Source organism: Saccopteryx leptura, chromosome 1, assembly GCF_036850995.1.
Source record: "Saccopteryx leptura isolate mSacLep1 chromosome 1, mSacLep1_pri_phased_curated, whole genome shotgun sequence".
NCBI classification, from domain to species: domain Eukaryota; kingdom Metazoa; phylum Chordata; class Mammalia; order Chiroptera; family Emballonuridae; genus Saccopteryx; species Saccopteryx leptura.
The window spans coordinates 307771143-307832090 of NC_089503.1; the positions used below are offsets into that span (position 1 = coordinate 307771143).

General features: G+C 42.9%; 1 protein-coding gene and 1 non-coding gene across 4 annotated transcripts; both read left to right on the forward strand.

The window, feature by feature from the left end:
* The first annotated feature begins 13017 nt into the window (after nt 1-13017).
* LOC136389775 (small nucleolar RNA SNORA63) lies at nt 13018-13148 on the forward strand. The gene has a single exon (XR_010748349.1). It is a non-coding gene; the product is annotated as a small nucleolar RNA SNORA63 (small nucleolar RNA).
* Nucleotides 13149-21343: 8195 nt separating this feature from the next.
* HMGXB4 (HMG-box containing 4) lies at nt 21344-60312 on the forward strand. 3 transcript variants are annotated; one of them, XM_066358266.1, is made up of 11 exons: nt 21344-21542; nt 26396-26494; nt 27131-27279; nt 27503-27581; nt 28680-29635; nt 42230-42311; nt 43263-43327; nt 44840-44945; nt 46235-46401; nt 57774-57896; nt 58392-60312. In XM_066358266.1, exons 2-11 carry the CDS (start codon nt 26464-26466, stop codon nt 58434-58436), a joined length of 1803 nt encoding a protein of 600 aa, XP_066214363.1. In that variant the 5' UTR covers nt 21344-21542; nt 26396-26463; the 3' UTR covers nt 58437-60312. The 3 variants fall into 3 exon arrangements, with proteins under 3 accessions (XP_066214363.1, XP_066214364.1, XP_066214365.1); XM_066358267.1 differs by lacking the exon at nt 26396-26494 and adding an exon at nt 27689-27801 and having other exon boundaries at nt 21461-21542; XM_066358268.1 differs by lacking the exon at nt 26396-26494 and having other exon boundaries at nt 21476-21542.
* Nucleotides 60313-60948: the final 636 nt, after the last annotated feature.

Here is a 60948-nt window from a genome sequence, read left to right on the forward strand (position 1 = left end):
TCATTTATTTATTTATTATTTAGAAAATTAAATTTAACAGGATGACGTTGATCAACAAAAATACAGAGATTTCAGGTAAACCTGTTCACAACACTTGAATAGTCGATTATGTTGTATACCCATCACCCAAACTCAGATCATTTTTCATCACTTTTATGTGTCTGTGATCTTTTCCTTCCTTGGAGACACCATCTGCACAGTGGTAATAGGATTTTATGTCACCGCTGGGCTTTTCCTGATTCCTAGTGTTTCAGTGAAGCTTCTCCCAGTATTTCAGTTAAGTGGACATGATATAACCATCCTTTCCCTTCACACGGTTTTGGGGGAATCTGGGTTCTAAAAGGAAAGGTCTCAGAGTAAGGAGAGGACCACAATTCCAGGACGCAATCACACAGGGACACCTTTCCTTGATCCCTAACAGGAGTGAAGACCTGTGGGGACCGAAGTCCTTGGTCCAGGCGGGCAGTCCTCTCTGCTGGCTGAATGAGGTGGAGGGTATTCAGACGTTTCCTAACCTGTCCGCGTGTAAAGCTGTGGGACATCGGACCTGGTAAGCGTCCATCGACCCCTCAAGGGCGGTGCAGATGGATTTCCGTGTCCTCCTGCGCTTGTGCACCTCGGCCTGTGTGCGTGTTTGACCACGCGCACTAACACCGCGTGCTATGTGCTTGGTGTGGGTGTCCAAAGTAGGTACTGTCTGTGTTTCTCCCAGTTTGGTTTCGGTTGAGCGAGGAGGTCAGAGTGTGCCGGCCTGGATGCTGCTCCCTCAGGGCGCTGCCCAGAGGGTGCGGGGCCGTGCGGACAAGGGTGCAGGCGGACAGACGGAGTTTCCAGCGGAGACTCCCGACCGCGACCCGGTGGTCTGCGGGCCAGGCCTGTGGGGAGGGCGGCGCGGGTGCGGGGTCCTGCCTGGCCCGGCTGCATCGCGGAGGCCCGCAAGCGCGAGGCGCGCGGCACAGTGAGTCCCAGCGGGGCGAGGTCTCCGGTGCGCAGTCTTGGGACGCGCAGAGGCGGGAACCCCGGAGCGAAGCGCGGGAGCAGCGTCCGCGTCCCGGAACCTCGGGAGCCCCGAGTAGGTCTGCGTGTGCCGCGCACGGTCAGTTCCGAAGCTCCCCGCCGCGGCGAGCAGGGCCGGGGACCAGCAGGGCCGGGGGACTCGCCCCGCCGGAGGACAGGAGACGGGGTGAGGGAGCCCTCACCTGCCCGGGAGCGCAGGGCCGGGCTGCTCCGGAATTGCGCTCCCTTGGGACCTGTGATTTCTGGGTCTCCTGGCGGGACTGAAGACTTGCGTGTCCCCTTCCTCCCTGCGCACCCCAACACCTCTTCTCTGCTCCCCAGATTCAAACACTGTCAACATCCAGCGAGACCTTTGTCTCTGAGCGGAGTGTGTGCGGATTCCCGTTGGTTCTGCCATGTTGATGATCCCGTGCTCACGCTGGGGACCGCGGAGGTTCCAGCCAGGAACTTCAGGGGGACGCTCCGCTCACAGCCCCACCCGGGTCAGGTTGCATTACCGTTTTCTTCATAAAGCTTAAGTGCGGTGTTAACCAACTTTAGTCAGATAAACAAAACCATGCCTTGGTGCATATTTATCCCACTTTTGATGCTCATATTCTGCGTTTCTGTGGGCTCCTTTGAATTTTAGCGATTGAGAAACTGTAAGAAAATATGTAGACTTTGCAGGGGGCATGGGGCGTACGATGTGGGGGATTGAGGGTGTTGTATTGAGTGGGACATTTGAAACCATGTTAACACAATTAATTTAAAAATTTTAAAAAGAAAAAGCTACGAAAGAGATTATGTAAACAAATTAACAGGAATTTCTTTTACATTTTATTTAATGGCGGCCAATTATTTTAAGTGGAGTCAATGTCCATATTCATCAATGAGATAATCTCTGATCGCTTTGGAGTTACAATGGTTCAGGTGTGTTTCTCCTCTATCACCCTTTTAGCTCCTTCTGAGAGAGTGTTCACAGGGTGTCGTTTTGTTGAGCTTTCTGTGGTAGTTCCTGTGCCTGCAGTTTTGGCCTCAACAAGTCCGGTTACTCATGACCTCAATGACTTGCTTCTTCTCTCCTAGGTACACTGTGAGCAATCTCTACACTTGTCCAAGAGCCGCGGAAAATGTGGGAATTCCAGGCGAGCTTCCCCACTCTGCTTTGGGATGCCTTTTAGGTTTAGAAAAATCCATGCTTAAAAATGGGATAGTAGAAATAGATAAAAGACATTATGTAAATAGTTGTTAGCGTGTCGGATCAGCACCAAGTACTGTATCTTTGTCAAATTCATATACAGGTAGTATGACACTTTCGGGATTTTGAAGGTGAGCTGCCTTGGCAGTGACCTTGACAGCCATAGAAAAAGGAAAATACCGGCCTGACCTGTGGTGGTGCAGTGGATAAAGCGTCGACCTGGAATGCTGAGGTCACTGGTTCAAAACCCTGGTCTTGCCTGGTCAAGGCACATATGGGAGTTGACGCTTCCTGCTCCCCCCCTTCTCTCTCTCTCTTTCCCCCTCTCTTTCTCTCCCCTCTCTCTCTAATAAAAATGAATAAATAAAATCTAAAAAAGTAAATAAATAAATAAATTTTAAAAAAAAAAGGAAAAGGAAAATACCATCCATTATATGCTATAGAATATAAGAAAAGGAACTGTTTTTATTTGTGGGTTGTAATGATTTCCTAGGACTTGGGAATTTTTCTGTGATAAAATTGATACAATATGGATAGCTTTTGTAATGACATCAGTGCATCATTGTGGTACCTGGCTTATACTCACTTTTTTTTTAAGTGAGAGAGATAGACAGACAGACTAGGACAGACAGACAGGAAGGGAATGAGATGAGAAATATCAACTCATAGTTGCAGCACTTTAGTTGTTCATTGATTGCTTTCTCATACATGCCTTGACCAGTGGGCTCCAGCTGAGCCAATGACCCCTTACTCAAGCCAGTGACCTTGGGCTAAAGACAGTGACCCTGGCCTCAAGCCAGCAACTTCTGGGCTCAAGCCAGCGACCATAGGGCCATGTCTATGATCCCACACTCAAGCCTGCCACCCCACACTCAAGCCAGCGACCTTGCAATTTCAAACCTGGGACCTCATCTGCTTGGCCACCACCTGGTCAGGCTATACTCTCTTTTGTAAGCAGAGGTCTTCCTGCCGAAGGAGAACTTGGTGCTTATGATATATCCAGGTACCAAAATATGGGATCCAAATAGACACATTTCCATCTTTACTGTTTAATTTAGGAATAAAAGTGAAGTCATTGAACACTGACCTGCTCATCTCAGATATTTCTGTTTATTTGGTTTCCCAGAAAACAATACAAAAAATATTCTCTAGTCAAGATGTCCTCACTTCCCACTTCCCCATTTAATTCTCAGTGTCTTGCCTTTGTTGTAACCGCTTTGCTGCATCTGTTGGTAAAGATCAGCAGTGACGAAATTATAGTCAAAGCCAGTGAACATTTTCCAGTCCTTTCCCTCCTGTGATAATTCATCTGCCTTTGATATGTTACTTCCAAACTGATACTATTCTCCCTTTACTTGGCTTAAAAAAATTACCTGTGGGCATTTCTTTATGTATCTTTGAACAATAAGGAATATTTCAAAAAAGTAAGTGGGGATACCCCACAATACCATTCTTATATAAATAATATCTGGTGCTCAAAGTTTCTCAGTTTTCTTTCTTTTTTCTTCTAATTCAGTAAGTGAGGAGGGGAGGCAGAGCGACAGATGCCCGCATTGCATGAATCCTGACAGGGATCCACTGGGCAAGCGCAGTAGGAGGCGGTACTCTGCCCATCTGGGGTGTTTCTGACTTTCTCAGCAACCAAGCGCTTAGCACCTGAGGAGGCCATGGAGCCATCCTCAACACCCAGGGCCAACTCATTTCAATCTAGCCATGGCTTTGGAAAAGGAAGAGAGAGAGAAAGAGAGAAATGAGGGGGGAGGGGTGGAGAAGCAGATGGGTGCTTCTCCTGTGTGCCCTGGCTGGGAGTCAAAGCCGGAACACTGACACGCTGAGTCAGCGCTCTGCCACTGAGCCAACCGACCAGAGTCTCTTAGTTTTCTCTCCTTTCTCTCTCCTTCTCTTTCTCCTGTCTCTCTTATCAATCTGTCATTTTTGTTGCTTTGTGATTTCTTGACTGTAATGTCTAACAAATGTTTCTTGTTATACAGTATGGCATTTGTGAAAACTTGCAAAAGCTGAAGCTCATAGGTGTGTCTTGCCAAGACGTCTATGCAAACTGTAAGTTAATCTGATATTATCTATCATTAACTTTGTTCCAAGAACAGATACTGTGACCATCAACAATGGATAATAAATTAATTGTAGGTCAGTGTAAAGCATTTCTGTCATTTTTTTTTTTTTTTTTATGATCTATGGGTTTTTTTTATTTATTTATTCATTTTTTTTTAGAGAGGAGAGGGGGGGAGAGAGAGAGAGAGAGAGAGAGAGAGAAGAGACAGAGAGAGAGAAGGGGGAGGAGCTGGAAGCATCAACTCCCATATGTGCCTTGACCAGGCAAGCCCAGGGTTTCGAACCGGCAACCTCAGCATTTCCAGGTCGATGCTTTATCCATTGCGCCACCACAGGTCAGGCTCTGTCATGTTTATATGTACAGATAGCATGATACTCTAGAGCTCTTAAAGCCACAGTACAGGTTTCCCTTGTGTTCTTGGCATTCGTCACATATGTATATAAAAGACATTATTTGACTTTTATTGACCAGCCGAAATACTTACTGTATTTCCTCATGTATAAGACACACCTTTTTCCAAAAAACTTGGGGTCTAAAAACTGGGTGCATCTTATATAGAAGTTGTAGATTTTTTTAATTTGCATTTTCCGCTTTTTCACGCTTGTTTTTTGAGCCATTGTTGAAGACAGTGATTCATCATCAGATACAAATGAAGACAAGCTAATGGATGGGAGTTTTGACAGTGATGAGGAATTGTATAAATTTTATGATGAATAAAACTTGAGTTAAACAGCTTTATGTAATACTTTTTTTTTTTATTTCGGGCCCAAAATTAAGGTGTGTCTTATACATGGGAGCATCTTATACATGGGGAAATATGCAAGAGTATAATGAATGAATGTTTCCTCCTATTGTCCCAAAATTCAGCATATACCCCTAGACCAAGGACAATGGACACAGAATACCCTCATGTCATGGAGGATGAGCTAAGAGAGGACAGAGGCACCTTTGCTCCCAAGTCATCACCCCTCCATGACCCCCTTCACTCCATCAGCAGAACAACCAGAGGAATTTCAGGGGGTTCATCAGGGAAGAAAGGCTGCAACTTTCCTGCTATTCACCTCCTCTCCCCCCTTCCCGCTATCCCCACCCCTACCCCAGCCAACTGCAAGAAAACCACTTACAAAGATGGGACTCTGTCTCAGTTTTAATTTCCCCAGGAGACCTTGAGACAAGGTTTTAAGGACAAGTGGTTTATTTGAGAGATGACCCCAGGGAACACCAGGAATGAGAGAGTGAGCTAGAACAGGGAAGGCAGTGAAGAAGGTCTGGTTCTGGGGAAGGTAACCCCTGTGAGCAATGGGAGATTAGCCCCACCAGGGAATGCTGGGGGCCAGTGAAGAGCAGTTGTCCCCGCCACGCCCTGGGAACAAGGGAACCTGATGTTTCTACCAGCGTTCATCAGTCATGCATCAAGGGCCACTGATGGATAGTGAGTGTCTGCTCCTGGCTACCACTGTTGGTGAGGGGCCCATAGAAAGCTCTGGGGCAGACATCAAGGCTGCCTCAGAAGTCAGTCAGTGAGATTGAAGGCCAGAGGTTGGGCAGGCCACCCCAGCACCTGCTTCAGGCTGCCCGGGAGAAAGGGAACTGAGTGTGCGTCTGACGCAGACACTCTACCTTCCGACTAAATTTAACTGAACAGGGGAGAAAAGAATTGGAGGAAGACTGGGAGGAGCAAGCAGCTGTGAGCTCCACTGCCTGCCAGGGGGACAAGGGCGGTCAGAGGGCCCCCACTGGCGCTGTGACCATGTCAGAGAGTAGGACAAAGGGGACGTCCCCACAGGAGAGGGAACCCTGCAGAACCCCAAAATTGATGGGGGGAGCTCAGGAACAAGACTGCAAAAGAATGGTCAGAGCAATGACAGGAAAATTGGAAAGGCTGTCCAAGAAGAGACCAGGGGGGCTGTACCTCAGTCCTTAACTTTTACCGACTGCAGTGCCCTGGACACCAAGAGGCAGCAGAGGAGGGTCAGGCAGGGAGGGAGCAGAGTCCTTCCTGGTGCTTGGGAAAGGAATGAGGTTGGCTGCCCCTCCCCCCACCCGTATTCAGGCAGGTTATCCACGTACCTCCCCCTAAGGATGTTAGCAGAACCAAGGAAGTTCTGGCCACATTAAGGCATGGGCTGGAGGGGGCCCCAAATTAGAGAAATAAGAAGACATGGATAAAGGTGGCTGAGTAGAAGGGACAGAGGACAAGGAAAGGAGCTACAGCAGTATCTGGCCAGAAAGAGTCTTAAGAGATGAGAATTCTAGACCTTTGAAGTTGAGGAAAAGAGACCAAAGAGGAGCAAGAGGAAAAGACCAACGCTCATCGCGCATTCATCACTAAGTATCCATGATCTGCAAACCCGGGAGTCAAGGTCAAATAGGGCAGAACCCATAGCCCATTGCCCAAAGGAGGGGACGGCCATGGCCCATGAAAATTTACTCTCTGTACAGCACATGAGTATCAGTGTCCTGGGCTCCCAACGCTGAGTTACGAAAATATTTGCACTAGCTAGAATGAGTACAGATTTTTGAGGAGGTCTGAAGGCTATTCAGACAACCCTGTTATGAAAATATAATACAAAATCTGGTAAATATATATTTATTTATTTTTAAAATATATTATTTAAAAATGTGTTTTCACTGAAGATGAGAGACCCTGAAATTTAAACTATTTTGTCTTTTATAGCAATTCTCCTCTGACCTCGCTTAAGTGGTCAGACTTTTAAACTGGGCCAGCAGCACCCCCTAGTGGACACATGGAGGAAAGCCTCAAAGAGCCCAGAACCTCTTGGACACACCCACCTGCACGACCTCAGACCAAGCAGGTCCATTTCAGCTTCCAGGAAATTCCTCATCAGCCTGTAGCCTCACCCTCCCAACCTCAGAGTTGTATAATCAAAACATGATCAGAGGCTAAGAGATCAGCATCCAGCTGTGTAGTTATTTGTAGTTTAATGTGAGACAAGGAACTAACCTCCTGAGTTACAATCTCCCTTTCTGTAAAGGAGATGAATCTGAATAAGCGTCTACTTCAGACGGTGGTGCTAATTATCTAATTATCTCGTAAGATGGCTCACGTGGACGTGCTTCACACAAAGGGCATTTTGATGTGTAAGTTATTTTTCAAGGAATACTGACTGACGTCGACATGTTTTTCTACATCAGAATAAACTCTTCCGAAGAAATCACCTTGACTATGCACTCAAATCCCTAGTTACACTGTGCAGTGGAGAAGGTGTGTGTGTGTGTGTGTGTGTGTGTGTGTGTGCGCGCGCGCGCGCTTCGTTCTGAGGTCTGCAGACCCCGAGAGTGAGGAGGGGGCTCATTCACCTCCAGTGTGTGTGTGTGTGTGTGTGTGTGTGTGTGTGTGTAGGGGAGAAGGGGTGTGTGTGTGTGTGTGTGTGTGTGTGTGTGTGTGTGTGTGTGTGCTTCGTTCTGAGCTCTGCAGACCCCGAGAGTGAGGAGGGGGCTCATTCACCTCCAGTGTGTGTGTGTGTGTGTGTGTGTGCGCTTCGTTCTGAGCTCTGCAGACCCCGAGAGTGAGGAGGGGGCTCATTCACCTCCAGTGCACCCCCAGCATGGCTCTGTCTCATGGGCCATCACGGGATTTTGTTTTATGTATTTAAAAAGTCAGGGTGTACCCCAGGCTTACCTGGTCAAGGCACATATGGGAGTTGATGCTTCCTGCTCCTCCTCTGTTCTCCCTATCTCTTTCCTCTCTCTCTCTCTCTCTCTCTCTCTCTCTCCTCTCTCTAATAATAAAAATGAATAAATAAAATTTAAAAAAATAAAAAAATAAAAAATAAAAATAAAAAAAAAAGTCAGGGTGAATGACTGGAGAGGGTTCTTACACACATGCGGGATGAAAAAATGCTCAGTGAGCATTTTTTTTTCCTACCAACTATATTTTAACATAATTTCAGATTTAGAAAAAGTTTCCGAGAACAGCACAAAGACTTCTCTGGTACCTCACCCAAATTCCCCACACGTGCACATGGACCTCCTATTCTTGCCCTCTCTCTACGCCGCCCCTCCCCAGAGGTGAGTGAGCATGTGGCGTCTCCTGAACTGTGGGGGGTAAGTTGCAGATGTGGTGCTCTTTGCCCCCTAATCTTCAGTGCACATTTCCTAAAAACAAGGGCATTTTCTTACATACTGTTGGGCAAGTAAGCTGTAAAATTCGTATTTTTTGAGCCTGATCACTATTGCAAATTACCTTCCTGCTTGGGGAGGGCCATTTTCTTGCTAATTAATGTTTGCTGGAGGAGGGGTTTTCCCGCCAAAAGTTTTGAAAAGGGAAGAAGAGAAGCCATTTTTGCAGAGTGAGGGCAGAGAGAAGGCAAAGTGCTGAAGCGAAAGAAGCCAAGATGGTAGGGAAAGAGAGCCAGTTTTGCAGAGTAAGAAGCCATGTTGGCAGGTGAGAACTAGAGGTGAGGGATTTTGTGTTAATCCTAATCCGGAGAGACCCAAAACATTGAAGACACGAACAAGGTCCGTTGATTACACACCAAAGCTTTATTGTCTAGCGTGGCCATGCGGCAACTCCTACAGAAATCTGAGGGAGAGCACGCCGGCCCTTTGTTCTACCTAGTTTTTATAGTTTTGTAAGTGGGAAGTACAGAAGCAAAAATTGTAATTAGGAGCCCTTTACCACTATTAGTTATAGTCGTATGTCCTTTAACATGATAGGACCATGTTCAATTTGCAAGCCATACGTCCTTTTGGAGAAAACAAAATTTACAAATCAACACAATGGTAGAAAGATATCTCTTTACATATTAAAAGGCCTTCCTATATTTTCTAGTGTTCATTGACCATCTCTCTGTCCAGAGTCAGACGTATTAACCACGTGCATTTACATAAGAGAGGTAGTTTCCATGGGGACAAATGCCCGCAAATGGCTCATAGTTATAAGAAAAGGTTTATTTTGGCTTTTCTCTTCCTGCACCTGGCTAGCCATTCACCCCTTTCCCCACAGGTGTGGTGGAATGTCAGGGAATCCATGTTTTCCTTCCCTTTGCATTTACAATACAATGCCAAGAGCCATCCTGGTTATGCCAATCACACAGTACAGAGACTATTCTCACAATTTCTCTGCACACCTTAACCCAAATTAATAAAAATGTTCTCAAGCCTCTTAAAATATTAATATTAATTCTGTAGTGTTTGGTACCTTACAACACCTGCGGGTGAAGTGGCTCAGTGGCTCCTCACTTCGGGACTGGTGGGGCCTTTGATTCTAGGAAAAACCGGAAAAGATTCTCCTGCTTGTGGAACCAGAGAATGTGTCAGTGGCTTTGGGACCCCTGTGTTTGCTCGTCAGCCGCTGCAAGTCTTGAATAAAGGAATGGCCCACCATTTTTTAGCTCCACTGTTTCTTTACCATCTGCCTGAATCTAATGGGAACCTGCATGTGCATGGCCACGACAGCCGCAACCCCTGGCCTTACAAATAACCACAGTCTAATTATCAAAACCAGGCAATTATCCTACTAAATGCAATACTATTGTCTACTGCATGGACCTTAGATTTCACTAATTGTACCAATAATGTCATCTATACAAAAGAAAATCCAGGATCATGCGTTGAATTAGGTTGTTATGGGGTTTCGTTGTTGTTGTTGTTTTGGTCTCTTGAGCTGCCAGCAGTTCTCCACTCTGTGTGTAGGAACTCTCTGTCACTCATTCAGGACATGAGACACACACAACCGCCCTCTCCCCTGCACAGTGTAACTAGGGATTTGAGTGCATAGTCAAGGTGATTTCTTCGGAAGAGTTGATTGATTCAGACGCAGAAAAACATGTTGATGTCAGTCAGTATTCCTTGAAAAATAACTTAACACATCAAAATGCCCTTTGTGTGAAGCATGTCCACATGAGCCATCTTACGAGATAATTAGATAATTAGCACCACCATCTTAAGTAGACTCTTATTAAGATACAGTACATCTCCTTTACAGAAAGGGAGATAGAAGATAGGAGCTCAGGAGGGTAGTTTCTTGCCTCACATCAAACTACAAATAACTACACAGCTGGATGCTGCTCTCTGAGCCTCTGTTCATGATTTGATTATACAACTCTGAGGTTGGGAGGGTGGGGCTACAGGCTGATGAGGAATTTCCTGGAAGCTGAAAAGGACCTGCCTGGCTTGAGGGTGTGCAGGTGGGTGTGTCCAAGAGGTTCCGGGCTCTTTGAGGTGTGTGTGTGTGTGTGTGTGTGTGTGTGTGTGTGTGTGTGTGGCGGGTGTGGGGGGGGGTGTACACTCACAATATCCATGCACATATCATGATGCTTTTAAAGACTTTTAAAGAGCAGTTTTGTGTTTACACGAAGAGGGAGGTACTGAGACTTCCCATATACCCACTGGCATAGACATTTTTTTTTAAGTGTACAGGCCAGACATATTGTGGAATGTCCTTTGTTTTGGGTTTTTCAGATGTTTGCTCATAATTAGATTCAGGTTATGTATCTTTGGTAAGAATACCAAAAATTTATAGTGCCATCACTTTTCTGTGTGACCTTAAATCTAACACTTACTCTTTCTGAATGTCACTCTCCTCCTCTGAAAAGTCGCTAGGAAAGACCTACCAAAAGGAGACTAGAATGTGTAGCTCAAATGACCAAGCAAATGAATTGTTATCTGTCAACATGTTCTTTAGTTTGCCGGTGACATGGACAATTGCCAGGTACGTCCACCATGTTGATTTCTCTTACACTGGACTTTACCAGGGGATTGTGGCTTTGAGAATATTTTGAAAGAGTAGAATCAAGAGGTTACTGCCTCGGCCAGACAGCTCAGGTGGTTAGTGTTGTCCTGATACGCAAAGGTTGTGGGTCCAATCCCTGGTCAGGATACATACAGGAACAGACCGGTGTTTCTGTCTCTTTCTCTGTCCCTTCCTCTCTCTCTAAAATCAATTTTTTTTTTTTTTTTTTTTTACAGAGACTGAGTGAGTCAGAGAGAGGGATAGACAGGGACGGAGAGAGATGAGAAGCATCAATCATCAGTTTTTCATTGCACGTTGCAACACCTTAGTTGTTCATTGATTGCTTTCTCATATGTGCCTTGACCACGGGCCTTCAGCAGACCGAGTAACCCCTTGCTGGAGACAGCGACCTTGGGTTCAAGCTGGTGAGTTTTTGCTCAAACCAGATGAGCCCGCGCTCCAGCTGGACACCTCGGGGTCTCAAACCTGGGTCCTCTGCATCCCAGTCCAATGCTCTATCTACTGCGCCACCGCCTGGTCAGGCTAAAATCAATTTTTTAAAAATTTAAGAGGTTCTGGCCTGACCTGTGGTGGTGCAGTGGGATAGAGTGTCGACCTGGAACACTGAGGTCGCCGGTTCGAAACCTTGGGCTTGCCTGGTCAAGGCACATATGGGAGTTGATGCTTCCTGCTCCTCCCCCTTCTCTCTCTCTCTCTCTCTCTCTCTCTCTCTCTCTCCTCTCTCTCTAAAAATCAATAAATAAAATATTTTTTAAAAATTCAAGAGGTTCTCAATGTTATTTCAGGGTGAAAAGGGTAGCACTATTACCCTCATTTAGGATCAACCTTAATTTGTTGCCTCATAGATAGGAGGTTTGGAGAGGAGAGGGGAGACGGGAGTCCCCAAATCAGACACAAAACAGAACTCAGGAAGCCATGGGTGCAAAAAATACAGAAGTTTCTTCAAATACTTTGAAAAGCAACTTGACACTATCTGGTAAAATTAAAGATACGTCCTAAGATAAGTTTCCACTCCTAGAAGTCTTCACAAGGAAATTCTCACACAGTTACAAAGGCAACTTGAACAAGATTATTGTGCTACTGCTTATAATAATTTTTTAAATGGATACAATTTAAATGCCCATACGATAAAAAAATGAATAAGTAAATTTGGTCACTGCCACAATAGAATGCTATACGGCTGTGAAAAGAAATTACCTGGATGTACATGTGTCAACATAGATAACAAAGACATGAGTGTGTGTGTGTGTGTGTGTGTGTGTGTGTGTGTGTGTGTGTGTGTGTGTGTGTTTCACAACTTGTTTTGATGCTGGTGTTTTGTGTCTTTATTTTTTCCTGATCAACTAGAGAGCTATCAGTTTTACTGATCTTCTCCAAGTATGATCTTTTTTAAAATGTTTTAAAGACTTTATTTATTCATTTTAGAGACAGAGACAGAGAGAAAGGGAAGGTGGGAAGAGCAGGAAGCATCAACTCCCATATGTGCCTTAACCAGGCAAGCTCAGGACCTCGAACTGGCAATCTCAGAGTTCTAAGTTGATGCTTTATCCACTGCACCACATGTCAGGGCAAGAATTATCTTTTGTTTTTATTTTATTTCAATTTTTTTTCTGAAGTTGGAAATGGGGAGGCAGTCAGACAGACTCCCGCATGCACCCAACAGGGATCCACCCGGCATGCCCACCAGGGGGGCGATGCTCTGCCCATCTTGGGGTGTCACTCTGCCGCAATCAGAGCCATTCTAGTGCCTGAGGCAGAGGCCACAGAGCCATCCTCAGCGCTTGGGGAAACTTTGCTCCAATGGAGCCTCGGCTGCAGGAGGGGAAGAGAGAGACAGAGAGGAAGGAGAGGGGGAGGGGTGGAGAAGCAGATGGGCGTTTCTCCTGTGTGCCCTGGCCGGGAATAGAACCCAGGACTCCTGCACACCAGGCTGACGCTCTACCACTGAGCCAACAGGCCAGGGCCAAGAATTATCTTTTTAAAACAAACCTTTATTTGAAATAATGTTAGACTTAAAAAGGTAATAGAGGATAGCAGGATTCAGACTACAATATAGCTGTTAAGTGCTGTGTTGTCGTTCCCCCTGCTCAAAATAAAGTTGTTTCTTAACTATACCTGTCTGCTATACTCTTTAGCAGCCAGGTACGCTTGGTCTCATACATGTGAAAAAAAAAAAAAAGGTAATAGAGGAAGTTCTCATATACCCCTCACAGTCTGTGTCCTTCAGTGTTTATTATGTCACATTACTGTTGTTTATTTGTCAAATTTAAAAAACCAACATTAGTAAATTCCTATTAACTAAATTCTAGACTTTGGATTTCACCCTGCAGATACCAAACGACTAATGAGGGATTACAAGGACAACTCTACACATATCTGTAGGTTTATGACTCTTGGTTTGGTTTGGTATTGTATTTGATAAATTAAAAATTATATATATATTTAAAGTGTTCAGGTCCTGGTCAGTGGCTCAGTAGAGTATCGGCCTGGAGTATGGATATCCCAGGTTTAATTCCTGGTCAGGGCACACAGGAGAAGTGACCACCTGCTTCTGTCTCCCTTCCTTTCTTCCTTCTCTTCCTCTTACCATCCCGCAGCCAGTTTATTACTGTTAAGTTTGAGAGGTTTTTTGTTTTGTTTTGTTTTGGGTGGGCTTTTTTAGATCCCACATATGACACCATGTGATGTTTGCTTTCTGTATTTATTTTCACTTAGCATAATGTCTTCCAGGTGCATTTCCTTCTTTTATATGGTTGACTGGATTCCACTGTAGCTTTTTTTATCTATTCATCTGTAAACGGACACTTAGGTTGCATCTCTGTCTTGACTGTTGTGAATATTGCGGCAATGAACATGTGGAGGCAGCTATCTCTTCAAGATACTGATTTTGTTTTTTCAGATACATACCCAGAAGTGGAATTGCTGGATCACTTGGGAGTGTTCTTCTTAATTTTTTGAGGAACCTACATACCGTTCTCCACAGTGCCCACACCTATTTACATTCCCACCAACAATGCACAGGGTTCCCTTTTCTCCACACCCTCACCAACACTTGTTACCTTCTGATTCTTTGATGACAGCTGTTCCGAGGTGAGAGCTCATTGTGGGTTTGATTTGCATTTCCCCAATGATTAGTGATGTGGGGCACCTTTCCTCGAGCCCACTGGCCGTCTGCACATCCTTTCCGGAAAAATGTCTATCGAGGCCCTTACCTATTTTTGAATCAGGTTACGTATTTGGTTTTTTACTACTGGGCTGTACAAGTTCTGATGTATTTTGGATATTAACTCCTTAGCAGACATGGTTTGCAATTATTTTCTCCAATTCAATCAGTTGCCTTTTCATTTTGACCATGTCCTTTGCTGTGCTGAAGTTTTGAGTTTGATGTAGTCCCACTTGTTTGTTTTTGCTTCAGTTGCCTGAGCTTTTGGTGTCGTATACCCCCCCCAAAAAAGAAAAAACTTCCTAAGGTTTGTGTCAAGGAGCTTTCCCCTATGTTTTCTTACAGGGGTCCCCAAACTTTTTACACAGGGGCCAGTTCACTGTCCCTCAGACTGTTGGAGGGCCGCCACATACAGTGCTCCTCTCGCTGACCACCAATGAAAGAGGTGCCCCTTCTGGAAGTGCGGCAGGGGGCCAGATAAATGGCCTCAGGGGGCCGCATGTGGCCTGCGGGCCGTAGTTTGGGGATGCCTGTTAGGACTTTTATGGTTTCGGGTCTCACAGTTAAGTCTTTAATCAATCTTGAGTTGATTTTTGTTTATGGTATAAGAGAAGGGAAAGGCAGTTCCCTTCTCTTTGAGTTCCAAGATCCCTTCTTTGCAACTTTCAATATCCTCTTACATTTCTTTAATATATAATTTCAAGAGGTTTTTTTTAAAAAAAAAACAAAACAGTTTTTTGCCTGACCAGGTGGTGGCGCAGTGGATAGAGCATCGGACTGGGATGCGGAAGGACCCAGGTTCGAGACCCCGAGGTCACCAGCTTGAGCACGGGCTCATCTGGCTTGAGCAAAGAGCTCACCAGCTTGGACCCAAGGTCGCTGGCTCCAGCAGGGGGTTACTCGGTCTGCTGAAGGCCCACGGTCAAGGCACATGTGAGAAAGCAATCAATGAACAACTAAGAAGTCGCACCGCGCAACGAGAAACTGATGATTGATGCTTCTCATCTCTCTCCGTTCCTGTCTGTCTGTCCCTGTCTATCTCTGCCTCTGTAAAAAAAAAAACAAAAAAAAAACCAGTTTTTAGTTGTACTTAGCAGGAGGAATAGGGAAAATACATCCATATCTTCCCAGAACTAGATGACTTCTTGAGTTTCTCTTATACCTTTTATGTCTCTGCTTAGCAGGCTTACTCTTTCCTCTGCCTCCCTGACCATATGGAATATGATTACTGTTTTTAAACTCCCCGTGTACTAATTCTATTGTCTCTGTCTGTTCTGGGTCTGTTTATATTGCTTGTCCTCCTCATTATGGGTTAAATTTCCTTGCTTCTCTGGATGCTTGATCATTTTTATTGAATGCCAGACGTTGTGAGTGTTGCTGTGTTGGGCACTGGATATTTTGTGTTCCCATAGATAGTCTTGCACTTTGTGCTGTGATACAATTAAGCTACTTGGAAACAGTTCGATTCTTTCAAGGTTTATGTTTAAGATTTGTTAGGTGGGATCTGAGCAGCCTTTATTCTCGGGCTCATGTTCCCCTGCTACTGAGAGCTGTAGTAAATATCCCATGATGAGGAGATTTTCCCATTCTGGCTGAGAATCCAAACTATTCCCAGCGCTGCATGAGCTACAGAGATTATTCGCCCTAATCCTTGGAGCAGTTCTCTTCCGGGCTTTAGCCAGCTTCTTTGCACACATGCGCTGCTAGTCCTCAGCTGAACACTCAACGGGGACTTGCTGTAGAGCTCTCTCTGCCTGGGTATTTCAGTCACCTTGACTTCCTGGATTCCCAGCTCCATCTTCTCAATTCAGAAAGACTACCCGCTCCACTTGGGTTAACCTTCCCTACCCACATTGTAGTCTGGAATCTTCAAGCAGCAAGCTGAGACTCACTCATATTCTCCCATATCTCAGAGATCACTGTCCTGTGCTGCTTGGGGTCCAGTGTCTACAAATCCTTGTTTCAAATATTTCGTCTACATTTGCTTAATTATGTCAGGCAGCAGGACAACTCTAGTCCCTATTATTCCAACTTGGCTAGAAACAAAGACTCTCAAACATGTACTATTGAGTGAAAAAACACAAGTTGTTACAGAGGATACATACGGTCCTATACCACGTCCCCAGCTTTGAGTAACGGTGCTCTAACACAGTGCAGTACAACAATGCACTTTATATTGTGCAGAGATAGTAATAGCTAGCACATGTTAGCACCTCCCAGCATTAGGCACTGCTGGATAAGTGCTTTTCTTACCTTATTTCCATTTTGAGAAGAGAGGTGCTGGGGCCCAAAGATGTCTAGTAACCTGCTCAAGGTCACACAGCTAGAAAGTAACAAAGTTAGAGTTTAATCTAGGAAGTCTATCTAGCTCCTGAGTTAATACCCTTAACCATTAGGCTACACTTCCTGTCATGAAGATATGTGATCAAAACAGGGACAGAAAAACACACCAATTTCATTTCCTCTGAGAAGAGAGAAAGGAGAATAAACTATGGGTGCTAGGGATAGAGGTGAGGCTTTAACTGTGACCATGTTATCTTTCCTTAAAAAAATTTTTTAATTAAATTTAAAAACGAAAGCCATTATAAGTAGAATAATGTTAATATTTGTTCAGCTGGGAGGTGGGTGCATAGACATTTGTATTTTAAAATACATTACAATGTTTAAAATCTTTTCCTGTGGGGGAAAATAGGAAAGAAGAAATAGAGAGTCACCACCACAGGCTTTAAATGTGCAGTGGGGGAGAGGCAGGCCGGCCAGAAGACAGCATGGCCACTAAAGACTAACTCTCCATGGGGCCCCAGGCTCCCCCACCACTCCCAGGAACTGACCGCCCAGGCCAGGAGGTGCTCCTGCTTGTTATTTGGAGGATGTGGCACAGCCCTGAGTCTCCGTGCCTCCTTTCACCCTATTTGTCCCCCCCAGGAATGCCCTCCCATCCTGTCCCACTACACCCCAGGCTACAGGCAAGAGCCAGCACGAAGCCTCCCTCTTTCCTGAACACTGGGGACCAGGGAGCTCCTCTGGGTCCCAAACAGCAGAGGAGCAATGAGCCACATTACTCAAAAGGAAAGGGGCGATTCTTGGCTCACGTGATGAAGCCTGGAAAGGTCAGGGGAGGGCCTGATCCAGGCACTGAGCATCTTCTGGCCCCTCTCGGTGTCTTCCCCATATTCTCAAACGTGCTCCTCCCCATAGCTGGAGGCATGGCTGTGGGCAGCCCCAGCTTCATATCAGCACCCCTCGGATGAGAGACAGGATGGACCTCTTGCCTCCATCTGAAGTTTTAAAACAGCCCCAGGAAAGCTCAGGCAGAGGTACTAAGATGATCATGGCTAGAGATATGTTCCCCATCCTGAAGTCTGGGTCACGGTGTCTGCACAGGAGCTGTGACGCAGACTAAGCAAAGCAAACCTGTACACCGTTTATAACTCTCCCGAGCAGTTTTCATCTTGGTCTCCTGAGGCCCAAGGAAAATGATCTGTCCCAGTCTTCACTCAACAACATCTAATCAAAAAGAGTCATTGAATACCTGCCCTGTGCCGAGAGGGACAGAGACAACTGAGATTCTGCCCTTGAGGATTATGGAAAGGAGGTAGTGAAAGAATTGTTGCAGTGCCACGTGGGAAGTCTGTAACTGAAGCATGTTATCCAGTGTGTGGGACCCCCAGAGGATGACTCGGACAGGGGGCATTCAGGCTACATCGTGAAGAATTAATGGGAGCTTCCTGGATGCAGAGTTAGCAAAAGTGATGGAATGCAGGGGACCACTACTGACAGGGAAATGGGTGCACAGCGGCATGGGTGTGTGATGGGGCACTGCAAGCTTAGGGGATGCGGCGGTCACTGTATCGAGGGATGCAGAGTTAGCAAAAGTGATGGAATGCGGGGACCACTACTGACCAGGAAATGGGTGCACAGCGGCATGGGTGTGTGATGGGGCACCGCAAGCTTAGGGGATGCAGCGGTCACTGTCTCGAGGGATGTGGAGAATCAAGGCTGGAGAGGAGTGTGAGGCAGATTAAGAGAGTTCTTGACTTCCCACTGTAAAAGGTTTGTTCTTTACGGTATAGGCAACAAACATGGAACTGTTCATTAGCTGGGACATAACCTCCTCTTAGCTGTGCTTTATTCAGATAGCTGTGGGGGGATGGACTTGGAAGTGGAGGACAAGGACCAGTTAGAAATATATTGTAATAACCCAATGAGAGATGAGGTCATCTGTTGTAGAACACCTTTCTTTTCCATTTGTATCATGGTTTTTATGGATTTGTTTTACATTTCTCACAAAACACACACACATAAAATAGTAAGCTCCTCAAAAGCAGGAACAGAGTGTCACTGCCTCACTATAAAAGATTCATTTGTCTTTACAGAATGGAGTCCTCCATTCTTTTGTGGAACTATTCCTGCCCATTCCAAATTTATGGTTCTGCCAGGAACAGACTATTAAAATCACATGACCCCAAGCCAGCCAATCTGAGTTCTTGCCTGGGATTTTTTTCTCCCCATGAGGCTGGTGTGGGGTAGCTTTTTTTCCTCCCTGGCCAGGAGACTCTAAGGATGTAAGTCTGGGCTTACAGCATTCCTGGCTACTGCTGTGCACTGGGCAGTGTCACTTGGGTCAGGTCGACCAGAGGACAACCTCAGCCCAGGGAGCACCAGGCTTTACATATCTCGGATGCCATCCTCAACTCCCCATGGGACAAGGCATCTTAGACACAAAACCCATCGTGGCCATGTCCCTCTCCATCTCAGGCTACCGTAAGTATCCTCCTTTCTCTCTCTCCAAGTTTCAGAAACAAAAGAACCAGAATCCCATATTCAACAGAGAATAGTTTTATTTTTTCCTTTTTATTTAATTTAATAAAGAATATTTTTCCAGTGAGGCACAAAAGAAGGAGGCCTTGCATCCATTCCAGGAGCTGTGACCTCCTAGCTCCCACCACCCATCCCCTGCTATCTGAGCTAGCCTCCAGGGTGCTTTTTAGCAGAGAAGCCTCCCCTGACCACTAGTTTAGAGAACAACACTTCCCTCCTCCACTCCCTCCTGGAATTTTTCTCTACCTTTGATCATCACCTAACATGGTATCTATTTATTTTCTGTCCCCCAATCCAACTAGAATATTAGCTCCAGTGGGTCAAAGACTCTCAATTTTGTTCAATGCCATACTCTCAACACCTAGAGCAGTGCCTAATGTATTTTGTGTTTTCAATAAAATATTTGTTAAATGAAAGGATGAATGCACGTGCAGTGATACAGGACCAAGAGCAAGTTAACAGAAAGAGCATAGTAAAGAATGATCTGCCTTCAGGTCTACAGGGGGTGAAGATGAGCAATAACTTGGCAGGCCCATCCTTAGGTGGGATCCAAGGAAAAACGGGACAAATGGAACTTGGGAGGCTTTAAGGTTCAAGCTAGTGATGCAGTTGGGTGGACAGCTATTGCTTTTGCCTTCCTAGCACACATTCACCCCTCTGACAGTTATCCCTGATTTTCCTTGAGTCTACCCTACTTTGAGGACTGAACATGTGACCTGATCTGGCCAATCACATATCCTACACCTTTGCTCATAGCTTTCTGTTTGGACATATAATCAAGTTCAGCCAGAAGCGTAATACCATGACATCTGCCAAAACACATGGGAAAAAGACACTTTTCTCCCAGGGACACTGCTAGGAGTAAAGCCTAAAGCTGTCAGAGTCACCACCTAGAACCTCAGAATAAAGCCAACCCAGAAGAAAGCACCCTACAGAGATGTCAAGAGACCTGAGTCCCTCCCTGGGATCCAGCCATGGCTGAAGGTACTAGACATTTCAATAGCATCAGCCAGTACAACTCCTTTTCTGGAGGACTACTTTGAATTGGGTTTCTGTCACTTATAACTGAAAACATCCTGACCGATACTTAAGAACAAGAGGGAAGTACATTCTTAAAGCCCTCACAGGGAAGCCTAACATCAGGCAAAGTGTCCCAGAAGTACAACTCTGTACCTTTTGGTGAAACTCATTGCCTTTTTAGTGAGGAGGGTGGGGGGTTGAGAGAACGGAGGCAGTGATACTAGTTTAATTAATGACTTGAATTAACATTTTGGGAATAAATTCAACAACTTTGTCTCAAGTGTTTTAACATCTCAGAGTCTCACAGAGGTTAAACAGAATGCGATATTCTACTCAGTGCAGAGGGAGAGAGAGCAAGACCTGGTGAAGAGAGCACTGAACCAAGAGTCAAATAATCTGGTTTCTTTCTAATCCTTATCTGATCACTAATTGGCAGTGTGGTCTGAGACCAATCATCTTGCTTCTGTTGGTATCAATTTCTAAGTATGCAACACGAGCAGTATGATTACATCACCTTCAGGCACCTGTCCAATTCTGGAATGGCAAGCTCACTAGGACAAGGGTCCCTTATCTTTGATGGAATCTAAACCCTGGAAAAATACCCATGTGCATAAACACATAGTTTTGCAGAGTTTCATGGAGTTCACAACTCTAGAAGCCAATCTATATCTCTAATCTCTCTGTTCTACAGTAACTAGGATATCCTGCTTGAATTCCTCTGGTGACAGGGAGCTCACTACCTCACAGAGTAGCCAAATACAACTGAACTGCTCTAGAAAAATAAGTTCATCTTAATATTGAACCAATATCTGCACACTGTAGATTTTACCCACTGGTCCAAATTCTCCAGAGGAAATCAGGAAAAACTATCTCTCTCCTGTGTATGCCATCTCTTCATTTCTCTGAAGATTGTTTCTAATTTTTAAATGCAAATTACGAGGAGAAATGCAGGTGATTTTCCATGCAAATTAGTTTACAGTGCACCGTTATAAAGATATGTTCTTCCAACCCACCCCAAATATACCAAACACCCAAACCCAAAATAGATGCTAAATTACAAATAGGCACCACTGCTATTCATGTACATGGATCTAGATTTTGCAAAGAGGAGACTTACTGTATAAAAATACAGTAAGGAAACAGTATAGTCTTTTGGAATCTTGAAGGAAACAGTATAGTCTTTTGGAAAGAGCATTGTATTAAAAATCAGGAGTAGTATCCTGCCTCCCACTCCAACTACCTGTGTATCGTTAGTCAAGTCACTTAACTTCTTGGAGCCTGTTTCTCGTCGGTAAACTGTGACAAAACCTACATCAGTAGGATGCACTGAAGATTAACGTAAATCCTCTATCAATACTAGTCCCTGAGTCTAGCAAAATCCGCGGTTCATTCGATGCGCTCGGCGCTCTTTCACCAGCGGGATTCCCCTTTGCGATCTGGAGTCTGCGCTCTGGGCTCGACTGAGGCTTCCTGGCTGCTCGCGCTTTCTCTCCTTCTCCAAGATGGCGGCGATCGGCGGCGCGGAGGCGGGAACCGGGCGAGCTGAGTGAAGGTAGCGGCGAGTGGAGCCCCCACGAGGCCTGGCTGGGCCCCCACCCCGAGACGGTAGCGGCCCCGCCCGGCCGCCACCTGCCGTCTAGGGCCCGCGACACCGCCCTGGGGGCGCCCCAGGCCCATCGCGGCCTAGCCCAGGGGCTGAGCCGGGGGCTGGAGTAGCGGCCGCAGTCCGCCCCCGGGAAGGGGCTGGAGCGGACCTAAGGAGGAGGGCGGACGGGAGCTGTTCAAACGGGGAAGGCGGGAAAGCTGCGGGGCCGGGAGGGGGCGTGCGGCCGCCCCGGGGGCCTGCGGGCCGGGGCCGCCCCTCCCCCTGCCTGGGTCGTCTCCGCCCTCGGGGGCTCCAGGAGGCCGCCGGGGCCGGGGAAACCGGGTCGGGGCTGCGTTGCTGATGGGGACCCGGGATGTGGGGTCCCCGGGACTGTCAAGGCAGAAGGGCCCCGGAACTGAGGCGACAGGAGGGCTGGGTCCTCGGCTGGCAGGAGAGGATCCCTGGAGCTTTCTTCTTTTCCTCTTCACAGAGCTTTGTTGAACTAGCTGTTGCTGCAGAACTGCCGGGGGAATCCCATTGGTTTGCGTGGGGAGACCACACAAGCGGTGGTCCCGGGGACTCTGTAGAAATAGCCAGGTGTAGTGTGCACCCTGCGTGTGACCCAGTTTGAATGTGTTTTCGTAGTGGGATCTTCCCCTTTGGGACCCATTTCCCCATAGAGCTCTTCCTTGTAGATGAACTTGATTTGATATCACGCAAAAGAGGAGAAGCATCTAACTCCCTTCTTTCTGATGTTAAGTTAAGCTGGTGGCTGGTTATGTTTCCTCGTAGCAGAATAAATGAAAAACGGAATCCAGAGTCAAGCCTGTTGATTGAAGGAGGCTTGTCAAAATGTGTGTTGCTGGTGTTTTGGAAATGTGTGTTGTCAGTGGGTCTGTGCAGTGGTCGTGGTTCCGCTTAATTGACCTGCGATGAGAGGAATCAGTCCCCACCCCGGGCCGCGGGCATCCCTAGTTTGCAGAGCTGGTAGGGGCTGTGAGTGCTGCATAGGTAGGTGCTCGGAGAAGGGAGTGGCGAGCTTTCGGAGTCGCTCCGTCCTGAGATTGGAGGAAATCTCGACGAAAAATGAGAAAACATCACCTGCTCACATCCCAGAAGTAACAGCAGCAAAAATTCAGGAACTAGATTGTGCATCGTCCTTTTCCGGCACTGACTGGCAATTTTAAGTTTCTGAAAGGAATTCTGGAAGAAGAAAACACAGAGTCTACTCTCATCCTGCACTGGACCTGATGTCAGGATTCCACTTACTGCCTGGTTTCCGGGGGCTTACTTTGTTCCCTCTTCAACACTCATTTACATTCTCGGATGAAGACACGTGGTAGAGATTGCTGGGGTGGCTCAGATTGCCTCGAAAAAATCACCTTCTGAAACTTTTTTTTCCCAGTATTTATAATTTGGACTTTGAAAAGAACAAAGTATTATTGAGGATTTCGGGTTTTCCCTAATTACTTTGGTAATCCGGAAAGCTCTGCCTGAACACGATGCAAATACCTACAAGAAGAGCAGCTCATATCCTGAAGAAAAGCCTGAAAACAGCCATTTAACAATTTGCACATTTCTTAACTCCCCAATTTTTTTTGATGGTGTGTTTCTTATCTCTATGGGCATATTAAATAATGAACTTTTCTTTATGTTGTCATTTCTTAGTACACCAAGAGGAACAGAATTGTAAAAGTATGCCTGCCTCTTGAAGTTGACAACATTTAATTCTATAAACTCCAAAATGGCAGAATTCAGGAGAATGGGTTTTAACACCCATTTCATGTTTGCCAACACTTAATGTTATTGTGCCCTCTAATTTCTAATATGAAAATCAAACCTACTATTTTTCATTTTCATTAATCCTCACAATCTGCTACCTAACCCTGAACTCTGATTTTATCGTGGATTAATATTTAAGACCTGGAAGAAATACTGGAAGTCATCTGATCATATATATATATATTATATATTTTTCCCTAACTCTGCCTTTCTTCCACACTATTGCTTAAGACTTCTTTATCTGGTTTCATCTTCTCTGAGTCAGCAACCAAAACTAACCCCTAGGCTGCAATAACATCCTGATTTTAAAGTACCTAGAATTTCGGGGTCCATCAGTTCCCTGGCTGTGTGACATAGGCCATTGAGTTTTTTTAAACTTGTGGTTCCAATTTTTTAGTGAATTGGAGTTGCCTTCAGGCCTCGTTTATTTATTTTTACAGGTAATCCTGTGATTTATAAAATGCTCTTCAGTGTTTTTTATGAATATATAAATAGTAGCAATGTTTTTTATGAAAATATAAATCCTAATACATAATGCTGACATGAACACGTTTTTCTTTTCTGGCATGTGCCTTTAAGGATCAGCTTCTAATTTTCTGTTCTCTTTCACAACTTCTTAAATTCAATGGTGGTTCTCAAAACAGTCAGTTATGAGACCATGAGTGCTTTTTCATGGTCCAGTAAGTGGCCACTGTTTTCTTCCTCATACTGTCTTCATAGGTACTTGTCCCTATTTTGACAGTTGTGCAACTCTGTTTTAATGTTAGTTTTGATGTTACTGAAGGGAAGACCTGGGTATAAGTCTCAGGACCTGCCTCTTTCATATAGAAGTGCATTTTGTTGTTGTTAACACACAGTGGCCATATTGATGATGTAGAATATGTAAGATCCCCCCCTCCCATTTCTCAAACATTCTTTGCCAGAATTCATTTGGCAGGGGAAACACTTAACTTGAGGTCTCAGGTTGCAGTACCTCTTGGCATTAGCTTATGAAAACTGGGATCTATGTATTTTTCTAATAAAACCAATATTTTAGTGCCAATGAGATGATATGCTGTTTTCAAATGAATGGGTATAATTTCCTATGACATTCCCTCCCCCTCCTCTCACCCCTTTTGGAGTTAATACCACTAGGGTGGAAAGGGAAAGACAGTAACTTCTTTTTGAGAAAATTTAATGCTTAATGCTAAACATGAAAAACTGGCTACGTTATGTATCCTGCCTCCTTATATTTGTACATGAGACCTGACTTTACATCCCCTTCATTTCCTATGGAAAGGCCTTTGAGCAAGCAGTTTTTCTGTTTCTCTTTAAAATAACTCAGTTCCTTTTGCTTTTTCTTCACTCTAGCTTCTTGACCAAGTCCAGTCTTCATTTTGCTTCTTAGAGAAGTAAAGAAATGCTTTTTAATGTTTCTTTATCTTGCAACTCACTCTAGGTAACACTTCTCTTTATTGTTCTTTCAAATTAGGCATATTTATGCATTGTATTTTATCTGATGTGTGATTAAGTCTTTTGTTTATTTTAAATGTAACTCTTGTGAAAGTTTTTCTTGTTAACTCAATCCATCTTTTACAAAAGTTACATAATTTAGTATTTAAGTGAAGGGCTTGGCAGTGTCTCATTGAAGTGTCCTTCAGCATTTCTAAATCCCATTATAGTAATGAGAGCAAAAAGTTTTAAATGACCAATCAGATCAACTTTTAAGCATTTCACTAACTGCATGAAAACATTATCAATATATCTAGTATATAATTTTTAAATTTGCTGCAAAGACTTTTCCTGTGGGATTGTGACATTGCCTGTCCTTAAATATTGAAGAACTTTATCTTAGAGTATGTATAGTTCATGGCTTGTCATCTCAAAGTCAAAATGGACATGTAAACTCAAATGCCAAAAAAAAAAAATTAAAAAATTCAAGGCAATATAGAACATGTATATTACAATAACTCAAATTAATGAACATCTTAATAATCATAAATATTTTATCACCAGTGGACAAATGACAGTTCTTTCTTATTTTCACCCAGCCTTTAAAAGGCTTCATAGTGTTGAAAGCTACCATAGGGCCAACCAATGTAAGAAGTATACCTACTTTTACACTTATGTGATTTGAGCAATTTGATATAGCTCAACAAAACACCCAAAAAAATAGGCTTCCAAGCCCTGGCTGGTTGGCTCAGTGGTAGAGCGTTTGCCTGGTGTGTGGATGTCTTGGGTTTGATTCCCAGTCAGGGCACACAGGAGAAGCGACCATCTGCTTCTCCACCCTTCCCCCTCTTCTCTCTTATCTCTCTCTTCCCCTCCTGCAGCCAAGGCTCAACTGGAGCAAGTTGGCCCGGGAGCTGAGGATGGCTTCATGGCCTCACCTCAGGCATTGAAATGGCTCTAGTTGCAATGGAGCAATGCCCCAGATGGGCAGAGCATCATCTCCTAGTGGGCTTGCCGGGTGGATCCCAGTTGGGTGCATGTGGGAGTCTGTCTGCTTCCTCACCTCTCACTTCAGAAAAATACAAAAAAAAAAAATAAGCTTCTAAGATTTTTAATATTCCTATAATGTTACCATTATTTCTGCGGTAGATTTTAGCCTGTTACCAATCCAAATGGTATGATTTTGTGGTCTCAAATGTGTGGTGTAACCTGTCTTCTTCTGCATTCTGCTTTATCTGCATTTTGTAACCATGATTGAACCTATCCCTCTGACTTAATGTCGGTTTTTACTCTGTCTCAGTGTTGTCGGTCCTGTTGGCATTTCAGAAATTCTCATTAATTTTAAAATCATTTTTATGTGGGAGGTATTTTATATACTTCCCCAAATAGCAACTTTAATTCATGAATCAAATCGAATTAAGCCAAGTGTACTTCCTGCAGTTTCAACCCCAGTATGTTTACAAACAGAATGAGAAGGTGACAAGACACCCCTTTATTTCTTGCTGCCCTTCCCATCTGCCCTTGGATCACTCCGCGTTTCCAGCTGGAAGGTTGCGTCTCCACAGTGATTTCGCATTACAGGGAGATTCTCCTTCTTTGTTTCTCAGACCTGGTCCTGTAGACGGGAAGAAGCCTGGACACAGTGACACATTCTCAAAGGCCCTGCAGGACCACCATGGCTTATGATGACGCCGTGAAGAAAGAAGGTATGACCCCTTAATCTGAGAAGCGTTTCAAAGGGTGTCCTCTTCAATGCTTGCAGCCCATGGACATAGAGACCAGGATTGGCCATCACAGCCTGGACTCCCAAGTGATGATCCAGAGCACTGTTAATCCTCCACGTCATCCCCAGACTGGGCCCATGGAAACGAAAGCCAAGACAGGGTTCCAACAAAAGAGTCTGAAATATAGTAATCTCTTGGGGTGAGCCCCTGCAGCACTCGTGGTCCTTGCCAGCTCCAGTGTGCAGGAGTCTGGGGATAGGAACCACATACTGGACTCCCACAAAGCAGCACAGCACGTGAACCCTTATTTTCAGCATTACCTCTGCAAGTCTGTCCACCTGCCAAATCACAACTAAGAAACCATGTCCGAGGATGCACATTGGGCCTTTGCATAGCATAGAAGCATTGCTTCTTCAGGTTTGAGTCTTGTATTCGCAGCCAGGTCATCAAGAAATATCCTTGTCCCCATGGATCTAGCCTTGTATTAAGTGGACTTACTGAAACATTATTTTAATTTGGAAATGGAAGGACTGTTGCATTACATATGTGGTGATTTGGTTGATACTTACTGGACTTTCCCATTTCCTTTCCTTTCCCAAATGAACCTGTGCTTCTCAGATTGCTTTGATGGTGATCACAGCTTTGAGGACATAGGACTAGCAGCTGGCCGAAGCCAACGAGAAAAGAAACGTTCTTACAAAGATTTTTTAAGGGAAGAGGAAGAAATTGCTGCTCAGGTCAGGAATTCTTCCAAGAAGAAGTTAAAGGTAAGGGAAAGTTTTATACTATCATATCATATTTCCTAGTATTTGAAAGAAGAAGTTTCTTTTAAAAACTTTAAAAAAGTAAAAATAAAGTCATTCATGTGTGTTTTTATTATTTCCTGTTTTGCTTTGTTTTCTGAAGTAAGAAATCATCAAAAAACGAGATTAGTTCCAAGCTCTTTTGCCTCATCTTTTTTGTTGCTCAATTCTTCCTCTTTAATTCCAGGACAGTGAACTATACTTCTTGGGGACGGACACGCACAAGAGGAAGAGGAAGCACTCCTCTGATGATTACTATTATGGAGGTAAGGGTGGGAAAGGGCAACAGGTGGGATAAGCACATCACTGGTTCTTGGAGTCGGGGTAGGGGAGAGGGATCCAGATGTTGCTGACTCAGTGGCCTATTTAACAGGAGAGTGGTTCTTGTTCTGAGTGCCGATAAACCAGTGTGAAGGAGGAGAGGTGGAGGGCTGGTATTTTGGAGGATTCAGCATAGAAGAACAGTCTGCATTTGTGATATACCAGGTACCAGGTTCCTTCTCTCCCCAATCATTCACTTATCTTGTGCCCATTATTATCTAGCATCCCTTTTGCCATATATACTCCCGGGCCCTCTGGCCTGCACTATGGGTCAATTCTCAATCCAGTGCCCATCCACTCACAGACCAGCTTTTCTTAGCTATACCAGCACATAGTGGACAAGACTAACTCTTTACTAGAATGGGTTTTTCCTGAACACAGAAACAAGCAGTACTCTGCAGTGTAATCTAAATTGTAACCATAGTTGACCCTTGAACAACGTCTGGGTTTGGGGCACCGACCCCTGCACAGTCACATCCGAATATTACTTCGACTTCCCAAATACTTAACTACTAATAGCCTATTATTGACCAGAAGCCTAACCAATAACATAAACAGTCAACATTTTATTTTGTTTATATATTATATACTTTATTCTTACAATAAAGTAAGCTAGAAAAAATGATAATGTTATTAAGAAAATTATAAGCAAGAGAAAATACATTTATAGTATTTGTTGAAAAAAATTTGCCTATAAGTGGACCCATACAGCTCACACCCATGTTGTTCAAGGCTCAGCTGTGACTCATAATCCCACAGCTGTAGTTCATTCTTCTGGGGATGCTCTCTTTGTTTGCTTGTGAAGACTCAGTGAAGAAAAACAGCTTTAGTGGCAAGAACTGTCTCCAAGGTCAGAGGCAGAATCTACCAAACCGAGAAGTCCATGGGCATCATGTCTGAGTGTTAGGAATCTGTTGAAGGGCCCCCCTTAAATCATTCCTGTTAGCTTCTTTCTTGTGGTAGTTCTGGGTGTTTGGGGTGAGAGAGAAACTTGTTGGAAGTTGCTTTGTCACATGGACGCTACTTCTCTTGATTATTTCTAGATATTTCGTCTTTGGAATCGTCACAGAAGAAAAAGAAAAAGTCCAGCCCACAAGCTGCTGATACAGCTATGGACCTGTTGAAAGCTATCACTTCCCCGCTGGCAGCAGGCTCCAAGCCTTCCAAGAAGACAGGGGAAAAGTCCTCTGTCTCTTCAAGTCATTCAGAGAGTAAAAAGGAACACCACAGGAAGAAAGGAAGTGGAAGCAGCGGGGAACTGTCCCTGGAGGATGGTGGTTCCCACAAATCCAAAAAAATGAAACCGCTCTATGTGAACACCGAGACCCTGACTCTTCGTGAGCCTGACGGTTTGAAGATGAAACTCATTCTCTCACCAAAGGAGAAGGGAAGCAGCTCCGTTGATGAGGAGTCTTTTCAGTACCCCTCTCAGCAAGCGACTGCGAAAAAATCCTCTAAGAAGTCAGCTCGGGATGAGCAAGGTGCTTTACTCCTAGGACATGAGTTACAGAGCTTTCTGAAAACAGCCCGGAAGAAGCACAAGTCGTCCTCGGACCCACATTCATCTCCTGGCCCTGAAGGCTGTGGGGCTGATGCCTCCCAGTTCCTGGAATCCCACAGTGCTAACCTGGATCTTTCAGGGGTTGAACCTATCCTCGTAGAATCAGACTCATCCTCTGGAGGGGAGCTAGAGGCTGGCGAGTTAGTGATAGATGATTCTTACCGAGAAATCAAGAAGAAGAAGAAGTCAAAGAAAAGCAAAAAGAAGAAGGATAAGGAAAAGCATAAAGAGAAACGCCACTCCAAGTCCAAGAGAAGTTCAGGACTTTCTGCTGCAGCGGTGGGCGAGATCGCAGTGACACCTGGCCCTCCTCCCAGCGCCCCCTACCCTGCAGCAGCCGCCCCTCCCCTGCCGCTTCCTGGCCTCCACACAGATGGGCATAGTGAGAAAAAAAAGAAAAAAGAGGAGAAGGATAAAGAGAGAGAAAGAGGAGAAAAGGTAAAATTTTTAAAAAGTGGTGGGATTAGGAGATGAAGCAGGGTTTTCCTTAACAGTCAGTGGACGTGGAATGGAGCAGCAAAGGTGAACTGTGGGGAATGTAGCAAGGTGAATCTCGGAGTGGCCAAAGAGTCAAGTATTACCAGTGACCAAGTCTGTCTGGTACAAAATAGCAGTCTTAATTATTCATAAGTTTTCTTAATAGAGTTGTCCCATTGTGCCAGGCACAGGTTTGGGAATGCAGTGGCTTGTTCTGACAGTACTTGAATTCACAGGAGGGCCCTCCTGTGTCCTGTACAGCAGCACTGCCTGCCGGGGGCAGTGGAGAGATAAGAGGTATTTTATGAGTTCATTTTGAGAAATACATTTTCAAAATTAGAATAATGTCCAAGTTACAGAATAAGCTAATGCCTTGCCACTAACTGGTGTTGACTGCTCTCTGGAGTTTTGAGTGTCCAGTGAGTGCTCTTTCAGCATTTGAGTGCTCGCTGTTTGTGCAGCCCAGGTGCACAGATGAGTAGAACCTAGTTCTTGACTCTGGAAGCTCACACTGAGGAGATGGGAAGGAGAGCCCAGCCACCTAATTTGATTTCTTCACACCTCAAGAAATTTTCTAGCAGTTCTCCTCAGGGACTATGTCATTATAAAGATTTCTTTTTAAAAATAGTTTTTCACCTAAAGTAATATGTTATTTTTGTAGAAACAATAGAAATTCAAAATAATAGCTAAAGTAATATGTTATTTTTGTAGAAATAATAGAAATTCAAAATAATAGCAAGGAAAAGGTCAGTTATAGTTTTACTACTTAAGGACAGCCATTCTTATTTGTTTACAGTTGTGCAAAATGAAATGTCTGATGAAATCTAAAGGAAAAGTTACTGAGAAAGAGAAAAATCCCCTTGCTTAAGTTAGCGGCTGTGTTCCTGCACAGTAAATGAAATATGTGAGTGCATCAGAGGGAACAGCCCAGAGGAGGATCTTGTACAACCTTCATCTTAGGGCACTGGTAAAGGAAGAGGGGGCAGTTATGTTGGAGGAAAACCAGAGAGGGGCCAGTGTCATGGAAGTGAGGGGACAGACAGACTCAAGAATTGATAGTCTTGCCTGACCAGGCAGTGGTGTAGTGCATAGAGCATTGGCCTGGTGCACAAAGGACCCAGGTTCAAAACCCTGATGTCTCCGGCTTAGGTGCAGGCTCAACAGCTTGAGCATGGAATCATAGACATGACCGCATGGTGCTGGCTTGAGTCCAGAGACCGCAAGGTCACTGGCTCAAGTAAGGGGTCACTCTGTCTGCTGTAGCCCCTCCACCCCGGTCAAGGCACTATGAGAAAGCAATTAATGAACAACTAAGGTGTCAACAAAGAATTGATGCTTCTCATCTCTCTCCCTTCTTGTCTGTCTTTCCCTCTCTATCTCTCTGTCTCTCTCTTGCTTAAAAAAATAATAGATGGTCTCATGTGAGAGAGAAGTTGTTCAAGTGTAGTGGGGAAGAAGGGAAGCCAGATTGGCAGAGTTCAAGGAAGAGTGAGAAATGGAGGCAGCAGGGGTGGAACTCTTACTGGAGAGTTTTGACTGATGCAGACAAGGAGATTGGACTGGCTACCTAGTGAAAGGTAACATTTTCAGTGTTGAGTTTTGTTTGTGGAATAGGCTTTTTGTTTTGTTTGTTCTTGAATTCTGCTTTCCAAGGAGGAGCAGAGAAGTCACATGATAGCATCTTGATGATTTCCCTTGAAGGTCATCCCATTGGAGTTGGGAAGATTTGTGTGTATTGGAGGAGTAGGACACGATAACATTTCAAAGATGACTTAATTTTGGTTTTACTATATCAACAAAAACCTATCCACTACCACTCTAATATCTCTGATGTTGCCCTTCGGTTATCTATATGTTTCCAGAATATTCACACTTCCTCTAAGTAGAGTAAGGCTGGCCAGGTGGCCTAGTGCCTGCCACACAGAGGCATTGTTGCCCATCTACTAATAAGCTAAATTCTGAGCTATAACTAGACTTGTGATGGTATTACATACATTCTCTCTCTGGGAAGGCTGCATTGCAGTAAATGGTAAAAGCTAGTAACTACCATCTATTGAGTGAACTGCTATGTGCCAGGCTCTCCTAGGCATTTTATATGCATAGCAGTCTTGACTGATAGGTGTTATTAGCCCCATTTAATAGAGAAGGAAGGTGAAAAGAAAAGAGATGGAGCCAGAATTTTAACCCCAAACCCGTGCTCCCCAGTACCATAATACATCCTTTTTTTTGGACAGAGAGAGGATAGATAGGGACAGACAGACAGGAAGGGAGAGAGACGAGAAGCATTAATTTTTTGTTGTGGCACTTTAGTTGTTCACTGATTGCTTTCTCATATGTGCCTTGACTGGGGGACAACAGCACACCAAGTAACCCCTTGCTCAAGCTGGCGACCTCGGGGTCTCGAACCTGGTTCCTCCGTGTCCCAGTCCGACGCTCTATCCACTGCGCTAATGCCTGGTCAGGCCATAATACATCTTTGACAAAGCTAAAAGTAGGTTCTAAGTCAGAGGAAACAACATATTGTGCTCCTATCTGAGATTAGTGCTATTGGAACATATGTATACATGTTTTTAAATTAAGGAGGCAGAGTATAATGAAATATAATGTCAAATTTTGCAGACTTAGATTCCTGTTCTAATCTGCTACTTACTAGCTTTGTTCTCTTGAGATTGCTTCCTTACTTCAAATGAGGTTAATTAGAGCAGGGGTCCCAAAACTACGGCCCGCAGGCCGCATGTGGCCCCTGAGGCCATTTATCCGCCCCGCTGCACATTGGAAAGGGCACCTCTTTCATTGGTGGTCAGTGAGTGGAGCATAGTTCTCATTGAAATACTGGTCAGTTTGTTGATTTAAATTTACTTGTTCTTTATTTTAAATATTGTATTCCCGTTTTGTTTTTTTAATTTAAAATAAGATATGTGCAGTGTGCATAGGGATTTGTTCATAGTTTTTTTTATAGTCCGGCCCTCCAACGGTCTGAGGAACAGTGAACTAGCCCCCTGTGTAAAAAGTTTGGGGACCCCTGACTTAGACTAAATTAGGTGATACATGTAATACACTTGGCACAAGGCACGGCTCAGTAAATAGCTGTTGTTACTGTTGCTTTCATCCTAAATTCTTCAAAGGCACAAATTTAAAAATTCTTATTTTTAATCAGAGAGAGAGAGAGTAGTATCAACTCATTGTTCCACTTAATTGTACACTCATTAGTTGCTTCTCATATATGCCCTGACCAGCTCAACCCCACAACCTCCGCATGCTAGGACAATGCTCTATCTACCAAGACACCTGGCAAGGGCGTAGAAAACATCTTTAAAAAAAATTTTTTTTCAACCACTCATTTCACATTAGACTAACACTTTTATGGTTTTGTTTTTGTTTTGCTTTCCTTTTTCATTTTTCTTTCTTTCTTCTTTTCTTTTCTCTCTTTTCTTTTATAGACAGAAACATTGATCTGTTTCTGTATATGCCCTGACCAGGGACCGAACCAGCAACCCTTGAGTGTCAGAACGGTGCTCCAACCACCTGAGCCATCTGGCCAGTGCTGTTTTGCTTTGCTTTTTAATGTAACACCTACCTTTTAGGAAGCAAACTCTGCGCCTATCTCACCTATTTGGAAAAGAGCTAAGAACCGAAGAAAACAGGATTTCCAAGGAGCAAAAACCGATGTTGTAAAGCAAGTTTCTTATGGCTCCTGGGAGCTCTTCATGGGCTCTGGGGGATGATGGAACGTTGGCTAGAGAAGAATCCTGTGACCTCTCTGAGCCTGTTTGTAGAATAGTTATCTGTACTGCTCACAAAAATTAGGGGATATTTCAAAATGAATATGAAGCAATAAAAAGAAGCATTTCACTTTTTAAAACAAGAACATCAGAAAAGCAAATGACTAGTCAAAGCTGTTCAATTATGTAAAAGATGCAAAATTAACTTTTATTTCATTGGTGAAAATGCACTATACAAAAGGCTGAAAGTACTAGAGTATCAGCATGTTCCCTGATCCCCTAATTTTTTTTTTTTAGACGGGGACAGACAGTCAGATAGGGACAGACAGGGAGAGAGATGAGAAGCACCAATTCTTTGTTGCGGCACCTCAGTTGTTCATTGATTGCTTTCTCATATGTGCCTTGACTGGGGGACTACAGCAGAGTGAGTGACCCCTTGCTCAAGCTAGCAACCTTGCGCTCAAGCTAGCAACCATGGGGTCACATCTCTGATCCCACGCTCAAGCCAGAGACCCTGCGCTCAAACCGCATGAGCCCACACTGAAATCGGCAACCTGGGCGTTTCAAACCTGGGTTCTCCACGTCCCAGTCCGATGTTCTATCCATGCACCACCACCTGGTCAGGCTCTGATCCCCTAATTTTTGTGAGCAGTGTAGTTAGTACTTAGCTTCTGTACCTACAAGAGTGCTGTGAGAATCAGTTAATGCAAATAAGGACACACTGGCCTTTTAACGGTCACAACTCTGTCTTTCTCGCCGAATCAGTACATATTGATGATGGTGCGGCCATCGTGCCAGGCACTTGCCAGGTGCTGTGGACAAAGATGAATGAGACAGTGTCTGCTTTGGGTGCAGTGAGAGGGGTTGGGAAGTGTGCAGTGTGCTGAGGGAGCGTGAGGAGAGCCTGGAAGTGTCGGAGGTTTCCTGCGGGGATTGTCATCGGAACTGCATCTTAAGGCCAAGTAGGGATTAAGGAAGCAGGTAGGCTGAGTAAGAATTGGTTAACTACAGTAGTAATAGCTATACATACAGAGGCTTTACTCTGCAGAGTGTTCTCAACACTACACTAAGTTTTTTTCTATGGTATATTGGGAATTTTCACAAGAACCCAGTGAGGTATAGATAGTATCTCCATTTCACAAAAAGGTCAGAGAAGTGAAATTACCTGCCCTTGCCAGGACGTACACCTGTTTAGTGGCAAAACAGGAATTTGAACCCAGGTTTTTCTGATTAAAGGATTCATTCTCTTTCCACTATACAGAAAAGGTACTATTTAAATTATATTCAGTGGTGTATTATGGAAGAGAGCAGAACTATAGAGTTTATTTTTAAAAGATTTTCATTCAGAATAATTAAAATAAAAGCTTTGGTGTGAAAACTTTACTTTAGCACCCTTTCCTTTAGCCAGATCTGATTTAGGTATCTCGGTCCAGTTTGTTGACAAGAGCATTAGATGCTATAATCATTATGAGTACAGGCTCCGAAGCCAGACTGTCTGAGTTCAGATGCTGGCCCTGCCACTCCCTAGATACATGACTGTGGGTCTCAACTTCTTTATCTTTAAAATGGCTGTAATGATGGCACTACCTAATAAGGTTGTTGCAAGGTTTAAATTAATTTCTGTGGGTTTAGTTTTTATAATAGTACCTTCTGTACAGTATTAATATTAATGAAGAGATCGGATCCTGTCATCAGCAAAAAAAAGCCAAGTTTTATTTTTAAGATTCCTAAGTTATGTTTGTCTAACCAACAGATATTTTAATCTTTAAAACACATTCTTAAACTAGACTCATGGATGGGCTTGAAGAGAGATTCCCATCAGATTCTCAGAGTTCTGAGATCCCAAAGAGTCAATTAAGCAGGACTGCTTTATAAAGAACATTTAGAAGTTGCTCCTTGAAAGATCTTGATACTATAACAAATGTCATCAAACAGTTAAAAGGATGTCCTGGCTTTAAAATTATAACATTGCAAGTCATTTGCTACAATTAATAAAAACTTATCCAAGCTTTCAAAATATTAACATTTTATTAAGTTAAAGGGGAGTCCATGTTATTCCATATATAACCCCTGTGACTCATCTGCATGAGAAAGGAGTGGAAATACTGGCCTTGCATTTAGAATCATGAAGAGATGTTTTGTATGTGTAGAGATCATCCATTGTTTGTGTATTTGTAATTCCTAATTTAGAAAAATGTGTCCTGAAAAAATTTTAACCCTTACGTTTGAATTTCAAACATCAGGTACACAGACTGGAGCTGCATCTTGCACAAAGTTAGATTTTAAGATCAGCATATATGGTGAAAACTGTGGGTCAGTGTTTCCCTTGAAAATGCCCCACGGAGGCTTTACAATAAGGCAGCAGATTCTGAGTCCCAGCAGAATGTCTGCCCCATGCAGCTAGATTTTTCTGTATTCAGCACCAGATAAAGTCATTGGCATGTGTGCAGGAGCAGTAATTTTATCTTTTAAATAATGTTCGCTACAAACAGAATCAAACTTGGTTAGTAGGGAGACGCACACCCTGAGAAAAACTACAGGAAATCTCTGGGTAAAGCAGGTTTTGCAGAATCTCAGTCACACTCACTAAGGAATAGGTTCTTAAAGCAGAATCACCCAGAGTAATCAATCTATAGAATCTGTAGTGCATGTGCACGTGTTCCCCCCCAAACACACACATACACCAGTTAAATATAGAATCTAAGTAAACTCGGGGGGGGGGGGTAGTGCCATGCCATCGTGTCTTGTTAGAACACTTAACAGCATTGGGGGTTGTGAAGCTATTGCTAAGGTAATAAGGAGACGCAGTGTCCAGAGCTCTAATGTCTCTAAACAGGACTGGTTTTACCAGCAGAGCAGTAAACATAGGACCTTTACTATTTAAATGAAATATTTAAAGTAAAGGCTTTGTTGCCGGTTTTCTTTGTCTGGTTTAGGTCAAATGATTTCACTTTGTCCTCCTTCACCAACATTTCTATGTGCAAAAAGGCTTGTATTAGCTTTTTGGATGTCACAAGTTCTATTTTGAAAAAGACAGGGGGCCCTGGCCAGTTGGCTCAGTGATGGAGCATCAGCCTGGAATGTGGATGTCCTGGGTTCAGTTCCCGGTCAGGGCACACAGAAGAATCGACCACCTGCTTTCTCACCCCTCCCCTTTCTGTCTCTCTCTCTCTCTCTCTCTTTCTCTTTCTCTCTTCCTCTCTTTCTCTCCTATAGCAATGGCTCAGTTGGCTTAAGCAAGTTGGCCTTGGGCACTGAAGATAGCTCCCTGGCCTCCACCTCAGGCGGTAAAAAAATGGCTCCAGTTGCAACGGAGCTATGGCCCCAGATGGGACGAGCATCGCCCCCTAGTGGGCTTGCTGGCTGGATCCTGGTTGAGGCACATGCAGGAATCTGTCTCTCTGCCTCCCCTCCTCTCACTACAATAAAAGAAAAAGACAGGGAATAGAAGAGAACTCATTGTACTTTTCTATTGTAGCAAAACAAGTTATTACAAACTTAGCAGTTTAAAACAGCATTTGTTTATTATCTCATAATTCTGTAGATCAGAAGTCCAGATAACCTGACCAGGCGGTGGTGCAGTGGATAGAGCATCGGACTGGGATGCAGAAGGACCCAGGTTCGAGACCCCGAGGTCGCCTGCTTGAGTGCGGGCTCATCTGGTTTGAGCAAAGCTCACCAGCTTGGACCCAAGGTTTTTGGCTCCAGCAAGGGGTTACTCGGTCTGCTGAAGGCCCGCGGTCAAGGCACATATGAGAAAGCAATCAATGAACAGCTAAGGTGTCGCAACGAAAAACTGATGATTGATGCTTCTCATCTCTCTCCATTCCTGTCTCTCTGTCCCTATCTATCCCTCTCTCTGACTGTCTCTCTGTCCCTGTAAAAAAAGAAAAAAATGTCCAGATAGGGTGCCCTGGGCTCTCTGCTCAGGCTCTCCCAAGACTGAGCTGGGGGTCCTCATCCATGCTCTCACCTAAGGCTAGCGGTTCTCTTCCAAGTTGGTGGCAGTTTATTCAGGTTGGTGGCAACATTCAGTTTCTTGCAAGTGTACAACTCAAGGTAGCTTGTTTTCTTCAAGTTCAAGGCCAGAAGGGCTCATCTAATAAGGTCAGGCCCATGTAGGATAATCTCCTTTATGATTAACTCAGATTCAACTCACTAGGGACCTTAATTCCACCTGCAGAATCCCTTGTGCCATATAATGTAAAATAATCCTGGATGTCAATATCCCATCATATTCACAAGCCCTGCCCACGCTCAAGGGGAGGGCATTAGACGGTGTGTAAAACAGGAGGCGGAAATCTTGGGAGCCATCCTGGATTCCTCCCTACCATATAAATACTATTGAGTACCTACTGATGTGCCAAACACTGATTAATTCCCATCTTTAAGTAAAAATGGTATTATCCATTTTTGACCTATAGGGAAACTAAATCTCAGGGAAATGAAGTAATTTGTGTAACTAGTAGAGAGTATGATCAAGATGCTAACCTAGGTCTGCTCACTCTATTTTGCCACTTCTCCCTCTTTTCCAGTTTATTTTGCTTTTCTCCAAGCCCTCTGTGGCCACCATACCTTTGCTTTTGCTCTTTGTAGTCTGTTCTCTAAAGCCCTAAAGTGCAACCTGACCATGCCACCTCCTGCTTCAAATACTTGAATCGAATACTTGAATCACTTCTGGGTAGAGTTCATTCTGTGATACAGAGGTTACAAGGCATCAGTCTATGGGCTCTGCTTGCAGCTAACATCTCTCACCCCTCTGTTTAAGGAGTGTTAGCACATGCTGTTCCTCCGCTGAGAACACTCCAGACCACTCTTGGTCTACCCAGCTTTCAGGTCTGGATTAAATGTCATTTCCTCCTCCAGAGGCTTTTTTTGAGGTGCTCCTATTACATGTTCCTGTAGCAGCCAGTGCTTTCCCTAGAATATCATCGCATTTTATTATCATGACATATTTATCTGTCTCTGTGTTGATTCTTGGCTATAGTCCCGATGTCTGGCAGATAGTGGATACTCTAATAAATATTTATCAATAAATGGATGGCAGCATACTTGATAGGTTACTTTTTTGTGTTACTGTTGAAATCTTTTCTTTTTAGTCTCAGCTTTTCCTTCTTTGCCATTGAAATACTTTTAATATCACTTATCAGTAGAGCTCTCCACTTCTCATATGTTTTATTCAGGATCAAATAATTAAGGGAAAGCTGGGAAAAGACAGTGAGCCTTTAAACTCTAAATTTCTTGTATTTTCCACTATTTTGTACTGCTTAACTGCCTTAGAGAAGACCTGGGTTTTGAGCTCATCCCCTTAACTACTCACTATACCCAGTACTGGTACTCAATAAATTCTAGTTTTTCTAAATAATTGAATAAAGTCCTTTATAAAAGTTTTAAGAGGAACATGCCTGACCTGTGGTGGCGCAGTGGATAAAGCATCAGCCTGAAATGCTAAGGTCGTCAGCTCAAAACCCCAGGCTTGCCTGGTCAGGGCACATACAGGAAGCAACGGCTAAGAGTTAATGCCTCCTGCTCCCCCATCCCCTTTCTCTCTTTTTCTCTCCTTTTCTCTCCTCTTTCTAAAATTAATAAATAAAAATTAAAAAAAAAAAAAGTTAAAAGAGGAACACTTTCTTCAGTATGTGGATTTATGTCTAATTTATTGGCCAGGAATTGTGAGTAATTTTAATTTTGTACAGTTTTCATTTTATGTTATAGCTGTAGGTAGCCTTGTAGAATAGGGAACATGAAACCTGTTACAGTATCATAACGTGTTTGAGAAGACATTGTTGAAACTCCTTGCAGGTTTAATAATATGACCAAATGAGCAATGAACTCTCTCAAGGATATACTCCTTTTATTCTCAGTATTTAGTAGTGAGATTGAGTCTACGGTTGAGAAAGATTTGGCTGTGTGTAGAGTTCCACAGCTTATTTTTTCATTACATGCTCCAATAACTGTCTGGTCTAAGGATAAGCTGTTTAAAAACGTTAGTTTAAATTTTTTGAAGTTGAATTTATAACAAACGTTACAATTTTTATATCCAAAGAAGTGCTGTCTCATTCAAAGCACTTACTTTGGAAGTTATCAGGAATGTTTCCATTTCTCAAAACAGTTTCAGAATTCTTTTATTTTTTAAATTACAGTTGACATACAATATTATGTTAGTTTAAGGTGTATAATATAGTAATTAGACATTTATATAACTTACCACGTGATGCCCCCAGAGAAGTCTAGTACCCATCTGACACCATGCATAGTTGTTACAGTATTACTGACTATATTCCACTGTACTTTACATTCGTGACTGTTTCCCTAACTAGCAATTTGTACTTCTTAATCCTTCCCTTTTTCACCTGTCCTCCAACCCCCTCCCGTTTATCACCCATCAAAAGTCAGAATCCCTTTGGAAATAAAGTCCAGAGTCATCACACAAACTTTTTTATTGTCCTCAGTCTCTACCAATCCCTGGCTTTTAAGGGTGGTTATTTTATGAAACAACATTAAGAACTAAGGTGAACAAAGTATACACTCAGGCTTAGTTTAAAACAAAATGCAACTTATGTCAAGAGACAGGACTGTGTTGTTCCTTGGTTTGTTTTTGGTAATGAAATCTGACACCTAAGGCAAGCATGTTTCCAGTAACTTTTAAAGCACCAAATATTCATAATAACTGCAGAACCAGAAAGCACTGTCCTGGAGGAGATGGGATGATCATCATATCTTGATGCTTATAGATGAAGTTTTCAAGGAAAGTCATCCTGAGCACATCTCAGTTTATTAGATAAAGATGATAAAGGAAGAATCTTTACTTTTTAACTAGCAGCTTCTTTTTGGAAGCAACATTCTTTCTTTGGCCCATAATACATGGCCCAAGCTTACCTAGGTGTTAAATTAATTCTGGTGTTAAAACTTAGTTGTAGGTTCCAAGCAAGTGACTGTTTTCTAAGTTTCCTTTCTCCCATTCTCAAATGAAAGGCATGGACAGATGCTATCTAATAAATCTTTTCAGGTAGGAAAATTTAACTTTTTCCCTCGGTCTATGGAGAGTTGTAAAAGTGAAATGTAGTAATGCATAATACAATATTTTGTTTTAAATATTCCCTCATTGAACTGGCTATTTCTTAAAAATCATGCTTTGCTCTTGGAATTGTCATAATACAGTGAAGAACAAACATGCTTCAAGTAGTAGAAAGCAGTTTGTTGAAGTGAAAGAGGTTCATCTTACATTGACTACCAAGAATAACTGAAGAATTGTCTTCAGTTATTTATTTATTTATTTATTTATTTATTTTACAGAGACAGAGTGAGAGTCAGAGAGAGGGACAGACAGGAATGCAGAGAGATGAGAAGCATCAATCAACAGTTTTTTGTTGTGGCACTTTAGTTGTTCACTGATTGCTTTCTCATATGTGCCTTGACCGTGGGGCTACAGCAGACCAAGTAACCCCTTGCTCAAGCCAGCAACCTTGGGTCCAAGCTGGTGAGCCTTGCTCAAACCAGATGAGCCCGCGCTCAAGCTGGCGACCTCGGGGTCTCGAACCTGGGTCCTCCGCATCCCAGTCCAACGCTCTATTCACTGTGCCACCGCCTGGTCAGGCATCTTCAGTTATTTATTTACCTCACCTTGGACCATACGAATGTGAACAATAAAATAATGATAAACTACAATTGACAGTAAAGGCAGGATCAGGATCAATTATAAGATTAGAAATCAAACGTAGACTGACTGTGGTGCTGCAGTGGATAGAGCGTCAACGTCGGACATTGGGGTCCCAGGTTAGAAATCCCATGGTTGCTGGCCTGAGCATGGGATCATCCAGCTTGAGCACAGGCTCGGTGGCTTGAAGTCTAAAGGTTGCTGGCTGAGCTCAAGGCCTCCAGTTTGAGCAAGGGGTCACTGATTCAACTGGAGTCCCTCTGGTTCAAGCATGATGAGAAGCAATCAATGAAGAACTACACAACTACGAGTTGATATATCTGATCTCTATCCCTTCCTCCCTCCCTCTCTTTCTCTCTCTCTCTCTCTCTCTCTCTCTCTCTCTCTCCTCTCTTAAAAGTAAGGAAGGAAGGAAAGAGAAAGAAAGAGAAGGAAGGAAGGGAAAAGGAGAAAGAAAATCAAATGTAGTGAAACAGGCCCTGTCCAGTTAGCTCAGTCAGAGCATTGTCCCAAAACACCAAGGTTGCAGGTTTGATCCCTGGTCAGGGCACATACAGGAAGCAACCAATGAATGCACAACTAAGTGGAACAACAAATGAATGCTTCTCTCTCTCTCTATCACTCACCCTCTTGCTCCTTTTCTCTCTCCCTCTTTTTCTCCCTCTCCAATCTTCTCCCTTCCTCTCTATCTCTCTAAAATCAATCAATAAAAAAATATTTTTAAAAACATAGAGGAACAGAAAGAACATAGATTTGGCTCTTGGCTTTCAAAGTTTAAAGGAAGATTATGTGGTGGTTATTTCAAAGATAAGAAAGGTGACGTTACAGGAAAAGGTAAAGAATTTTCTTAGCATTAGTTCTGAAAGAATAGATAACACGGATGGCATATAGGAAGAATGAGGGCTTTACAAGTAAAGTTGCACACAGTTGCAACAGACTGAAACATCTAAAAATAAGTTAGCATGTGTGCTTTACCTTCTAACAGTAAAGTTGATAGTCATCAACATGGATTAAATTAATTGCCCTGTTTGGGAAAGCTGGTCAGTAGTTTAGAACACTCTCCTTGATGAAAAAGTGTAGTATCTTTCCTACCTGTATTTTGTGAGAATAGATTCAGGTTTGCTCACCTTGTGTCGTAATCAAGTCCTCCCCTGTTCTGTTCTCATGTGGTACCAGCCAAAAAAGAAGAACATGTCAGCCTACCAGGTGTTCTGCAAAGAGTATCGTGTGACCATTGTGGCTGACCATCCAGGCATAGGTAAGAACATTCCTGATCTTTGTTTTTTTTACTTCTTATTCATGTTTCTGAAGCAGTACAGTTAATTCAGTCAGGAGGCTGCTGTTTCCCATAGAGTTAAAGAAACCCAAATCTCATATTTTTCCTCAGTTCTGCAAGTCACTTTAAATTTTATCTTCTCTTGCCTCAACCATAAAAACAATAAGTTTTTATTTATAGCTCTCAGATTGCTAAAATAGAAAACAGAGTAAAATTAAATGTTATAAAACCCAATACGTAAAGATGTAGTTATTTATTTCCAGAATTTTACAGTTGACCTTTTTCTTAAACTGCTCTTGGCTGTGCAGCTGTGAGATGACTTACATCTATGAGAAGTTAGTGAGGGGAGAGAAACACAACACCACAGACCTCGGACAAGGCAGCTAACCTCTGTACATCTCATTTGCCTAAGATACAAAATCGCTTTTCCAGCCTCTCATCAGAGTTGTGAGCACACGTGAGGTACTGTGGAAGGTCAGGAAGTTCTGTAGAAAGCCCGACCTTGCCAGACCGCGGGAGGCAGCGTACGCTGGAGGCCTGCTGCTCAGCTGCCCCAGGGAGAGCCTTTAGTACTGAGCTCTCAGAAATTCAGTAAAATGCCAACATCTCATCAAATTTTATATCATCTTTTCCTTAACCTAGGTTGATAAGCTCTGTATTATGGGAATCAAATTAAAAGACATGGAAAGATGCTTAAGGAATAAATCTCTAGGGTAGATTTTGATTTGAGCATGTCTCCTGACAACCAAAATGGCCCGTTCCCTATGGAAAAGAACCAGGAAACTGGTGGGGTTTGGTGTGGTTTTCTGAAAGACTCTTGTGCTATTTAAAGCTGGTTTCCAAAGCTTTTTTCTAGTGTTTGCTCTCATCAGTCTTTGTTTTTGTTGACAGTTAAACCTTTATGTTATTGAGTGTTTTACTCTTTTATCTCAGATTTTGGAGAACTTAGTAAAAAACTGGCTGAGGTATGGAAGCAATTGCCAGAGAAGGACAAACTGGTAAGTGCACTTTCTTACAAACACCATTTTTTATTGTTTGATGCCTTCCAAAATGTGCGATTCTCCTATAGACTACCCAGCCAAAGAATACTGAAATCGTGGAAAATGACAAATCAGTGAAAATGGTTTAGTAGAGGGCATTAACACCAGTTGGTGACCATTTACTCTAGGTAAGGATTTAGCTACAGGGAAGCTGTCTTTTCTAATTCTTTTTTCTTTGCAGCAGCCGTATTTGAGCCAAAAGATGACCTAATTAAAGTAATTAAAGTGTGAAAAGAAAAATTCCCTTTACTACAAATAGTCAGCCATGGTCTAAGAAGTGAGGAAAGTCACTTAATAGTCACTGCAAGTAATAGAAACATGAGACTTTGTTTACTAGGCAACCAAGTTCCAAACCATCATCCTCATCAACCACTACCGAATAATGCAACCCCACTGTGAAGAAGCTAATAAGACAATGATAAATAGTAATGTCTGTCTAAATCAGGGGTCCCCAAACTTTTTACACTGGGGGCCAGTTCACTGTCCCTCAGACCGTTGGAGGGCCAGACTATAAAAAAAATTATGAACAAATCCCTATGCACACTGCACATACTTTATTTTAAAGTAAAAAAAAAAAAACAAAAAAAAAAAACAGGAACAAATACAATATTTAAAATAAAGAACAAGTAAATTTAAATCAACAAACTGACCAGTATTTTAATGGGAACTATGCTCCTCTCACTGACCACCAATGAAAGAGGTGCCCCTTCCGGAAGTGCGGCGGGGGCCAGATAAATGGCCTCAGGGGGCCACATGTGGCCCACGGGCCGTAGTTTGGGGATCCCTGGTCTAAATCATAGTCACTTTCCAATTGGATAATGCGAAGGTGTTCTAGGAATTAGAATTACCATCTTGCTTTAAGGTATAGCTCACTGGGAGGAGAAAAAGGTGTACCTCATTGACCTTGGCCAGTTGGCTCAATAGAGCCAGAAGTTGCGAGTTTGATCCCTGGTGAGGGTATGAGAAGCCATCAATGAGTTGATGCTTTCTCTCTCATTCTCTCTTCCTTTCTCTCTCTGTCTCCCAAATCAATGAAAAAAGTAAGGTATATCTCATCTAGGCAAAACAACTAAAATATTTTTCACCCAGATAGTTTGTCTTTAGTTTGTTTTCCATGTTACTGTTATCCTGCTATTGGTGTTGCCAACCAGCAGGTTAGAAGAAATACTTAAACCACATGGACATTATACTGAGCCAGATATTCACTCCATGGTTTTACATTTCCATCTTAGAGAGATCCAAAAGTCAATCCTGAGATCTGACCATTAGCGTGGAGGAATGTTCATAGTCCTTGACTAAGCTCTGGCCGCAATCCCTGTCTGAAGTCTGCTCAGTAACCCTCAGCCTGAATGTTAGCATCATTCTGCCCCCCGCACTGCTCCCTTTCTTCTCTTCATCCTACTCTTCCATGACAGCTTTCACTTTTATTATTTTTCCTTTTTAATTTATTTTGCTCTAATTTGATTGCAGATTTGGAAGCAAAAAGCTCAGTATCTGCAACACAAACAGAACAAAGCAGAAGCTACAACTGTGAAAAGAAAAGCGTCCAGCTCAGAAAGTTCCATGAAAGTAAAAGGTACTGTAGTGGCTACACCCTCTCCTGCTTTCCTTCCTGAGAGCACTGTAGACTGTGCTTCCTAACTGAGAAATTGGGAGAGCAGCCTATATTAGAAGCAGATCTCGATACCCAGGTATTAGTACTGAACATGATAGGTTGAGAAAGGCATTTAAAAAATATAAATTTGTAAAGGGGCCAAAGAGTAAGTATTTCAGGCATTGCAAGCATATGTGCATTTTCTGTCCCTATTCTTTGGTTTTCCCACAAAACCATTTAAAAATGTGAAATTGGCCCTGGCTGGTTGGCTCAGTGCTAGAGCATCGGCCTGGCGCAGGGAAGTCCCAAGTTTGATTCCCAGTCAGGGCACACAGGAGAAGCCACTATCTGCTTCTCCACCCCTCCCCCTTCTCTCTTCTCTCTCTCCCCCTCTCTCCCTCTCTGTCTCCCTCTCCCCCCCTCTTCCTTTCTCCCCCCACCCTACTCTGCCTCTTTCTGCCTACTGCAGCCATGGCTCAAATGGTTCTAGCAAGTTGGTCCTGGGCATTGAGGATGGCTCCATGACCAGTCACTAAAATAGCTCAGGGCCTGAGCAATAAAGCAGCAGCCCCAGATAGGCAGAGCATTGCCCGGTAGGGGGCTTGCAGGGTGGATTCCTGTCGGGACACGTGTTGGAGCCTATCTGCCTCACTGCCTCTCAATTAATTAAAAATTAATTAATTAAAATGTGACATTGCCTGGCCAGGCGGTGACGCAGTGGATAGAGCGTCAGACTGGGATGCAGAGGACCCAGGTTCGAGACCCTGATGCCGCCAGCTTGAGCACGGGCTCATCTGGTTTGAGCAAAATCCCACCAGCTTGAGCCCAAGGTCACTGGCTCCAGCAAGGGGTTACTTGGTCTGCTGAAGGCCCACGGTCAAGGGACATATGAGAAAACAATCAATGAACAACTAAGGTGTTGCAACGTGCAATGAAAAACTAATGATTGATGCTTCTCATCTCTCTCCGTTCCTGTCTGTCTGTCCCTGTCTATCCCTCTCTCTCACTCTCTGTCTCTGTAAAAAATAAATAAATTTTAAAAAAATTATTAAAAAAAAATAAAAATAAAATAAATAAAATGTGACATTATTTTTACCTCACAGGCCATAAAAGCAGCAGTCACGGGTCATGGTTTTTTTCTGGGTCAGATTTGACCCACGGTCTGTAGTTCTGTGGATGCCTGGCATAGCTCAGAAACAGAAAATCAGGAAGGCTATTTTTGTGCTATTCAAGGCCATAGCAAGCTTGATCTCTATTTTGTCTGTTCTCAGCTTCCTCTGCAGTACTGTCACCCCAAAAGAAGTCCCCACCTACCACCATGCTGTTACCAGCCTCGCCAGCCAAAGCCCCTGAGACGGAGCCCATTGATGTTGCTGCTCATCTACAGCTGTTAGGAGAGTCCCTCAGCCTCATCGGACACCGCCTGCAAGAAACAGAGGTGAGCACAGCTGCAAGCAGCATGACTCCAGTGTCTGACAGAATTTGAATCCATTCACCTATTCCACCTGTATGCATTGAGCAGCTGCTTTATGGTAGATTATGCCAGTGTCAGGATGTGGTGATAAAGAAGACATATGGTAATAGAAATATCTAGAGATTTGGAATCAAAGTTTGCAATAACATCATCCTGTTAAAATGACAGCCTGACCTGTTGTGGCACAGTGGATAAAGTGTTGACCTGAAATGCTAAGGTCACTGGTCTGAAACCCTGGGCTTGCCTGGTCAAGGCACATATGGGAGTTGATGTTTTCTACTCCTGCCCCTCTCTTTCTCGCTCTCTTTCTCTTCTCCTCCCTCTAAAAATTAATTTTAAAAAAAGGTAAAAAGAAACAGCAACACAAAAAAAATTAGAATACCCTGTAACTTTTCCCCCCAAATTTATTAAGTTACAGTTGACATATAAACCTATAACTTCCATTTAATGCAGTAGAAAAACTGAGTTCAAATCTTATGGAAATTTTGATCACTTGTATTTCTAAGACAGGTTGAATATTTCTGCATGTTTCCAGCAAGATTTTGAATAGATGAGATGAGATGAGATGAGATGAGATGAGATGAGATGGAGGATTTTTTTTTTTTTTTTTTTTTTTTTTTTTCATTTTTCTCAAGCTGGAAACAGGGAGAGACAGTCAGACAGACTCCCGCATGCACCCGACCGGGATCCACCCGGCACGCCCACCAGGGGCGGTACTCTGCCCCCCAGGGGGCAATGCTCTGCCCATCCTGGGCGTCGCCATATTGCGACCAGAGCCACTCTAGCGCCTGAGGCAGAGGCCACAGAGCCATGCCCAGCCCCCGGGCCATCTTTGCTCCAATGGAGCCTTGGCTGCGGGAGGGGAAGAGAGAGACAGAGAGGAAAGCGCGGCGGAGGGGTGGAGAAGCAAATGGGCGCTTCTCCTATGTGCCCTGGCCAGGAATCGAACCCAGGTCCTCCGCACGCTAGGTCGACGTTCTACCGCTGAGCCAACCGGCCAGGGCAAGATGGAGGATTAAGAGTTCCTCTACTTTTCTGAAAATAGGTAGCAAACAGGGAAATTGAGATTCTCCAGCTCTTCATTACTCAGCACTGTATTTGAACTATACAGTGCAGTGTGCCCTAGGGAGAGCTCTGTCCTTGTAAACTTCAAAATCACTTAACCTGGAAAGATGTCATGTTCCATTTCTATTACGATATTCAATTTCTACCGTATTGCCCCCTTGGCTAACTCAGTTGCCTAGTACTTCAGCTTTCCACTGGGTTCTAATAGGACATTTCAGCAAAGAAATCAGCCAAAACTATTAAAGCCATTTTAAGCCAAAAAATCACTGTAGGACTATAGAGCCATTCATTTGCTTCAATACGGAAGTTGAATTATTATTCAACAAATAAAATGCCAGTGGTCAAAAGAGATGAAGTTGTATATAACTTCTTTGGCTAGTTTAAAAAATTTAGCAGATATCACAATTTAGAAATTATCAATATAACAATAGTCTTGATATAACAAAACAACAAGTACTTTCATATAGGCTGATACTTTGAATGGATATAGCTCTTTCCAGAATAAAATATTCTGAAATCTTTAGTTATTTTTAATATTTAGGCATTCTTATGTTTCCTTAAAAATTAGAATTTAAGCCTGACCAGTGGTGGCACAATGGATAGAGCGTTAACTTGGTATGCTAAGGACACAGGTTCAAAACCCCGAGGTCACTGACTTGAGTATGAGCTCACCAGCGTGAGTGCAGGATTGCCAGCTTGAGTGTGGGATCATCAACATGATCCCATGGTCGCTGGCTTGAAGCCCAAGGTCACTGGCTTGAGCAAGGGGTCACTGGCTCAGCTGGAACCTCTCCCCCAGCCCCTGTCAAGGCACATATGAGAAGCAATCAATGAACAACTAAAGTGTCACAACTATGAGTTGATGCTTTTCATCTCTCTCCCTTCCTATCTCTCTTTCTCTCTTAAAAAAAAAAAAAGAATTTAAAATGATGTGTTTTAGGCACCATCCATTTTCCAGATTTATCTTCATATTGCCATTTAATTTAGCAAGTATTTGTTGAGTACAAGGCATTATTCCAAAACCGTGGAAATACAAGATGAGTAGTTTCCTTATTATTTCCTGTCCTCAGGAAACTTACAGTTTAATTGGAAAGAAAGAATAGGTAGATAATTAACAAATTAAAAGAAGCCAGCTTCTGTGAACAGTTTCCCAAAACTGGGAATTTTACAGACTCTCTAGTCTCCGTTTTTTTAAATATAACTGTCTTATTGAGATGTAATGCGCATACCATAAAGTTCACTGTTTTAAAATATAGAATTTAGTGGATTTTTTTTAATTAATTAATTTATTTATTTATTTATTTATTTATTTATTGTCCCATCACTCAAAGTCCAATTGTCTTCTATCACCTTCTAACTGGTTTTCTTGTGCCCCTCCCCTCCCCCAACCCCCTCCCTCTCCTCTACCCCACCCTGTAACCCCCAACTCTTGTCCATGTCTCTGAGTCTCATTTTTATGTCCCACCTATGTATGGAATCATATAGTTCTTAGTTTTTTCTGATTTACTTATTTCGCTCAGTATAATGTTTTCAAGGCCCATCCATATTGTTGTAAATGATCCAATGTCATCATTTCTTATGGCTGAGTAGTATTCCATAGTATATATGTACCAAAGCTTTTTAATCTACTTGTCCACTGACGGACACTTGGGCTGTTTCCAGATCTTCGCTATTGTGAACAATGCTGCCATAAATATGGGGGTGCATTTCTTCTTTTCAAACACTGCTATGGTGTTCTTGGGGTATATTCCTAACAGTGGTACAGCTGGGTCAAAAGGCAGTTTGATTTTTAATTTCTTGAGGAATCTCCATACTGTTTTCCACAGTGGCTGCACCAGTCTGCATTCCCACCAGCAGTGCAGGAGGGTTCCCTTTTCTCCACATCCTCACCAGCACTTATTCTGTGTTGTTTTGTTGATGAGCGCCATTCTGACTGGTGTGAGGTGATATCTCATTGTGGTTTTAATTTGTATTTCTCTAATCTTAGTGATGTTGAACATTTTTTCATATGCCTGTTGGCCATCTGTATGTCCTCTTTTGAGAAGTGTCTATTCATTTATTTTGCCCATTTTTGGATTGGATTGTTTGTCTTCCTGGTATTAAGTTTTACAAGTTCTTTATAAATTTTGGTTGTTAACCCCTTATCAGATGCATTGTCAAATATATTCTCCCATTGTGTAGTTTGTCTTTTTATTCTGTTCTTATTGTCCTTAGCTGTGCAGAAGCTTTTTAGTTTGATAAAGTCCCATTTGTTTATCCTGTCTTTTATTTCACTTGCCTGTGGAGACAAATCGGCAAATATATTGCTGCAAGAGATGTCAGAGATCTTACTGCCTATGTTTTCTTCAAATATGCTTATGGTTTTACGGCTAACATTTAAGTCTTTTATCCATTTTGAGTTTATTTTTATGAATGGTGTAAGTTGGTGGTCTAGTTTCATTTTTTTGCAGGTAACTGTCCAATTTTCCCAACACCATTTGTTGAAGAGGCTGTCTTTACTCCCAATGTATGCTCTTACCTCCTTTGTCAAATATCAGTTGTCCATAAAAGTGTGGGTTTATTTCTGGGTTCTCAGTTCTGTTCCATTGATCTATATGCCTGTTCTTATGCCAGTACCAGGCTGTTTTGAGTTCAATGGCCTTATAATGTAACTTGATATCTGGAAGTGTGATACCTCCCACTTTATTCTTCCTTTTCAAGATTGCTGAGGCTATTCGTGTTCTCTTTTGGTTCCATATAAAGTTTTGGAATATGTGTTCTATATCTTTGAAGTAAGTCATTGGTATTTTAATCAGTATTACATTGAATTTATAAATTGCTTTGGGTAATAGACATTTTAATGATGTTTCTTCTTCCTAACCATGAGCACGGTGTATGCTTCCACTTGTGTGTATCTTCCCTGATTTCTTTTATCAATGTTTTATAATTTTCCGAGTACAAGTCTTTAATCTTACTGGTTAAATTTATTCCTAGGTACTTTTATTTTTTTTTGGTTGCAATGGTAAAGGGGATTGATTACTTAATTTCTCTTTCTGACAGTTCATTGTTAGTATATAAAAATGCCTCTGATTTCTGAGTATTAATTTTATATCCTGCCAACTTGCTGAATTCATTTATCAGGTCTAGTAGTTTTTTGACTGCGACTTTAGGGTTTTCTATATACAATATCATATCATCTGCAAATAACGACAGTTTTACTTCTTCTTTTCCAATTGGGATGCCTTTTATTTCTTTTTCTTGTCTGATTGCTATGTGGCTAGGACTTCCAGAACTATGTTGAATAAGAGTGGTGAAAGGGGGCACCCCTGCCTTGTTCCTGATCTTAAGGGGATTGCTTTTAATTTTTGCCCATTGAGAATGATGTTGGCTGTGGGTTTGTCATAGATGGCCTTTATCATGTTGAGGTATGTTCCCTGTATTCCCACTTTGCTGAGACTTTTGATCATGAATGGGTGTTGGATTTTATCAAATGCTTTTTCTGCATCTATTGAAATTATCATGTGGTTTTTCTCCTTCCTTTTGTGTATGTGATGAATCACATTGATTGATTTGCAAATACTGTACTAGCCTTGCCTCCCAAGAATAAATCACTCTTGATCATGGTGTATGATTTTATTCATATATTGCTGGATCCGGTTTGCTAATATTTTGTTGAGGATTTTTGCATCTAAGTTCATCAGGGATATTGGCCTATAATTTTCTTTTTTTGTGTTGTCTTTGCCTGGTTTTGGAATCAGAACTATGCTTGCCTCATAAAAGGAGCTTGGAAGTCTTCCTTCCTCTTGAATTTTTTGAAATAGCTTGAGAAGGATAGGAGTTAGTTCTTTGAATATTTGGTAGAATTCACTTGTGAAGCCATCAAGCCCCGAACTTTTCTCTTTTGGGATTTTTTTGATAACTCCTTTGATCTCATTTGTTGTAATTGGTCTGTTTAGGTTTTCTGATTCTTCCAGATTAATTATTGGAAGATTATATGTTTCAAGGAATTTGTCCATTTCATCTAGGTTGTCTAGTTTTTTGGCGTACAGTTCTTCATAATATTTTCTTACAATATTTTATATTTCTGTTGTGTCAGTTGTTATTTCTCCATTCGTTTCTAATTTTATTTATTTGAGTCCTCTCTCTTTTTTTCTTGGTGAGTCTGGTTAAAGGTTCATCGATCTTGTTTAACTTTTCAGAGAACCAGCTCCTGGTTTCATTGATCCTCTGTATTGTTTCTTTAGCCTCTATGTCATTTATTTCTGCTCTGATCTTTATTATTTTCTTCCTTCTACTAGCTCTGGGCTTTTACTTGCTGTTCTTTTTCTAGTTCTTTTAGATGCAGGGTCAAGTTGTTTATTTGAGCTTTTTCTAGCTTCTTGAGGTATGCCTGTAATGCTATGAATTTCCCTCTCAGGACTGCTTTTGCTGTGTCCCATAAATTTTGAGTTGATGTATGCTCATTATCGTTCGTTTCTAGGAATTTTTTAATTTCTTCTTTGATCTCATTGTTTACCCATTCATTATTTAATAACATGCTATTTAGTTTTCAAGTGTTTGAGTATTTTTCAGTTTTTCTGTTGTGGTTGATTTCTAGTTTCATGCCATTGTGATCAGAGAAAATGCTCGATATGATTTCAACCTTCTTAAATTTGTTGAGACCGCTTTTGTGCCCTACCATGTGGTCTATTCTAGAGAATGTACCACGAGCGCTTGAAAAGAATGTATATTCTGCTGTTTTAGGGTGAAAGGTTCTGAAGATATCTATTAAATCGAGTTGATCTAGTACGTCCTTTAGGTCTGCTGTTTCTTTGTTAATTTTCTTTCTTGAGGATCTATCTAGTGATGTTAGTGGGGTATTGAAATCCCCTACTATTATAGTATTGCTGTTGATCTCATCCTTTAAATCCATCAAAGTCTGCTTTATATATTTAGGTGCTCTATATTAGGTGCGTAGATATTTATAACGGTTATATCTTCCTGTTGGATTGCTCCCTTTATCATTATGTAGTGACCTTCTTTATCTCTAACAATAATCTTTGTTGGTGTTTTTTTTTGTTTTTTGTTTTTTGTATTTTTCCAAAGCTGGAAACGGGTATAGACAGACAGACTCCCGCATGTGCCCGACCGGGATCCACCCGGCATGCCCACCAGGGGGCGATGCTCTGCCCCTCCGCGGCGTCGCTCTGTTGCAACCAGAGCCACTCCAGTGCCTGGGGCAGAGGCCGAGGAGCCATCCCCAGCGCCCGGGCCATCTTTGCTCCAATGGAGCCTCGCTGCGGGAGGGGAAGAGAGAGACAGAGAGGAAGGAGAGGGGGAGGGGTGGAGAAGCAGATGGGCGCTTCTGTGTGCCCTGGCCGGGAATCGAACCCGGGACCCCTTGCACGCCAGGCCGACGCTCTACCACTGAGCCAACCGGCCAGGGCTAACAATAATCTTTGTTTTAAAGTTCATTTTGTCTGATATAAGTATTGCCACTCCAGTTTTTTTTCATTTCCATTTGTGTGAAATTTTTTTTTTCATCCTTTTTATCTTCAGTCTGTGTGCATCTTTTGTTTTAAGGTGTGTCTCTTGTAGACAGCATATGTATGGGTCCTGTTTTCTTATCCACGCAGCCACCCTATGTCTTTTGATCGGATCATTTAATCCATTTACATTTAAGATTATTATTGATATGTAATTGTTTATTGCCATTTTATTCTTTAAAACTGTATTCCTCTTTTGCTATATTCTTTTTCTCCTTTGATCTGTTTACAACAGGCCCCTTAGCATTTCTTGCAGCCTTGGTTTGGTTGTAGTGAATTCCTTGAGTTTTTTTTTTTTTGTCTGGGAAGCTTTTTATTTCTCCTTCAATTTTAAATGATAGCCTTGCTGGATAAAGTAGTCTTGGTTGTAGGCTCTTGTTCTTCATTACTTTGAATATTTCTTGCCATTCCCTTCTGGCCTCAAGTGTTTCTGTTGAGAAGTCAGAAGTCATCCTTATGGGGGCTCCTCTGTAGGTGATAGTCTTTTTTTCTCGAGCAGCTTTTAATATTTTCTCTTTATCACTTAGCTTTGGTATTTTAATTATGATGTGTCTTGGTGTAGATTTCTTTGGGTTTCTCTTTAATGGAGTTCTCTGTGCTTCTTGAACTTGTGAGATGTTTTCCTGCCTTAATTGAGGGAATGTTTCAGCTATGATATGTTTGAATAAAGTCTGTATCCCTTGTTCTTTCTCTTCTTCTTCAGGAACCCCTATGATGTGGATGTTATTTCTCTTCATGTTGTCACAGAGCTCTCTTAGAGTTTCCTCAGACTTTTGAGTCTCTTTTCTTTTTTCTGCTCTGCTTCCATGCCTTTATTTATCTTTTCCTCTAACTTGCTGATTTGATTCTCAGCTTCATCCATCCTGCTTTTAATTCCTTCCATTGTGGTTTTTATTTCTGATATTGTATTTGGCATTTTTGACTTTTTCTTTTTTATTATTTCAATGTCCTTTTTTATATTTGCTATCTCTTTATTTAGATGTTCGTAATAACCATCTATTTTTGTTCTAATATCTTTGTGCATCCTAACAATCGTTATTTTAAATTCTGCATCTGGTAATTTGGTTATATCTGATTCATTCAGGTCCTTTTCTGGGGATTTCTCTTGATTCATTTGTGTTGCATTTCTCTGCCTTCTCATTTTCTCTGTGTAAAGGAAGGTTTTGGCCACTGGAGTCCACTGGGTGTGGCTTCTGTTCCCTAGATGTGGTCTGTCTGCAGGCCCGCCACCCCCTCTGCTGTTGCTGCCTAGGGCGTTTGGGTATGGGTGTTGCCAGTGCCTGCCCACTGGGGCTGTTGCTGTGGTTTCTGCCTCTCCTTCACGGGAGTGCAGAATTTAGTGGATTTTAATGTGTCTGCAGAATTGTGGACACATTTTTACTAATTCCAGAACACCTTCATTATCCTCAAAAGAAAGCCCCTTGCCATTGGCAATCATTTCCCATTGCCCTTCTACTCCACTTTTTCCAAGACTTTAACATTTGCATATATTCTCACAATTGTTCAATTTTCATGTGCCACTTATACTATTATTTATTTTAAATTTTTATTTAAATATATCTGTCCATGCTTTCACAATGATATTCTCAATATCAAGAGTGTGATATTCTGAGGTTATTTTTCCTGATATACATCAAAATGGATGTCTATCAAATAATTTTCACCTATAGCCTGACCTGTGGTGGCACAGTGGATAAAGCGTCAACCTGGAAACGCAGAGGTTGCCGGTTCAAAACCCTGGGCTTGCCTGGTCAAGGCACATATGGGAGTTGATGCTTCCTGCTCCTCCCCCCTTCTCTCTCTCTCTCTCTCTCTCTAATAAATAAATAAAAAAAATATCTTAAATTTAATGTTCACCTATATGCCACCTGAAATTATATATTACACTTTAAGGAACGTTGATTTTGTACAATTTGCTCAGTTAAAGAGTGAGTATCTGAAGCCTAATGAAGTGCAGTGACTAGTATTCGTTTACACACAATTGGTGACAGAGCCCAGCCTGCCTCACCTGTGACCTGCCCTCGTTCTGGGGCTCTGCTGGCCAAGGCAGACTTATGAGGGAGAACTGAGAGAAGTGAGAGGGAGAGGCTTAGTGAGGGGCGGTGCTCTTCCACCTGGAGCAGAAAGGCTGGTGAGCTGGAGTTTGTCTCATGGAGACACTGACAGAGACGTTCCCAACCAGGACAACCGTGTGCATCTGTTTCTCAACCTCGGGGTCTTCTGCAGAAATGCGTCAAAGGAGGCCAAGTAGGAACCCCACTCCCACTGTCACCAGGTCTTTTAGCTCTTTAATATATTAGGGTCTACATAAGGTTTTATTTGAGAAAGGGGTTTGCTGCTAAAATGATAAAAAACTGTAACATGCAGTGAACAAATTGGAGAAAGGCTGAACAGGAAAGCCACAGCCCAAATCACAGGTCTTACTGGGTATTCTGAAGTGTCTGTGCCTCGCTGTTCATGAAATGAAGGGAGGGTTTTTTGTTTGTTTTGTTTTGTTAGTAATTTATTGATTTTAGGGAGAGAGGAAGGGGGAGAGAGAAACAGGAACATCAACCTGCTCCTGGATGTGCCCTGACAGGGTACCAAACCCACAACGTCTGTGCTTCAGGACTAAGCTCCAACCAGTGAAGCTATCCAGCCAGGGCAAGGCAGGCAGATTTTGAGTAGGGAGGGATGTGATCTAAGCTCTCCTGTGGTTTTCTCTGAGAATAGCTTCTATTTACATTGTGAGTAAAAGAGACCGGAACTGGGGAGAAGTGGTAACAGTAATCTAGTCTAGATATGACAGAGATTTGAATTAATCCAATATGTGTTTTTTGAGAGCTTACTGTATGTGAAATACCAGTAGTTATTGGGAGGCTATAAAAAGGATCAGGACATGGTTCCTGCCCTCAAGTTGCTTATTATCCATTAGAGTCAGCCATAAAATATTAGCTATAATTAACAGTAAGACAAAAGTAATGGACTATTACTAATTTGCTAATTTTCTTTGAATAGTTACTCAGCCAGTTTTGGGTCAGAGTGCTTTATATGGATTCTTTCAATTAATTCACACTGCAGCTTTGTGGGACAGAATTTTTGTTTCCCTTACTTTACAAAAGAAAAAACAGAGCCCTGGCCGGTTGGCTCAGCGGTAGAGCGTCGGCCTAGCGTGCGGAGGACCCGGGTTCGATTTCCGGCCAGGGCACACAGGAGAAGCGCCCATTTGCTTCTCCACCCCTCCGCCGCGCTTTCCTCTCTGTCTCTCTCTTCCCCTCCCGCAGCCGAGGCTCCATTGGAGCAAAGATGGCCCGGGCGCTGGGGATGGCTCTGTGGCCTCTGCCTCGGGTGCTAGAGTGGCTCTGGTCGCAGCATGGCGACGCCCAGGATGGGCAGAGCATCGTCCCCTGGTGGGCAGAGCGTCGCCCCTGGTGGGCGTGCCGGGTGGATCCCAGTCGGGCGCATGCGGGAGTCTGTCTGACTGTCTCTCCCTGTTTCCAGCTTCAGAAAAATGAAAAAAAAAAAAAAAAAGAAAAAACAGAGACTTAGGTTCATTAACTAGTTCTGTAGTTCATCTTCTGGGTGCTGAAACAGGCTTGAATTTGTTGGTCAAGGACCATGCTCTTAATCGCTTCCTCTTCTGCCTCCCATGGAGGTGGGAGATGGGAGACATTGGATGGGAAAGGGTGGAGAAGAAGAGTTGGTAATGGCGAGGCCTTGAGACTAGGCAGTTGTATGAATGGTGGTGACTTCAGTAGAAAGGGTTGCTAGGGGGAGGGATAGGTTATTTCTCACTACAGTACCTTGAGATTGAGAAATATCCAAAATGAGACCTAGCAGGCAACCAGAGATGCAGTTTTGAAGATGAAGATGTAATTACTGATATTTTGTGCACATACCATGTACCAGGCACACACCAAAAACTTCTATCTATTGTCTCGCTTAAGCCTTCTGTGCTACAGATGCTGTTAGTAGTCTGTTTTACAGGCACAGCATAATGAACAGCTTGCCCAGTACAGAAACAGTGAGTGGAATGGCCAGCTCCTCGCACCAGCAGTCCTGACCCAGAGCTCAGTCTCTAACGGACCCTGCTCTGCAGCCCCCGAGGTGATCAGCCTCACCGCGCTTCTGGTAGAAGTGAGCTAGCTGTACACTGCTGGGCCTCAAGGTTTATGGCCAGCAATCTTATTTCTTACCTCTTGAATCCCAGAGATATATATAGACAATATGAACTGTGTAAGATGTTAACATTTGAAAGGAGCCACGTCATGTTCTTTTTGAGATTGAACAGTGATAACACTGGCTATTAAAAGCCACATACATGGAGAAGTATGTGCATGTTTATATTCATTGTTAATGTGTAGGGCTGTAGAAGTTCTCACAGTTGCTGCATGTGAGCTGTATTTATGGTCTTTATAAGAAATATACTTTTGCATATCTGATCTCCACAAATCTTCTTAGCAGCTCTGCAGGGTAGGTACAGCACTTTTTACTATTCCTAAGTATAGGCTTTTTTTTTTTCTACTATTCATGACTGTCCCAAAGTCACATAGAGGGTAAGACGGGTAAGAAATATAGAAAAGAAAACTAGGACTGTGTTGTAAAAGTTTTTCTTGTTAAACAGCTTACAGAGTTATCAAAGCAAATACCTTCCATTTCTGCTGCAAATTTCCCAGAACTGCCTAAGACTCAAAGACTCAAAGACTATGAGGGAATCCGCCCCAACATGGAGGCAGCATCAGGAATGTGGTTCCAGTGACCCAACCCCTCTAATGCTCTCCCTTTCAGGGTATGGTGGCTGTGTCTGGCAGTTTGTCAGTGCTCCTGGACTCCATTATCTGTGCGCTTGGCCCCTTGGCGTGTCTGACCACACAACTACCTGAACTGAATGGCTGTCCTAAACAGGTCTTGGTGAGTTTGCCTTGGATTTCTGGGGCCAGAAGCCTTGAGAGCCAGAGAAGCCCTGTCTTCAAGAGCTCTGTCAGACACAAGGTCATAGGGCTTCCTGGCATCCAGAATATAGGCTCCCTCCATGTGTTGGCCCAGGAATGAGGTACTGTATTGTTGAATGCATGCCATGCTTTCAGTGAAACCAGAAAACTTGCCAAACCCCTAAAACAGCCCTGTAGAGAGAAGCAGTCCAGCCTTGAGGTACCACGACTCCTGAGTTTCCTGTTCTTCTACACAGGAAGGAAGTGCAGGAGTCTTCTGCTGCTTTTTTACTTGGATCATGGGCAGAATTAGCAGAGAAACTCCTAGCAAACAGATGGCAGGATGCCATCTCCATTTCCCCCATTTTCTCAGACTCTGGAGTTTCTTTCTCATCTCTCCCCTGAACAAAGAAATGTCTGTCGAGGAACTAAGGTTTAGTACTCCTCAGTTAAACTTTGTCCCCTTCTTTTGCAGTCAAACACACTAGACAACATTGCTTACATCATGCCTGGACTGTGACAGCAGAGAATCCTGGGACAGACCTTCTTCTACCCCATTGCTGGTTTGTGTATATATGACTGTTCCCGACCCCTTCACTGGCCACTGGGTGTAGGTTTTAAATTTTTATATACATATATATTATATATAATGTACAGTATAAACATAGGACTGTAACTTACTTTGCTTTTAATAATTTTATGAAATGGCAGAGGTTTAACCAAGAAGAAACCTTGGCATGAATGTGAGCTTGGGATTCTTTCTTTTCCTGTGGTGGATAAATCTGCCTTAAAAATCAATGTAACTTGAGGGCTGGGGGTTTGTTCTGGGTGCCAGGTGCATCTCTTTATGGACAGCTAAAATGTGATTTTTTTTTCCCAAGCTCAGTTGTACCTCCAGACCCATCACTGACCATTTGCCTTACCTGTCTTACATTCTGAGATATAATAGGGAAGATTATGGGAAGTTGACAATTGACTGAAAGTGCAAAGCCTTTCAACTTGAAGTCTCTTGGGTGAGAGCTGATAAAATCGTTCCCATCTTAGAGTTATTGCATTGGCTTAGGTAAACCTAGTTAGGGGTTCCTTCCAATTCCCACTATACAGGTGTCCATGTCTCAAAATTTATTGTGATCATTGGCAGCCTCAGTTGGGGCTAAGGAGTTTTGTAAGCCCTGGCAGCATAAAACACCTTGAAGAGGGGAAAGCTGTCCGTGCCACCAGGTGGACTGCATATTGTGAGCTGACCCAGAATCTTTGGCCTGCAGAACGAAGAGCTGGTATCTTCCATGGGCAGCATTCACTTAGCCACCAGGGCCTCATGGGTTCTGGTTAGTTGCTTGATGGCTATGGAAGATGAAGTTTGCCCAGCAGGATTCTTGGGTTTATCTTGCTGGCTCCCCTGGTGGGCAGATACAGTGTTCTGCATTCCACACTTAAGTGAATTGCAAAAAAAGTAGTTGATTCTCATGTAGGTTTATTTATGTGTGCGTGTGAATGTGTGTTTTAATTATGTGTATTTAACTCTTTAAACTCTCTTAGATTTTAATTTATCCTGTAAATTTCTGTATATATAATTTAATAACAAAGCCTCCACCAGCAACAGCATGTGGAAGATACAGATGTGTTAGTTCTCTCCCCTCCTTCCCCTGACCTTTTCTGAAAACTCCAGATCATCTGCATTTTAAGGTATTGTGCCTCAAAAATGAATCATTATGTCAAGATATAATTCTTTATAATTCAATAATGTCAAGAAAGTAAAATGAAAAAAGGAATGTTTCCATTCCCAGCTCCCTTGTTGCTGAAGAACCACTTTTGCTTCCTAGTTCTAAAGAAGACAGTTGAGTATGTCAGGGGTGTTTGTAAATGTGTGAGAGCCCCTGCCAAACACCAGCTCAGAGGTCACTGCTCCCTTCCTCAGGCCAGATGGAGCTCCACAGCAGCAAGGGAGATGTTTGAGGACAGCGCAGTCAGCCTGTGTCCTTCTCCCCACTAGTGTAGTCACGGGGCTGTGTTTCTTAAAGGGACTCCAGCCACCGAATGCCATTCTCAGCTCAAAGCAGTTTTGAGATTTAATTGGGGAAACAGAAGGAAAGGGGAACGTTTGGGAACCAAAATCAAGAACAGAAATCTTGTTTTGATTTCGTGTGTTAGAACCTGTACCATGCCTCATCTGTACCCATGGAAGCTTCCTGTTTGACACAGGGTATCAGGAGAGGCCTTGAAGAAAGGATTAGTACCGAAAGACGTCATCCTACCATTGACGTCGTGTACACATTAATGAAATCCTGCTGAGGACCTGCTTTTTGTTTGTTTTTCTTTAAAATCCAATCCTATTGTATTTGTATTTAAAATTTGTACACATTTGTATAATAATCTGTACCTTGTGGTATTTGGTACTATTAGAGGAAAAACTTTGGATTCAGACCTTGCAGTTTTTATATCATTGTTTTATTTTGTTTTTTAAATAAATTCTAACGGTTTGATCCAAATTCCATTACAGTTGTATAAAGAAATAAAATTTTGTACTTATATTATTAAAAATCACATTTTTAATATTTACAGTCCAGTCTCAGCTATCTTTTCCCTGCTTCCAACCAAAGTTGCTCAGAAATTATAAAACCTGTCTTCACACTATATCCTACCATCATTTTCTTAAAAAGAAAAATCCATCTGGAACAGAGGTCAAGTTTCTGATCTTATCCATTTTCTAACATACATCTTGCTCTGTTTCTATTAACTTTTACATTGTGGAGTCTCGTGTCGTGTTTTCTCTTTTGCAAGTTACAAACCCAATGACTCTGATAAGTGTAACTCTGTTCGGTGGCAAATAAAATTGTATGTATGTTACTGTGTTCACCTAACTCAAGAAAATGTCAGTCTGTGTAAGGCTCACATCTGAATCATAGGCTTGGATATGCTCTGTTTTCCTGCTGTTTCAATACTGTCCTGACTTAGCATTATTGGATAATGCTTAGAAAGATTAAGTCACTTAATCTTTCTAAGCATCCAGGATCCTATCTGTAAAATAGTGC

Bases quoted from the DNA above. Each gene is read 5' to 3' on its own strand.
- HMGXB4 (XM_066358266.1), top strand. From the start codon at position 26,464: ATGGCTTATGATGACGCCGTGAAGAAAGAAG. The intron at 27,582-28,679 runs GTAAGGGTGGGA...GATTATTTCTAG, and splicing joins TGATGATTACTATTATGGAG to ATATTTCGTCTTTGGAATCG. The intron at 57,897-58,391 runs GTGAGTTTGCCT...CTTCTTTTGCAG, and splicing joins GCTGTCCTAAACAGGTCTTG to TCAAACACACTAGACAACAT.